The 55,105-nt window shown below is 37.6% G+C and overlaps 1 protein-coding gene across 1 annotated transcript; it reads left to right on the forward strand.

The window, feature by feature from the left end:
* The first annotated feature begins 469 nt into the window (after window positions 1-469).
* On the forward strand, window positions 470-52,179 carry Pip4p2 (phosphatidylinositol-4,5-bisphosphate 4-phosphatase 2). The gene is made up of 7 exons (XM_042673068.1): window positions 470-658; window positions 23,681-23,829; window positions 29,772-29,878; window positions 33,809-33,932; window positions 39,085-39,137; window positions 49,184-49,274; window positions 50,649-52,179. Exons 1-7 carry the CDS (start codon window positions 553-555, stop codon window positions 50,790-50,792), a joined length of 774 nt encoding a protein of 257 aa, XP_042529002.1. The 5' UTR covers window positions 470-552; the 3' UTR covers window positions 50,793-52,179.
* The last annotated feature ends 2,926 nt before the right edge of the window (window positions 52,180-55,105 follow it).

Below are 55,105 nucleotides of genomic sequence, written 5' to 3' on the forward strand. Positions count from 1 at the left end.
CCAGAAGGAATTGATGACCCTAGAAATAAGCCTTCTTTGTACAATTGCTACAAAGTTGGACAGCAAAGTCAGTCGCCTTGCCCCCCTGGGGGAGCTAAGCTTGGTTATTGGTGTTTGCTCTAGTTTTCCTGTAATCAAGATCGGCCTTTTCTCCGAATCCCTTTCAAGGCTGCTCTAGTCTCCACCTTTGCCTTGGCGAACAGACACCCCCTCCCCCTCCCGGGACCCCTCCCCGCGCGGCTTGGCCCCTCCCCCTCCCAGATCTCCCCTGCAGCCCTAATTTGTTCTTCTTTTCTCCACTGGCTGGGCTCGGGCTCCTCCACGTCTCCCCCCCCCCACCCCCCCCCCCAGCTCTTTCTTCCTCGCGGCCCTCTCCTCCCCCAGCATGCCTCCCCTCCCCCGCCCCTCGGTCCCGCACCCTCTCCTCCCTCCGCCTCCAGCCTTGTGACACATCCCGGCGGCGGCGGCCGCGGCGGCACTGGCCACCCCCTCCGTCCCAGCCGCAGCCTCCGGCTCAGCCCCCCGCCGGCCCCGCCGCTGCTGCAGTCAGCCATGGCTGCGGATGGGGTGGACGAACGCTCGCCTCTGCTGTCAGCATCCCATTCGGGAAATGTCACTCCCACCGCCCCGCCGTACTTGCAAGAAAGCAGCCCCCGAGGTAAGGCCGGCGGAGAGACCGAGGGCGAGCCCCGGCGCGGAGCGAGCCCCGGCGCGGAGGCGGAGGCCGGCTTCGCACTTGGGCTGGGGAAGGATGCTGACCGGGGCTTCCCCGGCCGCTTCCCCGCAGGGCTCTGCTGCTGCTGCTGCTGCTGCTGTGTGTGTGTGTGTGGTGTGTGTGGTGTGTGTATGTGTGTGTGTGTGTGTGTGTGTGTGTGTATGTGTACACGTACGTCTTATCTAGGGGATACCGAATGTGCTAGGCATTTCCCAAGCCTCGCCTTGCTGTTTTCAAGGCAGCGCCTGCGTCTAGCTGGGAGGTGGTGCAGACCTTTCACAGTCATTCACAAATCCTTCTGGGTTGCCCGGGGACCAGGAGAAGTGCTCACCTTGCATCTGCCCTTGACAAGACTTCAGCTTGAAAAATAGATAGCTCAGACGTTAACCACCAACACTGTTCAACCAGGGAACTGCCTTGACAAAAGGAATATAGCTCATATTTCTAATAGGTCTGAAATTCCTGTCCCTCGGTATTACTCCTACTTCAAGAGTGAGTGTTGGCCTTAGTTGCAAACGAGGAGGAAGAACCTTAGTTCTGACAGGAGGGAGGATGGGATACATACATTCATGATACACATACATGTATATGTGTGTGTATATCTGGGTGAGATTGAAATTAACTGCCCAAAGTAATCCAAATTAATACTGAATATGTTTCGATTTATTTTTTCTTCATTGTATAAAATACTAAAAGATTTGATTGATTGGGGTCTAGAGAAAGAACTATGCAAAGATCTGTCTTTGTTCTAAGCCTTCTGGATGGTTGCTGTAGTACACATAGGTGGAGTCAAGAGTTAGAAAGATTGGAAATCAAGGCTTGAAAAATCACTTTGCAAATCGTGCTTAAGTGCCTCTCTCTCTCTCTCTCTCTCACCACTGAATGTGAGTGAACTTAAAAGAGAACCAAACAACTCCAAAAGGCAAAAGTTAGTGCTGTTGATAAATGCAAGCCAGTTGTGTGTCTTGTAACACAATTTTTTTTTTTTAAAGCTCCAATCTATGAAAATGGAGGCTCTGAAGAGCTGGTAAAACTTGCCTAAGAGTTAAAATTTCCATTGAATACATTATAGTGTAAAAGTCAATAATCTAGATTTTAATCCAACACTTAACAAGAAGTAAGACAAAGGAAAAATGTTTAGCTCTGAATAATTCAGTGTGATCAATGACTTGAGAAGTAAGGTACAAAATCGAAGAGAAACTCACCCACAGAAAACTCACAAGTCATATTTTGTTGATCAGTATTCATTGTACAGGATACCAGGCAAGGAATTTCTTTTACTAGGACTATTTGGTATTAAAATTATTACTCATTAACTCTATAATGAATGTTTCAACTTTATTCAATCTTTTTTTGGGGGGGTGGTGTGGGGCTTGAACTTTGGGCCTGGGAAGTCCCTGAGCTCTTCAGCTCAAGGCGAGCACTCTTACCATTTTAGCCACAGTGCCACTTCCTGTTTTCAGGTGGCTAATTGGAGATAAGAGTCTTACAACTTTCCTGCCTGGACTGACGTTGAACCAAAATCCTCAGATCTTAGCCTCCTGAGTAGCTAGGATTACAGGCGTGAGCCACTGGCTCCCAGAGTATTAATTCAATCTTTTAATATAAAATATTACAATTTATTAAGAGACTGAATTTGGATTCAGGTTAGATTTAGAATCTATCTTTATGTCCTATGAATGGATGCATTAATTTTTAGAGTTTTTGTATATTTACTGAACTGGAGGCTCACTTATTGTCAAAAATGACATTCATACTCATGTACTTGTGTGTAGACTTCTTAATTATTTTCCATAGATTTCTTTGAACTGAGCAGACTCCTCAAACTACATAATATATATGGGTTCCTGATCAGGCACTGAGAAAAAAGTAATTTTATTCTAGAAAACTTATTATCATATTACAAAACAGTTTAAACTTAGAGCCCTCAGCTTTCTTTTTCAAAATTAATTTTTCTTGTTTTTTTGCCTGTGTCAGCCTGGACAGAGAGCTAGGATGACAGGCACACAACCTCACCCAGTTTTTTATTGCTTAAGATGGTATCTCACAAAGTTTTTGCCAGGGATGGCCTTAGGCCACACAATCTCCCTTATTATCCCTCCGAGTAGTGAGGATTGCAGGTGTTAGCCACTGTTACTAGTTTTGAGAAAACATTTAGAAACCCTCCAAAATAGAATGAATAATGTACAAAAAGCTCATAAAGATAAATGAAAAAATAGTAATTTTATTCATGTTGACAATGTATTCTTGATTAAAAATAAGCATATTCATAAATATTAAGACTAGATAGAATTCTTGAAGCCTATCATATTCACTCATCCAGTAATTTATTGGGATCACAATGTAGACCCCAATAAATTACTGGATGAATGAATGTGGAGACTGTCCAAGCTGATGCCTCAGTAGAGGTTAGGTTGTAGTGAGAAGGGATAAGTAAACACATGAAGACTGGAACAGAGTCCCAGAAAATTTCTGTCACTAGACTAGATGTAATTGGTGCAAACAATTCAGGTTCGTAGTTGGAATTCAAATACCAAAAATAGAATGAACTTTTGGATAATGAATCTTATACTATTTATAATTACTCAAACTTTTCTTTAACAAAAATAGAGGAAGAGCCATTTACTAGTGAATGTATCTTCTCCAATGCAATCCTTTTTTTTTTTTTTGCTGGTCCTGGAACTTGAAATTCAGGGCCTGGGCACTGTCCTTGAGCCTCTTTGGGCTCAAGACTAGCGCTCTACCACCTGAGCCACAGTGCTGCTTCCAGCTTTTTCTGAGCAGCTTATTGGAGATAAGAGTCTCGTCTGGCTTTTCTGCCCAGGTTGGCTTCAAACCGCAATTCTTAGATCTCAGCCTCCTGAGTAGCTAGGGATTACAGGTGTGAGCCACTGGCAATGGGCTCAATATAATCTTTTGTTCTTTGTGTTAACCTTCAGGATGATTTTTTCCATTTTGGGATGACAGTTGTGATATGTTGATTTCTAGGCAATGTATTTTAAGGTAGTGGGAGCAGGTAGCATTATGTATGGAGTTTTAGTCAAAGAAGAATTAGGTATGGTCTGTGTAGAAGCATCTAAGTAGATGCTTCTAGTAGTCTCCACTATCAGTAATGGTTTCCTGTGTAATGGAGGAAGTCACTTCTTTCTTGATTCACTCTTCGATTTGGTTCACTTACCACCTTTTCTTTTTCTTTTAGGCATAGAAATTAAAATAAAAGTTAGTTTTAGGCTTATTTGTAAAGTGATTGGAAAAAATACCACAAAACTTCCATAATTGGTATATAGTAATTGTTTTCTTTAGATATCTACTAACGTTGTAGGCAAGATATAGCAAAGGAGTATGGTCTTTACATTTTTTCAAATTGGCTGGATGAAAAATGCTTTATATATGGGGTTGTCTAAATGTCTAGTATACAGTGAACTATATGCTTCACTGTAATTCATAAAGGAGAAGATATTTTGTTATACAGAGATTGATTTTCTTAATTTCTTTCATCTGCAAATATATATTGGATAACCAGAAATCGACAAGGTTCTCCTTTCAGCATGCTGCAGGATCTTGAGATACAAGTTGCATAATCACCCAGAGAAATGAAAAATGCAGTGGGGATGAGGATCTTTTGGAGAACATGTCTAATCCTTGAAGGTTATATATTACATAACTTAACCTGGCAAGGGGAGACAGGGAAGGCTTTCATAAGGCTTGACAGAGAGCTGAAAGTTGAACAGGAGCTAAGGCTACTGTATGACATTCAAAGTAAAGAAAGTGGTGTGAATATGAGCAATCAAGAACAAGTATGGCAAGAACAAGGTTCTGAAGGAAATCTATGGTAGCTAAGAAGGAAGAAGCTGTAGGGGATGTGATATACAAAGGGATTGAAGAGATAGGTATGGTTGATACTCCCCACTACACACTCTCTTTTTCCAATGAACTGTTTTCAGACATTCAAGCTGCTTTAGAGTTTCTTCCTTTGAATCTGGACTAAACTTGTCACTTGATTTTTAACATCTAGATCAAGTTAGGTGATATACTGAATAACTTTTGAGGCAAAATCAGAAGTTTTATAGTTTTTTTGGGGGGGTTTCTTGTAAAGTACACTCTGAAAAAAGTAACTTGTTGTAAGAAGTGGAGTATCTTAAGCCCGCCATACTTGGAATAACTAGACATTAGCTGTGAAAAAGAATACATGAAGAGAAAGGTATACCACCTATCCTCATATATGTGAATGAAGATGCCATATTGGATATCCAGCTTGACTGAGCCTGCAGATGATCTCAGTTTTAGCCAAATTATTACTGCAACTATGTGAGAGACTGGGTGACAGCTTGTCAGCTGAGGCTGAACAACTCATAGAATCCTCAGTACTAATATTACACTGTTATTTTTAAGCCATTAATATTTTAGGTGATTTGTTCTGCTGCAACAAATGAACCCACCAAAAAATATGAATTCATTGATCCAGGGCATTGTGGGTAATGTTAAGGAATTTTGCTTTAAACAGAGTTGATAACTGGATTAAATTTTTATTGTTAGATCAGTCTAAAGAGTAGGGAATGAGTTAAAAGATAGGCTAGAGTCAAGGAGGATAAATGACTTCGTGGGTGTTGTAATGATTCTGGCTTTGGTGAAATATGATGGTAACATGGTCTCAGGTGATAGTAGAGATGGAATGCTGAGGGATGTTGTGGAGGAGGTAGATTGAACCGTTTGTTGAGGGTGGATGGTATGTAGAAGTGAGAGGCAAGTAACAAGGATATCTTCCAGAATTCTGCTCTTACAACACTTATGATGTGGTTACACATCAGGAGGTGAGTGCATTTCAGCGAATACAGATCATAAACTTAGTTTTAGATGTGAGATATTTCATGTATTTTCAAGTATCCAAAAAAAGTGACCATTTGATCTACAGTGTTAAACTATGAAGTGAAGCCTGATGCATTATTTGCATATTAGTAATAGCGCAATACATAGATGTTGAGGCCCTGCCAGTGTGCTGCAGGATATGTAGAAATGGAACATGTGTGCTAAGATAGTGATTTAAGTCTTCAGGCTGGTAGCTTCCAGATCTGAGAGGCGTTAAACTATTGTCATTTTCTTTGTGTATCACAGAGGGATAAAGCTTGGAATGTTCTATATATGAGATCACATGGGAAAAATAGTAATTAGACAGCCTAGATAAATCTTTGAAAAACTCATGGATAATGACTAGAGAAGATGCGTTCTGCCTGTCAGCATGGTAGGATCATAATCAAGAAACAGGGCTGTCATCAAAGAGAAGAAAATTCTTCAGTAAAGCTTAACATGTAGCCAGGTGCTGGTGGCTCATACTTGTAACCCTAGCTACTCAGGAGGCTGAGATTGGAGGATTGGGAACAAAGCCAGCCCCAGCAGAAAAGTCTGTGAGATTAATATCTCTAACAAGCTACTCAGAAAAAGCCATAAGTGGCACTGTGGCTCAAGTGGTAGAGTGCTAGCCTTGAGTACAAAAAGGCTCTAAGTAGTGCGGAGCCCTGAGCTTGAGCCCCAAGACTGACCCAAACAAACAACAAAAAACATGACAAAAACGTGTCAAACATACCTAAGGCTGCAAGGAAGAACAAAAAAATAATCACCACAAAAAAAAAGGCTTTGGAACATTAGTGTTCTTGGTAGTAATTGTTTATATTTGTGTATATTTATTGAAGAATTACTCATTTTCATCTAATATATCTATTATAATCATAAAATTATTTTGAAGCTTTTTAGCATCAGTAAAAAATGACTATTTTGAAACACACTTTTTATTTCTCTGAAGCATAAAAATGTGTTTTAGGAGCACTGTCATTATCTTTTCCTGATTGATAGATAGATCAATCTAAAATTATTTTAGGAATGGTTTTACATGACTAAAAAACAAAATGGACTCAATTGGAGACATAAGCTATTTAATATATATGCTTGAGTTTTCTTATAAATGCTACTTCACATAGAGGTATGTTCTTGGTCTTATTTCTTTTTCTGTCTTTCTTTCTTTTTTCTTTTTTTGTAGTGGCCATATTTGAGCTTGCACTCAGGGTCTTGCACTCTTGCTTGGCTTTTGCACTCCAGGCTAACGCTATACCACTTGAACCATGCCTGTAGTCCAACTTTTTTGCTAGCTGATTGGAGATAGAAGCTCGTAGATTTGTCTCCTTGGGCTGGTTGTGCTCCTCAAATCTTGGTAGCTAGAGATTTGAGGCTGGACCCATTGGCACTCAGCTTTTAGTGACCCTCTTAATGTCTTCATAATTGAGATTCTGCCTCAGTTTAAAGTAGAAGTGAACTCTTAGTTGTCTTATGATATTCTTTTATAATAGATATTAAAATTTCAATCCTCAATATGTTTTTGCAGTCTTACGTTTCTGAATCTCCTTGCATTCTTGAAGAATTTAATATTGGCTCTGGATTAGTTAGGAATGATGCAGACATAGGGACCCATACCAACACATATGCAATCCACAGTGGGGATTTGGGAAGGAAATATTTCCATATGTTTATATATATATATATATATATATATATATATATATGTCATTTATAGATCATACAGGCAGATGGCCACAAGCTGCCTAGGAGAAGGACATATCTATTTCATTATGTACCAAAGATTTTCCAGGTCTTTTACCGCACATGGCTGGACATTCCTCATCCCTAGAATTCTTACTTTATTTGCCAAAGATTCAGAGACAATTAGAAGCCAAGTTCCTTCATTGAGAAAGAAAGAACATATTTGAGAGCAGTTTCCTAAAGTTCCTTCAAGGCTCCAGTAAGGCACATCTGCTGTGGTTCTGACCAAGCAGTCTTGCTGAATATAAGAAGCTTGGTTTTGTGTTAACCTAATGCTATTGCTCCATTTAAGGTTTTTTTTTCCAAACTTTTTCTTAAATCAAAAGTTGTTTCATTGAGGCTTGATCCTCATGAAGAATAAAGACCAAGCATTGCTGAAGTTTATCTACATCCAACTTTCCAGTATGACGACAAGCTCATTTCCAGTTAGAATTCTTTCCCATTGTTCTATAGGCATCAGGTTCCAGTATTCCTTTATTCTGTTTGATAGCATTCACATTTCCTTCTGGCTCTATCTAGCATCTTTAAAACATTAATGAAATTAAGAACTGTTTCATTCATTTCAACTACATGAGTACCTATTATACTATGCCAGATATTAGGGTGCTTACCATCCAGTGAGACTTACTATAGTAAGCCTTGTGATTTCTTTTTTTTCTTTTTTTTTCTTTTTTTTTCTTTTTTTTCCAGTCATGGGGCCTGAACTCAGGGCCTGGGCGCTGTCCCTCAGCTCTTCAGCTCAAGGCTAGCGCTCTACCACTGAAGCCATGGCGCCACTTCCGGCTTTTTCTGCTTATGTGGTGCTGAGGAATCAAACCCAGGGCCTCATGCATGCAAGGCAAGCACTGTACCACTGAGCCACCTTCCCAGCCCCAAGCCTTGTGATTTCTGAGTGAGGAAAATATAGCGGGCTCTAAGGACATACAGAACTGTCCAGATAGGGAGTGTTTCAGATAGAGTATTCTGGAAAGAAATTTCAAAGATAGTAATTAATGAGAAACCTGAAAAATGAGTCAGAATCAACTGTTCAAAGATCTAGGGAAAGTAAGAGTGTCCTAGAAAATGGGAACCGCAAGTCAAACACTTGATGTTTTCAAAGCAGTGGGTCAGTGGTCAGGTTAGGGAATGGGTATTAGAAGAAACGTGGTAGAAGAAATGAGAGATGTAGAGTAGGAAGCTTGTTAGGCCATTATCAGGAGATGGGATTTTGAACATAATAAGGAGCATTGGGGGATTCTGAGTAAAGGAGAGACCTGAAATGCTTTACTCTTTAAGAACATATTTGTGGCCAAGCACCAGTAGCCCATGCCTACAATTCTAGCTGAGGATTGTGGTTCAAAGTCAGCAGGAAAGTCTGTCAGGTGCTTATCTCCAATTAACTACCAAAAAGCCAGAAGTGGAGCTGTGCTGACAGCATTGCACAAAAATGCTTAGGGACATCACCCAGGCCTTGAGTTCAGGCCTCAGGATTGGCGCATGTGCGTGTACAGAGAGAGAGAGAGAGAGACAGACAGACAGACAGACAGACAGACAGAGACAGAGAGATGGAGACAGAGACAGAGAGAGAAAAGCTCACCTTTGTGATTAGTATATGGAGAATAGATAGTAGTGGGGAGGCAGGGAAACAAGAAAGGACTGATAAGATATGACACCAATCAGGAAGCTATTGAGGATGGAATAGACAAAATATGTGTCTGAATAAAGTAGAGATGTATTTTAAACATAAAGCATTATGTTGATGGCTTGAGTAAGTAGAAAGGAAGAAAGCATAAATTTCCCAACATGGGTTTTTCTTTTTTTTTATATATGAGATAGACAAAGAGGAAGACTAGTTGACCTGTGAGTAGGAAGCACAGGGCAGTGGAAATCAGTGCTCTGTTTTAGGCTTGTTGAGTCTGGCAAACTTTTAGGCATTGTTCAAATGGAGTTATCAATAAGCAGTTGGGTATACAGATTGGTAGCCTGGAAATAGAGAATCAATATCTCACAACTAAATATCTCACAATTAAATACGTGGTAACATTTCCCTGTGGTTCTCTACTTCTCATTTAATTCCTAGGACCATGAGACTCTTTTCAGCCATGTCAAACTTTTAGGATAGGACATTCTGTTAAAAGAAAATTTACCATAAGAGTACAGATGTTAGCCAGATGGGCACAGATGTTGGAGAGGAGAGTGAGCAACATGAGTGTTCATAAGTATCTTGGAGGCAATAAGCAACTGTTTGGGAAGTGATCCAAATGGGAACCCTAATCCTTCTATTTTGGGGGAAAACAGAGAATTCTGGATAGGCCTTCAGCTCAGCTGTTTTATATTTCAGTTTTAGAACGATAAACCAAGAATGGCATCCTCTTAATAGCCCCTAAAAGAGGATACAGTCTTCCTAGTTTTCTGTTCCTTGGAGAGGCCTTCTGTGCTTTTTTGGTGGGGGAGGAGTGCTAGAGAGTTTGATGTGGCTTTACTTCTTTCTTAGATTTTTTTCTTCCTTTTAGTTGCTGTTGTAAATGGAGATGTTTTGTTTTGATTTGCTTTTGTTTTATTTTCTTGAGAAAACATGAAAAAGAGGTGAAATTTATGGCTCCTGGATTTCAGGCAATATTTTTAAGCATTGTGTAACTAAATTTATGTTTTTGAGCACTATTATGGCATTCAAAATTTTTGGGTTCTTAAAATCATTAAGAAATTTGAGCATACCTTTTTTTAACCTTACGTGGAATGTTGAGCCATGTTCTTGTATTACTAATAAAAAGTCAATATAGCCACCTTATGCTATTGATCCTTATACAGTTTATCTTTAATGCCATAAATAGGAGTATGTCAAAAATGCCCATTTTATACCATTTTCTTCACATTTTTGTCCAGGTCTTTGGAGTTGTACCTATTTATTACATTTTGTTATGTTTGATTTGGTCTGTTCCTCCAGTCTGCCGAGATCTTAATAGGCAGATTGATATTTCCATTTAAAAACAAATATTTTACCAACCATATACTTATTGCATATTAGTATCATTTACTAGCCATTTCTATTATTTCAAGATTGAGATTAACTTTTTATTTCCTCAAGACTATTCTTGGATTTTTAAATTCTAGGCTAATTTTTTTTTGCCATAGAAGCAATAATTTTTCTACAGTAAAAGTGAACATCACTCGGGTGGTACTAGTGGCTCACATCTATAATCTCAGCAACTTGGGACGCTGAGAACTGGAGGCCTGTAGTTCAAAGATAATGTGAGCAGAAAATTAGAGACTGCTTCTCAGCTCATAGTGGGGTACACTGGTGTACATCTGTCATCCTAAAATACATGAGGAGTTGAGATTGGGAGGATAATAATACCAAGTCATCCTGAGCAGAAAAGTTTGCAAGACTCCATCTCTATAGAATGAAGCTGGATATGATGGTACAAGCTAGTGATTTAAGGAACATCTAGAACTAAAAGTATAGGCTGATGGCAATCCAGGCACACTTCTAGGTTAGACTAAGACTCTATCCTAAAATCTAAAAGAGTAATTGAGATGTGGCTCTGCAGTATAATTGTAAGAGGCCCCGGATTCCAACTTTAGTGCTGCCAGAATAGAAAAAATGATCATCTCTGCATTATCTTGAAACACGTGCTTTGGGTTTACTTATTTTTTTTTTAAATAAGGATCTTACTATATAGCCTGGGCTTACGTTGAATTTACCCATCTGTAGCACAGGCTGACCTTAAACCCATGATTCTCTTACCTACCTCCCAAGTGCTGACATTACAGTGTATGCTACAACTCATACTTGAAACACTTTCATTCGTTATAGTAGTAGTACTGAAAGCTAAGAATAGATACTGTAAAGTAAAAACACACAAACTAAGAATAGAGTTATGTAAATAAGTAGTGTGATTTCATGTGTCAATGGCCAGAAGAATTTTCTGGCATTTTCCTGAAAATGAAACAAAACACAAAATATATGGTAAAATATATAATTTACAAACCATAAATACTTGCAAGTACTGTACCAATACGCTACATCTCCAGCCCTTTTCAATTTTTTCACACTGGCACTAATGTTTGCCATTTCACAAGGGATATTGTATTGTTTTTAGTATAAGTTCCACTTGGTCCTTCCTCTTAGGCCAAAGAACAAAGTTTGAAGTCTCACTGGCAATTATTTGCCAGAACTCTATCTGCAAGACCTGGGGATCCATAGATCGCTTGGAACCACAATGAATAGATACAATCTAAGACTTCCCATCTATCACCTGACAGCCATTTTGAGTCCATTTGAAATTAGTACTATTAAATATCCAAGTACTTTCTTTTCCCCAGTCTACTTCATAGTTTCAGAACTTGCAGAGGATCTGAGTAAGACAGACATGGTAAGACAATATTGCTGAATCCTTCAAGGGTTCTGGTCACTTGTTCAAAAAAGAGGCTCTCATTCTATGGATCTGCTTTCATTGAGAACTTGTCAAAAGACTGTGACTCTATTGTGGTTACACTCAAGTGAGGGTTTTGGTTATAATACCTAGAGGTTTTCTGCCATCTCTACCAAATAAGGTTTTTGCAGATTACCCCCATTCCTTGGAATCCTAGATTAATTTCAATTAGCCACTAAAAAAAAGGTTTTCCAAGGTAAAAATATTTGAATCCACTACTTCCCCAAATAATAAATACACCCACTTTGTGTTTGGTGCCTGAATGCTTACTAGAGTTACTACAGAATGTAAAATTCCCCATTGAAATCAGGCACAACATCTTAGGGAGTCTCAAGCCACCACAGTAGCATGCTTATGTTCTTCTAACTTAGGTGTTCATGAATGCCTTAGAGAAGGGAGGATACACTCAGGGCCTTCTAAGGGGATATAGTGAGGAAAGGGGGGGGGTGGAGGCTTTCTATGATAAATCCACTTCAACCCCTTATTGCTGCTTCAGAATCATGCTAGGGACATTTCAATAAATGCTAAGACCAAAGTTTATTGATTGAAAAGTCAACTTGTTAGAGCCCTTTCTAGCTTTAACACAAGCAATGAATCCATAAAATGATACTCCATTCATCACTATCTTCTTTGGTTTATCAGCCTTAGACCTACTTACACATATTACTAAGTTTCTCAAAATCTTGCAAGTCTCTTTATGTGTGAACTGGTTCTTTGTCAGTTAGATTTCATACTTACTCTTCTGGAACATGTTGGAACTGGGTCAGCAAGAAGGTTTGGTAGTGGATCTCAAGGAAAACTGCCACTTACTTATAGTGCAACGGTCTCAGGTGGAGGCAGAGTTTTCCAGCAAGAGAAGGCAGGCCCCTGCCGAGGGAAAACTCATTTCTACCTGGAAAAGTCTCTCAGAGTGGCTCCAGAATCTCACCTCTGTGAGTACAACTAGTTGGTTCATTACAGGTTCTCTGCAATCCATGTCCTGATTTTTCAGGGAGTTATATCATAATTTTACAATCTACACAATTAAATTTTGTTTGATTTGTTGCAGTATCATCCCTTTATTTTTCCCTCAAGGCTAGCTAGCACTCTACCATCATCCCTTTGTTAATTATAAATTCATGGTAATATCACGCTATGATAGTTCTCTGGCTTTGTATGACTTGAGCTGAGAAATGGGAGACCCGAGCCTCATATTCTCTTTAAGGGTCCAGTGCATTCATAGGAATCTATCACTCATGGTCCATGAAGTGATTATTACTGCCATGATGAGCAAGCGAGACACTACAAACATCATACTTAAGTACAAAGAATAATCTGATTCATCAGATGGTACCATATGCATTGATTCTTACCATCTTATTGCCCTCCAGTGAGGAGCTCAACATGTGAGTTCCTCCATTCCATCCTTTTATTTGCTTTGATCATTCTTATGAGTTTCTGTATCAGGCAGAACCTGGGCAGAACAACACATACCACACACACACACACACACACACACACACACACACACCAAAAAACCCCACAGTAGAACTTAATATAAAGAATTGTTAACTAAGTTAGCATATCAAGTTATCTAGGCAACCAATATGACTAACATATTCAAGATGTAGCAGAAAGCAGCTACTACTGCTAGGCTGAAGAATAAAGGGAAAATATTTGAGTCATTAAAACTTGGCCATGCAGAGAGAGGGTCCTGCAGTGATGAAACACAACCTTGGAGAGGGTTAATATCTCTGAACTCTAGAGGAAGATCTTGTACACTTGAGGAAGGAGCACTAGGCTAGCTGGCACTGGGCTTTCTCTTAGTGTGGCATACAGTGAAATTGGTTCTGACAAATGAAAACTGCTAACTGGATCTGGTGTTGCTATGGAAAAGAAATGCTACTGCCAGCATGAAGTAGTAGTATTCCTGGAGTGATGTTCAGAGAATCAGCAAATAGATTGGAAGCTCATAAGAAGCAAGTAGAAGAAGCAAGTGCATTTTAACTTCTCCAGCCTTGCAGGCTTCCTCTATCACCTTTGTCTTAATAGAGAACTCATGGCTAGCTGGCAAGGCTAAAGTAAGGTTTGCAGTGTTCCAGCTCCAACATCACATGTTGGATAGAGCAGGGGGATTAGGAAGTGTGGGTCAGCACCTAAACTCGCTAGCACATTTATATTCTAGTCTGACTTTTGGCCAGATAGAACCCGCTGAGTGTCTTGGTTCTGGGAGAACCTGAGTTGAAGTAGCATTTCTTTGCTTTTAGAGAAGGAATTTGAAAGTTGAAAATGGCCTTTCTTTTCTCTGCCTTGAGCTAGGCTGGGGAGGTTTGGCATTAGAAGCAACCCACCCATGGTAGCCAAGCTTGCTTTGTGCTTAGCCTACATTCTTTCAAAGATGCTAAAGCAAAGTGAATCCCTGCAATAGAAATCAGAGGAGAAAGAAGCCAGGCTTTCCTCCTCCTATAATAGAATCCTAAAATATCTTTCAATTTAATCTGATACAATTTTTCAGTTCTGACAAAGGCTTTTGGGGCTGTGTCAGGGCCTGTAGGATTGAATATAAAGAGTGTGCAAGTGAAGTAATTGAATTAAACTGGCAATTATTGCCATTGGAGAGACATAAACGAGTAACAGATGATTAGGGCCAGAGCAACCCAGGAAGACTGATTTCAGTCTTTACAATCTGGAGGATGTATCTGGGAAGAAGTGAAGTATGGATTAATATACCAGGATGAATTAGCAAGACACAGGGGCTATCTGACAGATAAATTACTGTTGAGGTTTTGTGATGGGAAAATGCAAACTAATTTTGTGGATTTACAGAGTAATAATGGCTTCTTCTAAGTGGTGCAAAACACCATTGTTTGCCTTTTGATCCATTTGCTTTCATTCTGTCTCTTATGTATCTCAAGATTTTTTATGAAGTTTCTATTACCATGAAATGATTTTTTTTGTACTTTGTTCAGTTATTTTCTATGACACTTGTGTCTTCTCAATCCTCTTTAGTCCAGATTTAATTTTGTAGAACTATTTTTGGGGCCTTGAGCTCTTTCTTGGTTTTCTTGCTCAAGACTGGCACTCTATCTCTTGAGCCACACCTCTATCCAGGACTTCTCAAGGTCAGATTTTTGGCTGTTTCTACAGAATCACTTCATTTGTTTTTGGATTGAACCTATTGCCCTATACTTGCTAGACAAGCATTCTACCACTTAATCCACACCCTCATGTGTGTTTTTTGGAGGGAGGGATTTTTTGCTTTTGATTTTTTTTTTTTGTGTTTTGAGATATGGTCTTACTGACTTTACCCAGACTGACCTCAAGCTCATTTCTTTTCACCTCTGCCTCTGTAGTAGCTAGGGTTCTAAGTGAATTTACCACTCCAGAGAATTTATTAGTCTTTATATCTTTCTCCAATACTAACTCATTACTTATTGAGAGTTCTGTTATTTTGCAAAGGCAGAGTTTGGCCCTGTTGAGTTTGGTTATACTGAGTTTCTATATAAGCCTTCAAAAGTTAGAACTTCTAGGTGCTAGCTTTCTTTTCTAAAAAGTAAAGAAATTAGACTATAAGATATCTATAAGATGCTTTGATATCTAATGTGCAATTTTGGAGAGTTAACGTGGGTTTTGTAGAGTTAAATACTACTAGCCTAGCAAATGTTACCCACATTGAGGAAAAAGTTTTCCTGAATTCCATACAAAAAATGGCTATTTTTTTTTGGGGGGGGGAGGTCCAGTCGTGGGGCCTGAACTCTGGGCCTGGGTGCTGTTCCTCAGCTCTTCAGCTCAAGGCTAGCGCTCTACCCCTGAGCTACAGGGCCTCTTCTGGTTTTCTGGTGGTTTATTGGAAGTAGGAGTCTCACGGACTTTTCCTGCCTGGGCTGGCTTTGAACTGCAATCCTCAGATCTCAGCCTCCTGAGTAGATAGGATTACAGGCGTGAGCCACCGCCCGGCTGTTGAATATTTTTTGTTTTTGTTTTTGTTGGTTGTGGTCCTCGAACTCTGGGCTTGGGCGCTGTCCCTGCACTTTTCAGCTCAAGGTGAGTGCTCTACTGCTTGAGCCACAGGGCCATTTCCAGTTTAGTGGTTTATTAGAGATTAGAGACTCACAGACTTTCCTGCACGGGTTGGCTTTGAACCATGATCCTCAGATCTCAGCCGCCTGAGTAGATAAGGATTACAAGCGTGAGCCACTGGTGCCTGGCTATTGAATGTTTTAATTTTAAATTATTGTTGGTTTACTGACTGGAACAAATCTCTAAAATTTTAAAGTTCCTTACATATAATCTGAGCTATAGGTAAAGATTTGTTTGGGGTAAATCTGAGAGACAGGGAACAGAAGTACAAGAAACATGTCTAAATTATCTTAGGTCTGGACTAATGTGAAATGAAGGGCCTAGAAGCATTGTTTGGTGGAGCAATTAGGCTACAGCATCTGTCATTCTATTGATCTCTGGGATTGATTCAGACCTTGGATTGATCGCAGAGGTTACTGCCCTTGGACTACCTCATCTCTCTTAGTGCAAGATTGGGAGAGAGTATTCTTCTAGTGGAGAAATCATTTTTCTAGGTAGGTTCACTCTTCACCCCATCACCCCCCTCCTCTAAAAGAAGATTGACAGTTATGTGCTTACTGTTTTTGTTCTTTCAGGTACTTCTGTATCTGATACATTTCAATGATTCACTAATTCAGCCATTCAATAAGTATTCAGTAATCACCTGTCAGAGATCAGGCATAAGTACCAGTGAATGCTTTAAGACCAAGCTAGATAGGCTATTAGCCTCTTGGAGCTCATAATCCCTACTAATCCCTACTAGTCTGCCCCCTTCCATTCCAGAACTCTAGTAAGAGTAGATTTGAACACGTTTCTATCATTGGAAGCTTTTCTTGTTCCACAATTGATAACTGTGTATTGCAACTCTTAGAGGAAAAATTCATGGAGTTTATAGGCTTCTGTGGCACTTCAACTGATTCTTTTTTTTTTTTTTTTGTAAAGGTGATGTACAGAGGGGTCACGGATACATAAGTAAGGAAATGAATAGAATCCTTGTCAAACCCTTCCTCTCTCTGGTTTTCTCCTGCTTCCCATCCCCTTTTTGTCTCACCATTTCTATGATTCATCTTCCCATCCCCAAACTAACTAAACTTAATCTATAAGACAAAGAGTGCTGACATAACAAAGTGACAATGGTGTAAACCAAAGGAAAAATATGAAAAAAGAAATAACTGCAAACAGTACACTAAAAAATCTTTTTGTTTCCATATCTTGGAGTTCATCTAGATTAGCATCATTTTATATGGTCATATATGTATAGCTATTAAGCTATTGTGGTCCTCTGATAGAACTATTTTAGACATATACTAATTATTACAAATGAGGGGAACCATGGAGCCTATGTTTCTTTGGGTCTGGCTTAGTATGATTTTTTTCCAAGTCTTTCCATTTCCTTATGAATGGGACACATAGAATTCCATTGTGCATTTTCTTGATCCATTCATCTAGTGATGGGTTGGTTCCATATCTTAGCTATGGTAAATAGTTCTGCAATGAACATCATTGTGCTGGTAGCCTTAGTATGGCCTTGTTTGTAGTCATTTGGGTAAATGCCCAGGAGTGGGATTGCTGGGTTATAGGGGAGCTCTATGTTTAGCCCTTAGAAGAACCTCCATACTGTTCAACCACTCCAGAGTGGTTGAACCACAGTTTACATTTCCATCAACGGTGTAATAGCATTCTCTTTTGGCCACTTCCCCGCCAGCCAGTTTTCTTGATAATGGCCATCCTTAGGTGAGGTGGAATCTTAATGTAGTTTTGATTTACATTTCTTTTATGGTCAGGGATGTTGAAAATTTCTTCATATGTCTATTAGTCATTATTTCCTCTTCAGAGAAGTCTCTCTTTAAGTCTCTAGCCCACTTATTAATGGGGTGGTTGTTTCTTTGAGGATTTGTTTTTGGGGGGTTTGATTGTATGTTTTAGGTATGAGGCCGTTGTCTATTGTATAGCTAGTGAAGATCTACTCCCAATCTGTGGGATTTTTATTAATCTTGCTATGTCCTTTGCCATGCAGAAGCTCTGCAGTTTCATGTAATCCCATAAGCTCACCTATTGATGGTTATTAGGTCTTTTAAAGAAAACTTTTGTTCATTAGATGATTCAGAGTTCTTCATATAGTTGAATGATGTGACCACCACACTCCTTACCTTCTGCATTTTTTAAATTTTTTTTTTTGCCAGTCTTGGAGCTTGAACTCTGGGGCTGGGCACTGTCTCTGAAATTCCTTTTGCTCAAGACTAGCACTCTACCACTTGAGCCACAGCGCTACTTCTGGCCTTTTCTGGTTATGTGGTGCTGAGGAATCAAACTGAGGGCTTCATGCATGCTAGGCAAGCACACTGCCACTAAACCACATTCTTAGCCCATCCTCTGCATTTTTTAAATGAAATTTTCTTTCTCTTTTTTTTTCTTTTTGTTGGGTGTGAGGTTTGAACTCAGGACCTGGGCACTGTCCCTGAGCTCTTTTAGCTCAAGGCGAGCATTTTACCACTTTGAGCCACAAATCCACTCCAGTTTTCTAGTGGTTAATCAGAAATAAGACTTTCATAGATTTACCTGCCCAAGCTGGCTTTGAACCGTGATCCTCAGAGCCTCGGATTTCCTGACAGCTAGGGTTACAAGCATGAGCCACCAGCACCTGGCCTTTAAGTTTCTTTTCTATCATTGTGTTTAAATCAAAGATCTTGGATTAGGGGATAACTGTTTCATGTTACTCTATAATTCAAAGGAAAGGCAAGAGAGGGAATCAACTTTTATTAATAATTCTTCACTGGCAGTTATTACAAAAATAAGGCAAGCATTCTTGAATTTCTAGATAATATTCCCCGAGAATATTCTCTTTGTTTTGCTTTAATTTTTTTATTGTGAAAATACTGTACAGAGGGGTTACAATTACATGGGCAAGATAATGAGTACATTTCTTATCAAGCATTGTAGCCTCCTCCTTTGTTTCCCCTTCCCTTCCCCCTACCCCCCCACTCAATCCTCCCCGCTCCCCCCCCCTCCACCAAAGTTGTAAAGTTCGTTTTCGACATAATGACTTGTGCATCTCATTGTTGAAATGGGTCCACCTGTATCCCTATTTAAATGATTTGTTTTTCCCCTTCCCCTCCACAAATTATACCGACATCAAATACAGTGAAAGCAGGGGTTATACTGTGGGGGAGGGACATACAAAGCAACAAAGAAATAATCTTATAAATGTGTTAGAAACAATTGCATGAAAGAAAAAAAACATTTGAATACATATCTTAGGGTTCATTTCCCTAACATCAACTTATCTGACCTTTTCTGCTTGACTCAGACATATACTAGATATTGCAAATAAGGGAAACCATGGGACCTATGTTTCTTTGGGCCTGGCTTACTTCACTTAATATAATTTTTTCCAAGTCTTTCCATTTCCAAACAAATGGGGCAATGTCATTCTTTCTGATGGAAGCATAGCATTCCATTGTATATATACACCACATTTTCTTGATCCCCCAGAATATTATCTTTATTAAGCTTTAATAAGGCAATCTGAAGATTACAAGGATTTAAGTGTATTCTTGATTCATTGTTCTTTAACCTGCTTTGTCCTCTTGATTAATATATTCCAGGTCATTGTAGATGAACCTTATATTCTTTCCAAGAGTTAAAGCTATTTTTATCACTTAAGACATTCAGTGTTTGTAAGTGCTCTGGAATAAGAGTTCCAGAAATGTAAGCATATTGTCATTTCAAAAGGGTCTCTTTCAGAGCCCTGGCTGAAGCAGAAATTTGGCTTATGAATCATTTGATTTGTTCGGTTTTGGTTTTTGCCAGTCCTGGGGCTTGAACTCAGGGTCTAGGCACTGTCCCTGAGCTTTCTTTTGCTCAAGGCTAGCACTCTACCACTTGAGCAACAGTTTCTTCTGTTTACGTGGTACTGAGGAATCAAACCCAGGGCTTCATGCATGCTAGCCAAGCACTCTACCACTAAGCCATATTCCCAGCCCTGAATCATTTGAGTAACTAACATTTGTTGCTAATCCTTCACAGTCTGAAAAATAACCCATGTGATATTTCCCAAGGATTCTACTTGGAAACTTGTGGATTTTAATTTTTCCATATCTGTCATTTTTTGGTCCAGTTGGTGTATTCTGTCTTCTGTATCTGACACTCTACATTCCATTTCGTTCACTCTGTTAACTGTGGCTTCCATTGTGGTTTGCATGGAGGAAATGGACTCCGTTATGGATTTGACATTGGTTCTCAAAGTACTGATCTCACTTCTTAATGAGGTATGTACTGCTTCTATTTTGGCATTTATCTCACTTCTTACTGAGGTGTGTGCTGCCTCTATTTTTGCATGCATCTCCTGTTTGATATCCTGTATCTCTTTTGATATTCATCCTTGTGCTCTTTCAATTTCTGGTCTATTTCTCGCTTTATTTCTTGAGTCATTGCTTCCAGCATCCCTTTGATGCAACTTTTGTCTTCCATTCCTGCTTTGCTCCCACTGGAGCTCTCCCCTGTGTGGCTGCTAGCTATTGGGGATAGCTTGCTATCCTGGGTGTTGATAAACCTTGTAATTTTTCTCTGTGATTTTCGCATGGGGGTTCAGGATTATGGGAGACTAATCTGAATTTTGTTTTGGTGTGTCTGTCTTTGCTTGGTTGCTGTTTCTGTATTGGTAGAGAGAGTCTGTGCCTGATCTGGGTTCTGTTTGGGGCCTACCTCCAGCGGCTGGTCTCACCTACATAAGATTCTCGGCTCTCTGCTGTAGATCACTGGCAATTCCCGCCTTTGGAAGGGTTGCGCAGCCTAGACTGCTCTTGTTTGCTCCCATGGGTGTTCTTGGCAAGATCCCATGTTCTGGACGCACTCTCCCAGATGCTGGAGTCTGCTATGGACTCCTGATGGTTTTTTTTTTTGTTTTTTGTTTTGGCTGGTTGTGGGCTTGAACTCTGGGTTTGGGTGCTGTCCCTCAGCTCTTCAGCTCAAGGCTGGCACCCTACCATTTGAGCCACAGCACCACTTCTGGCCCTTTCTGCTTATGTGGTGCTGAGGAATCAGATCCAGGGCCTCATGCACCCAAGACTAGCACTCTTTTGCTGAGCCACCTTACCAGCCTGAGCTCCTGCCTACTATCAGGTGCTGGCGGCCTGTGTTGTCCAATTCCCAGCCTACAGTATATGGGTAGGGTTTTGGTGGGATTTGGACTTCTCTTGTCCTGAGCCCCCAGGTCTTTTGTTGTCACTGGCGTGCTTCCCAGGGGGTGCAGTTCCCTGTTTTTCTCCCCTCTGCTGAGGCTCAGCTTTTGACTTCAGTTGGGAGGAGTTGGTTGTGTTGTTCAGGCGCTGGATCCCCAGGCCTGGTCCTGGCCCCCTGCCTGGGGCACGCCGGTAGGGCCTGTGCTGCTGTGTATACCACCTAGGTTATGTAGCCTGGGGTACACAATTCAAATTTCTTCTACTGTTGGTTGTCTTGACCCAGGGGCGCTGTTCCTGGCTTGGGCCTTTAAGCTCCCTTCCAGGGGAGCTGTAGCCTGGCCAGCGACCTGTGCTCCACGGGCTGGTGGAGCTCTCGAACAGTTCCCAGTTTTAGTGGGTCCTGTGGTCCGGGTGTTGGGGTAGGGAGTCTGGGTCAGGGTCTGGGGATTCCCTCCAGCTCTGGTCTCCCTTGAGGGATACACTGTCCCCTGTGGGGTACTCACCCTGGAGCTAGTTGTTTCTGTGTGATATAGGTCATCAGTTGCTGTTGCAATCCGAGTTCAGTTGGGGTGGTTGTGGGCTGGGCTGGGCGGTGGTGGCTCTGTGTGATTCTCTTGTCTCTGCCTCTGTCCACGCTGTTGGGTCCACAGCATTCACGCTGCGGGCGAGGGGTGGGGGCTGGGCCTCTGTACAGGTTCAGAGCGCTGGGGTTTGTCTCTGCGCTCTCCGGATCAGCACTAGTTCCTTGCAGGTCTTACGCTCTAGTGTTCTGTGGGCGTCCCATGTAGCTCTGGGGCTCCCATCGTGGGTCCGAGTTCTGGGCTTGGGGGTTTCTCTGTTTATCGCAGTCGGTGGGTCTGACACTGGTACCTCAGGTGGTTTCTGCCAGGTTATCTCCAGATAGCCCCCTTTGTCTCTGGGACCCTTCGGGCCGGCTGGTGGCGGCTTGGCGCGCTGCCGGTGCTGGGCAGCTTTGGCGGGATGGAGCCTCTCTGCTCGGATGGAGAGTGAGGGGTGGGAGTGGGATCTTTGTGGGATCTCCCAGCTGGTAGGTTTCTCTGTTTGCGGCGGTCAGCCAGTCTGCAAACCTGTACCTCAGGCGGCTTCTGCGCAGGTGATCTGCAGGCAGCCCCCTGTCTCTCTGGGGCTCCGGCAGCCCCCGCCGGCAGCTCCCCGTGTCTCTGGGGCTCCTGCAGCCCCCGCCGGGCTGGCTGGCCGCCGCTTGGCGCGCTGCCGCGTGGCCAGTAAAGGTTGGGGGAGGAGTCTTCGCTCTTCTCTGTTCTGAAATTCTTCTTTTTCTTTCTTTTTTGTTATTTTCCACCTTCTGTTTTTCTCTGGGTGTTCGTCTTTTTTTTGTTGTCAGTCTCTTGGGGGAGATTAAGCGTTGGAACTTGAACTCTCTTTTTGGTTGGGGAGAGCTGTGGCGTTTCCCTACTGCCCCGTCGCCATCTTGGTCCCCCCTTCAACTTGTGGATTTTAAATATGCTGTGGTCTGACACTAGAAAACTATCACAGAATTCAGAATTGGACATAATGGATAGAAAACTTCTTTCTAAACTAGCTCTCTGCATGATTAGTTGTTGTGACTGTTTCGCAGTGCTACAGAAAGAAGCTCCTTTGAGATACTTGTGCTCTTTACTTGTGCTTCAATGCTGAGTAGGGTGTGGCTTTCTAAAGATCCTAGCATATTACCTCTCATCAGGGGGCTTTCTGTGCCTATCATTGAGAAAGCTGTGGGAAAGGACCGGGCAGTCCCCTTCAGAAGTCCCATTCTAGAGGAGTAGTAGTGTCACAGGATTCTTATTCTCTGATTTCTTTAATAGACATATTTCTCTTAATAGATCAAATTTGATTTGTAGGCCTTGACTTTTGTCCACTCAGTCAAAATTAGACCTTTCAAAAAAAAAAAAGGAAAAATTCCCACAAAATGTGTATGTACGTCTTTGAGGTATGGGAATTTTCAGATATTTATGAGAGAAGGGTGAACAATATGGCCACTCTTGTCATTATATCCATCAATTACCAGCATTTGCTACTCTCCTTTTTACTTTTTTTTTTTTTATGGTGATGGTTGTGGTGATTCCTGCAGAATGTAAAGCCAAACATCACAAATTTCAGCCATAAATATTTGACAAGTCACTAAGTAGATTTTTAATGGCTTGTGGATATTTGAAAATAAAATTAAATTTATTTTTGTGTTGATATTAACATGGTTTCTGTCTTTGTTCCTCTCTAATAATAGGCCAAGTTTTCCTATGCTCATTTCATCTTTCCTTGACTATGTCCAAAACTTTATTTTATTCTTGTCTTAGCTAGAGTGATTTTACTAGACCACTGTTGAGAGAAAGCATGAAACTACCCAATTTATGCATATATGTAATTTAAAAACTTCACTTTGTGGACCATTTCCATTTCTGACTAAAGATTGTCAAATTACCAGCAAGAGATTTTTAGTTTGTGCCTGAGCCACCACTCTCATAACAGGTCAGATGGATTGATACAAGTGGATAGTTTCACAATAGATTAGCAAAAGGAAACTGTGTCATTGAAGACCTAAACCAACATGATTTGTATCTCATCAGAGTTAAGGACTATTTTGCTTAGCAGCATGTTCCATGTGTGTATAGGCTCAGAAACTAGAGTAAGTTGGGTAGCTCTAAACAATAAATATGGTAGTAATTTTCCATAGATTCTACTTTCTTCTAATACTTTCAAGCTCAGGGACTATGATGGGTTGTATCTTTCAGCGGAACTCCCACCTCCATATACAGCCATCGCCAGTCCGGATGCCAGTGGTATTCCAGTAATCAACTGCCGTGTGTGCCAATCACTAATCAATTTGGACGGCAAGCTGCACCAGCATGTGGTTAAGTGCACGGTTTGCAATGAAGCTACGGTAAGTGGAGATTTCCACTAACAAAATAATAAATTATTATCTGACCTTATTCCTAAAGGAAGTTCTTCACTGGTGTTACTGAAGAGTAGATATGGGCTGTCCACAACTATGATGGGTTTTTTTGGGCCTATTTTTTTGCTTCTGCTTTTCTTTCATCATACAAAGATGCTCCATAATTTTAAACAAATCTCCTTAATTGTTTTCATGGTCAGTTTAAATGTAATGCACTTCAGCTGTTTTAAAAATTGTACAAAATAACAGGCTTCATTATGGTATTTTCATATGTGCATACTTCTGTACTTCTGTACATATTTACATCACTGCCTCTTATTCCCCTCTCTCATCTTGTACCTCTCTCCTGTATATGAGAAAACCTTCAGTATTTGTCTTTCTAAGTCTGTCTCATTTCATTTAAAGTGATGATCTGAAGTTCTTTCTATACATTTTCCTGCATGTAACATGAAAATACTCTACTGCATATGTACTGCACATTTTCTTTAACTTTTCACTCTAAAATTTCTTTTATTAGCATTATACAGGGATGTATTATACATTTCTGTTTACAAATATATTCCAATCAATCTCATTTGCTCTATCACTCTCTCTCCCCTTTCTTTCTTCCCAAAACAATTTCAACAGATTTCATAGTTCTACTTTCATAGTGGCAACCAATCTCTCTTGACCATATAAATCCTTTTCCTACATACTACATTTCCTTTATCTATTCATTTGTTGATGGGCACCAAGGCTGAATCTATAACTTTGCTATTGTGAATAGTGTAGCAATAAAAACTGGTGTACAGGTACTACTTTGATTACTTCAGATATGTACCCCAAAGAGAGGTGTAGCTATATCATATGGTAGCATTAGTTTTAGTTTTTGATAAATTTCCATATTGAGTTCCATAATGGCTGTGTTTATTTTCATTCTCATGAGCAGTGTAGAAGGGTCTCCTTTTCCTCCCAATCTTTCCAGCCTTTGCTGATATTTTCTTGATGATTGTCATTCTGACTAAGGTGAAATGAATATCAACATCATTTTCATTTCCTTTATGGCTAAGGATGTTGAACATTTTTAATGTTTTTATTTGGTATTTGTATTTCTATTGAGAACTATCTTTTCAACTAATTTACCAGTTTATGGTTTGGACTTTAGGATATATATATATATATATATACATACATACATATACATCTATGTATATGTATACACACACACACACATATATGTGTGTGTACCTAAGGGTCTTATAGAAATCTTTAGGGTTTTTAGACTGTAAAATCACACTGTGAACAAATAGGGAGTTTTTCTAAAATGAGATTGGCAGTAGCAGCTATTTATACTTGTTGTCAGTTGTTAAGTTGTTGTCACAACTTAATCCGCTCTGATTTTTACTAAAATAGAAATATACTAGGTTTTAGTACAAATGTGGACTCTATCCTTATGTAGAAAAATATTTACATTAATTTTATATCTGTGGAGTATCAAAACCATTTTCACATAATCTCAGAAGTCCCCCTACCAAATGGTTCTGACACCTACAGTTATCACTATGTTAAAGTGAAACCTTACAAATAGCTTGGCATTTTATTCCATTTATTAAGAATTAATTCAGTGAAATGTTAAAAAATAACAAAACTATAGAGAATAGTCTTAAAAATAAACTCCAAGACAACAAACTAAATTTTAAGCAAAACTTTTAGAGTTTCACATAATAAAAATTGGTAATTTTTTTACTGGCTTAGATATGTTCCTTTCATAGTAAAGATTTATTTTTTATAATTTCAATCTGATAAACTGCAATTAATTATTAATTTTTGGCGTTTGCATTTTTTCTTCAGAAGTGTATAAAACATCTAGTAATTGTGTATCTGAGAACCACAAATTATGGATACTAGGCTTCACAGGTTTTATAAAACAATCATAAAATAAAGACTTAAGTTATAAAACAATATATTTTATTGTAAATAGGGGGGGTTCTTAAATGTAGAGCATTCCCTAGAAAAGAAATTTATCATGTGAATCAATGATACTTACCAGTTGATTTCTTTATAAATTGATCACTGACTAGTGTATTTAGTAGTAGTCTTGGCAGCATTTGTAAGCTAATAGTGTCTAGTCTTGAGCAGCAATTAGAAAACATAGGGCCTCAAAAATTTCCTTCAACTCAACAATAATGTTAATATCTTTTAATAATCATATAATTTATTTTTTTTACCTTTTAAACATTTTAACTAGCTTTTTGCTCCCTACCCAGGCTGGCCTCAAATTCATGATTTTACTTCCAACCTAGTCCCTACTGGGATTGACAGGCATATAGCACTAAGCTTGTGTCTTGTTCTTTAATGAATGGGGGTGGGGGGAAGAATTACAAACTTTTATGTTGTAAACAGAGCAAACTATGACATTTGTATAAGAACCTCAAAGTTACTATAGATTTAGGAGTCAATCTTTCCACTTAGAAGTGATAAATTAGTGCAGGAATCAGTGGGGCTTGCTAGACAAAAACTACTTCTCAGTGTCAGGGGAGTTTTGTTGAATTTTTGCCCAGTTAACTGCCTAGGTGGTATGTGAATAATATGCAAATAATTGTGAAGACTCCATCCAGAAAAAGTGAAGGGCATCTAATCAGATAGCCTTCTTTGGGATCAGTAACATTAAAAGAGAGGAAAGAAGGGAAAACAGAGTGAGAAGTTTCTTAACATGTAACTGACTGATGTCTAAAATGTAATTTGATCTTCAATTTGTAAGTGAGAAAATGTTAGATAACTAGATGCTTCTTTGAGGGAAAAATCTAGGTTGAAAATAACAAACATACTGGACCCCAGAGCACACAATTCCGTCTTCTGTAGACTTTTACTGAATTTTACTGTCAGTCATGTCACCTAAAACAAGCTGTCAGTGTTTCTGTAGGCGCTCTGATAGGAACCTGATACACCTGTGTAGATTAATACAAAACAAAGCAACCAAGGTTAGTTCTTCTATTTTAGTAGGTTGAATTGGGAAATAAACGTCTGTGCGTGTACATACACACACATGAGAGAGAGAGAGAGAGAGAGAGAGAGAGAGAAGAACATTTTAGGACTTGGAAATACAGAAAGTAATACTTAAAGATTAAAAGAGAAATATTTTCTAGGGCAATGTCTTAACTGATTAGAAGCCTGAGATCAGAGTAGGCAGGCAGATTCCTCATTTACTAGCTGTGTATCTATCTGTGGGGACTTCACTTTTTAAAACTGTAATTTCCTCCTCTAAAGGACTGCCATATTAGGAATCCTATAGTATTACTGTTGAGATACAGGAGTAAAATGTTCTTTTTGTTTTTTTTCCTCTCTTAAAATACATTTATAAAATGAGGGTATTTCTATACATGTACACAGTATACTTTGGAAAAAAAGTGCTTTTTTCTCAAATTCTATTTTTCTTGGTACTTTACATAGGTATACCTTTTGGATGCTTGTGAAATGTAGATATTGAGATTTAGTTATATAATTTAGTTATATGTTTGAGTTATATATTTTATTTACTATCATTTACTAAATTATAGGTGGCTTGTTGATAATTTTTAGTTATTTCACTTATTTGCTTAGCATTTAAATTTTTTAAGAGTATTACACATACAATAAGAGTCACAAAAATGTTATGTATAGATACCCCTCAGGTTTCACTGGAGTTGTATATTAGTAACCACATAAATAGAAACTACTGCAAGTTGAAAAGTACTTAATATATGTAACCTACTATAGGTGAGCAACGTAGCACATAGCACACCTGAAGTTTACCCCTTGAGAACAGGTGAATTGAGTAGCTTCTAGAGTTTTGAACTGTATATTAGTAGCCTTGAAAAAAGATCAGTGTTCATTAGAATGTATATCACTTTCTTCATACTTTCATTAAAAAAAAAACCCAAAAGATTTCAAGTTGAGCTACTGCAAACTTAAGGACTGTCAAAGGCTAGGATGAAGAATGAATCTATGCCCATGATTCTTCTGAAGACTCTCAAGTGTTAGCATTTCACCATGGGCCTTTTCTCTCTAAGTAATAATCCCTTTAGTGCAAGCTTCCTAAAAACAGGAACGTTCACTTACATATCACAGTGTAATTATTGTGTTTAGGAAATTAGCATTACTACTGTGTCACTATCTGATCTTTTGACCTAATTTCAGATTTCCCTAGTTGTTCAATGAGTGTCCTTTATAACAAAAGAAACTGTACTGGAAGCGAGTCAAATCAGCCTTATGGGCTACCTTTGATTGTCTTGTTTTTTTTTAATGTTCTTCTTGATGTGAAACTTGCTCTTCATTTTGTATTCCCTTTTTTTTGTGAAGAGAGCTAGCAAGATACTGTCTTTGTTGTCCTCTTTACATATATATATATAAATATGTTATATACTTTTTATTGCAAAGGCGCTGTACAGAGCGGTTGTTATAGTTACATGAGTAAGGTAATAAGTACATTTCCTATTGAGCATTCTTACCTCCTCCTTTGTTTTTTCCCTTCCCTCCCCATCTCCCCAAGTCCTCCCCCCCTCCCCAAAGTTGTAAAGTTCGTTTTCAACATAGTGTCTTGTACATCTCATTGTTAGAATGGGTCAACCTGTATGCTTATTTCAGCAGTTTGTTATTTCCCTTCCCCTACCCAAATTAGAAAAATGTATATACACGATGCAGGACACTCGAATCAAATACAGTGAAAACAGGGGTTATACCATGGGGAAAGAACATACAAAAGAAAAAAAATTACATAGTACATTATAAATACATTAAAAACAATAGCAAGAAAGATAAAACCACTTGTGTCCTTATCTTGGGGTTCATCAGAAGACTCCACATAGAGCTCCCCTATGACCCAGCAATCCACTTTTGGGCATTTACCCAAATGATCACAAACAAGAATATACTAAAGCTACCAGCACAACTATGTTTATCGCAGCATTATTTACATAGCTAAGATATGGAACCAACCCAGATGCCCCTCAGTAGATGAATGGATCAAGAAAATGTTGTGTGTGTGTGTGTGTGTATATACATATATGCACACATATATGTATATATGTGTATATATATATATATATACACATATATATGTATTGAATTCTATGCCTCCATCAGAAAGAATGGCACTGTCCCATTTGTTAGGAAATGGAAAGACTTGGAAAAAATTATATTAAGTGAAGTAAGCCAGGCCCAAATAAACATAGGTCCCATGGTTTCCCTTATTTGCAATAACTAGTATATGTCTAGGACAAGCAGAAAAGGTCAAAAGCTATGTACATCTGTTTTCCTCTTGTTTAGCTTCCAGTCATATATTTTGCTGGGAATCTCACAGAAGTGAGGCTCTGTTCTTATTAGTGTGATTATTTAATTTAATAAACTTAAGCCTAGAGTTACAAAGAGTATTATCTCTGAGCTTTATTCTCAGGTTAAAAGTATACTATAAAGTTGTCTTATAAAGAAATGCTAGTGCAATTACAAATTTGTAAATTCAAGTATATCATAACTAGTTGCTTATATTCTATTCAGTAACGGTTTTTTTTTTCTCCACTGTGTTTATCAAGTTTGCTCTTCCTGGATAGGTATAAGAATCCTTTGTGAATGTTTGCATCTGACTAGAAAGATAGTTGATCACCTTGTCTTATAAACTTTAAAAAGACAAAAAAAACCTCACCACTTAGTGTGCACTAAATATTCTTTCCATATCAAAAAGGCCAGTACAAACTAAATTTGAAATACACCTTTCATAATTAAATCTCTGTAGCTGCCCCCCCCCCCCCCCATTACAAAGTGCTTGTGAACAATTGCAGTACTTGGAACCACTTGCAATGCACTGTTTCTCATATTATACTTTGATAGTCCAAAGAAGTTCTTTCCTTCTTAAACACAAACTGTGACAATATAGCTTTGATTAATTTGCTGTCTTTGCATTTTCTTCCCTTATCTAGCCAATCAAAAATCCCCCAACAGGGAAGAAATATGTTAGATGCCCTTGTAATTGTCTCCTCATTTGTAAGGACACATCGCGGCGAATAGGATGTCCAAGACCTAACTGGTAAGAGATAAAGATTCATTCATCCATTCATTCCTCTATTCAAAAAGTGTCATTATGTTCCAGGCTTAGTTTTACTCAAACTTTGTTCTCAAAATTGATTATAGCACCTAGATTGTGATTGTTGTTACTAAAGCAATGACATGCTTAGATATTTGTGGTCATTTGTAGGATATAATATTTTCAAATGAGCAATGGATGCTTTATCTTTGAAAGTATTTAATGAATGATGGTAAACTAGTGACTCATTGAACCTATTTTAAAATCACAAGTTATTTTACCTTTCAAATCTTGATTTTAATCCAGAAATGTTTTAGTTCTCATTATATATCTCCTTGTATTCTACAGTAGTCTCTGCTGAATGTAATGTATGTAATAATTGTTTGCTATTATGGAAAATACCATTATGGATGTACTTAGATATAAGTAAAAGCCCTTAATTGTGGTTTTTGTTACCTTTTATCTGGCCTTTTGACCGGTACATGAACCATTCAAGACATATTGGTGATAGACTTAAAAATAAAAAGGCAAACTGGCTCCCATTTTTTCTATATTTCCATTTTTTTAAAGAAGCATTAAAAAATTCTGGACTTCTCAGAGAAATTTGTTTTCACCATTTTGGTACCTTTGGGACACATACTTTTATTAATGTAGAATTTTTTTTGCTTATTCAGTCTTCTAAACTTAAGTTGTCTTTTTAGAGAAAAAAATGAATGAAAATTGTTTGATTTGAACTTGTAAAAACATGCATACGGCAGATAAGTGTTTCCCAATGTCATTGATTAGGACCCATTCCATATTATCATGTTTAACTCTATCCCAAGTGTATAAAGACTATTTTTTGCTTTTTATTATTAAATTTTTTATTGTAAAAATCTTGTACAGAAAGCTACAATTACATGAGTAATGAGTACATTTCATAGTGAGCGCTGTTACCTCCTTCTTTATTTTCCCCCTGCCATCACTTCCCTCCCCACCTCCCCAACTCCTCTCGCCCCTCCCACCCCAACATTGTAAGGTTTGTTTTCAATATAGTGTCCTGTACATCTTGTCGTCACAATGGGTCAGCCTGCATCCTCATTTAAGCGTTCTGCAATTCCCTTCCCCTCCGCAAATTACAAAAATATATATACAAGGTGCAGAGCACCAGCATCAATCCAGTGAAAACAGGGGTTATACCATGGGGGAAGAACATACAATAGAAACAAAAGAATCACACTAGCAAGAAAGGGAAAAAGAAAAAAAAAAACAACAAAAAACCTCTTATGTCCCTGTCTTGGGGTACATTTTGCTTATAACATTATCTCATTTGGTTGTATGTACATAGCCTTTGATCTACTCTGCTTTTCCTAGACATGTACGAGTCACTGCAAACAAGGGAAACCATGGGACCTATGTTTCTTTGGGCCTAGCTTACTTCACTTAATATGATTTTTTCCAAGTCTTTACATTTCCTAACAAAAGAGGCAATGTCATTTTTTCTGACGGAGGCATAGAATTCCATTGTATATATGTACCACATTTTCTTGATCCATTCATCTACTGAGGGGCGTCTGGGTTGGTTCCATATCTTAGCTATGGTAAATAATGCTGCAATAAACATAGTTGGGCTGGTAGCTTTAGTGTGGTCTTGTTTGTGATCATTTGGGTAAATGCCCAAAAGTGGGATTGTTGGGTCATAAGGGAGCTCTATGTGAGTCTTTTGAGGAACCTCCATACTGTTTTCCAGAGTGGTTGAACAAGTTTACACTCCCACGAACAATGCAGTAGGGTTCCTTTCTGGCCACATCCCCTCCAGCATCTGTTACTAGATTTCTTGATTATAGCCGTTCTAGCTGGGGTGAGGTGGAATCTCAATGTTGTTTTGATTTGCATTTCTTTTATGGCTAGAGAGGTTGAGCATTTCTTTATGTGTCTTTAGCCCATTTGTTAATCGGGCAGTTGTTTCTTTGAGGACTTTTTGCTGGGAGATTCAGTTTTTTGAGTTCTAAGTATATTTTAGATACGAGACCATTGTCCATTGTATGGCTAGTGAAGATCTTCTCCCATTCCATGGGCTTTCTGTTGATCTTGCTAGCTATGTCCTTTGCATTGCAGAAGCTCTGCAGTTTCATGCAATCCCACTTGTCCAACTTTTCTTTGATTTGTTGTGCTTCTGGGTCTCTATTAAGAAAATTTCGACCTGTGCCAAGAAGCCCTAGAGTTTCTCCTATTCCTTTCTGTAATGTTTTCATGCAGTCTGCTTTTATTTCGAGGTCTTTGATTCATTTGGAGTTGATTATGGTGCAGGGTGATATATATGGATCTAGCTTTAGTTTTCTACAAGTGTTTAACCAATTTTGCCAGCACCATTCTATTTCTTTAGCTCCCTTATCAAAGATTAGGTGGCTATAGGTCTGTGGGTTAATTTCTTGGTCTTCAGTCTATTCCATTGGTCCTCAGGTCATTTCTTGTGCCAGTATCAAGCCATTTTGTTTACTATGGTTTGTAGTAGAGTTTGAAGTTTGGAATCGATATTCCTCCAGTGCTGTTCTACTAAGGATTATTTTTGTCATTCAGGGTCCTTTATTGTTCAATATGCATTTTTGGATTGCTTCTTCTATTTCATTGAAGAATGAGGTTAGAATGTTGATAGGTATCACATTGTATTTGTAGATAGCCTTTGGCATTATTGCCATTTTCATGGTTAATCCTCCCAATCCAGGAGCATGGGAAGTTTTCCCACTTGCTTAGTTCTCCTTTAATTTCCTTTTTCAGGTTTTTAAAGTTTTTGTCATACAGGTCCTTCACCTATTTTGTTAACTCCTAAGTATTTTATTTTTTCTGGGGCTATTACAAAAGGGGTTGCTTTCCTAATTTCAGCCGCGCTCATCTCATTATTGGCATATAGGAAAGCCATTGATTTCTGAGGGTTAATTTTGTACCTTGCTACTTTGCCAAAATTTCTTATCAGCTCAAGTATCTTGGGAGTGGAGTCCATGGGGTTCTTTAAATACAAGATTATGTCATCTGCAAAGAGGGAGAGTTTTACTTCATCCTTCCCTATTTGGATCCCCTTTATGTCTGCATCTTGTCTTATTGCTGTAGCGAGGCATTCTAATACCAGGTTGAAGAAGAGTGGGGAGGGTGGACATACTTGTCTTGTTCCTGAATTTAGAGGAAATGGCTTTAACTTTTTTTTTGGGGGGGGTCCAGTTGTGGGGCCTGAACTCTGGGCCAGGGCGCTGTCCCTCAGCTCTTCAGCTCAAGGCTAGCGCTCTACCACTTGAGCCACAGCGCCACTTCCTGCTTTTTTCTTTTTGCTTCTGTGGTGCTGAGGAATCAAACCCAGGGCCTCGAGCATGCAAGGCAAGTGCTCTACCACTGAGCCACCTTCCCAGCCCGGCTTTAACTTTTTGCCATTAAGTATAATGCTGGCTGTAGGTTTGTCATATTTAGCCTTTATTATATTGAGGAATGTTTCATGGATTCCTAGTTTTTCCAGAAACTTCATCATAAAGGGGTGTTAGATCTTGTCAAATGCTTTTTCTGCATCTATGTAGTTCTTATCCTTGTTCTTGTTGATGTGGTGAAATATATTGTTTTGCATATATTGAACCAGCTTTGCATCCCTGAAATGAATCCTGTTTGATCGTGATGTATGATTCTTTTGATGGGTTCTTGAAGTCGACTGGCTAAGATTTTGTTGAGAAGTTTTGCGTTGATATTCATCAAAGAAATGGGTCTATAGTTCTCTCTCTTTGATGAGTCCCTGCCTGGTTTATTTTTCGCTTTTGAGAGTCAGACTATTGATATTTTCTGTGATTTGGGATCCAAGGCTTGAGAATAATTTAATTTAAAAATCAAGCGTTAATAGTTTCATAGACACACTCCATGTTTTTGGCCATGTATTGCAGGTTTTGCCCTCAGTCCATTTTCTTTTTCTTTTCACAGTAGACGCATAATTAACCTTGGCCCAGTAATGCTTATTTCTGAAGAACAACCAGCTCAACCTGCATTGCCAATCCAACCGGAAGGTACAAGAGTTGTATGTGGGCATTGTGGAAACACGTTCCTGGTAAGTAACTGGATATTTGTCATAGAACAACTCATAACTATCTAGTAGATTTGATAGTTGCTAACTGTCTTAATATTTTGTCAAATGTACATCAAATCACAAGTTAAAATACATCCTTGTCTACTTAGGAAGGCAATTAACCAAAGATACAGTTATGACCTAAAGCTAGGGCATACAGTATCTTCTGTGAATTTGACAAGTCATAAAGCCTCTAATTGGTCCAATTGAGAAAAGGAGCCACCTAGGTATGATAAGAGTTTAGCTATGATATCTTGACTTGGTGACTAAATAAATCTTTTTTGTTTTGATCTGGTTGTGGGGCCTGAACTCTGGGCCTGGGCGCTGTCCTTCAGCTCTTCAACTCAAGGCTAGCATACTACCACTTGAGCCACAGTGCCACTTCTGTTTTTTTTTCTGCTTATGTGGTGCCGAGGAATTGAACTCAGGGCCTCATGCATGCTAGGTAAGCGCTCTACCACTGAGCCACCTTCCCAGCCCCTAAATAAATGTTACTCTTCTCACCTTCTTAGTAACAAAATACACATGCTAAGGCCTGTTTCATGGTTTTGGAATTCCAGAACATTTCTTACTATTAATTTATCAAAAATTTTCTGCTTTATACTTAGAGAAATGGAAATTAACTCTTTCACATGATATACAAACCATCAAGTAATGAGAAAGTCTAAGGGATTTGTTATGAGTAAAAGCAATTTGATGTGATTGCTGTCATGAAGGACTGAATGAGCTTAAGAAAGTATGTGGGATTTGCTTCTTGTCCATCTCTTTTTTCTTTTTTGCCAGTCCTGGGTTTTGAACTCAGGGCCCGAGCACTGTCCCTGAGCTTCTTTTGCTCTAGGTTAGCACTCTACCACTTGAGAAACAGCGGTACTTCTGGCTTTTTCTATTGATGTGGTACTGAAGAATTGAACCCAGGGCTTCATGCATGGAAGGCAAGAACTCTATCACTAAGTCACATTCCCAGCCTTTTTGTTTTACTTTTATTAAAGTAATTTATATGGACAATTGTCAATGTCAAATAAAACTACAGTATCCTCATCTATCTGACCCCCAAATATCATCCCCCAAATACTCTGAATTCTTCTAGGTGCTCTCCTTACTTACAAGTTCACTTACAAGTGCAAGTTCACTTACCTCACTTCTTTTTGATGAAGTAGTTTTGAACATTACTAAATTATGTTACAAGCTGAGGATTTATCATTCAAATGAACAACCCACTTATATTCCTTTTCCTAATCCTGATTCCATATTCTCAGTAGGGTTATAATATTAGTGTTTACATGTTTTTGTTTTCCTTCTTTAATGATGAGGTGAATTACATTCACAACTGAGCCAATAGATGTACTACATTTCTGTATGGCTTTTGACATTTTCTTGGATTTAAAAATATAGGTCATCAGTTCTTCCCATACTCTTTTATAGAACTGTCAAGTTTCTGACAGTGTATTTGTATACATGAGAACTAAATATAGTATCCTCTAATAAAATATATTGATCTAAGATAAATATATATTAAAGAATTTTTAAACAAATTGTATTTAGAAAGAGATGCCATTGAAAAATCTTCAAAATAGGGTTTTTTTCCTCTCCTTACTCAGATCTCCTTCCACAATGACTTTGCATTCTGGCTTATTACAGTTGTATAACAAATCTTCACCATGGATTATCTTTGTAGCCACACTATGTGGGCTGATTTGTTTCACAAGATACATTGAATTTGTACCAGGTACTGGGCTATTCCTAGGTGCCAAGGAATCTGTGGTAAACAAGAAGCAGAGTCTCTATTTTTATAGAGTTTTCTAATCTAATAGTAGGGAAAGACAAAATAGAAATTATGTTATGTTTTTCACATAGACAGGGATGAGTAAATTTTCATTGTGTATATATATCACATTTTCCTGATTCACTCATCCATTGAGTGGCATCGGGCCAGTTACTATTGGCTATGGTGAATAGTGCTGTAATAAACATGGTTGTGGTTTTTAGAGGATTTAATTTTTTAAGTTCTCTCTATATTCTGGATACTTATCCATTAGAAAGGATGATATTGTACCATTTGTAATGAAATGGAAAGAAAGACTTGGAAAACATTAAATTAAGTGAAGTAAGCCAAGCCCACAATGACAAAGGATCCATTTTATGTATATATATAAAATCTAGCTAGATATAGGTTACAAACTCATAAATATATTAGGCAGTATGCAAGTGTATACAAATGTATTAACCAAAATATGGTAGATTCAAGGGAGATCTCAAATAGTGTAATTCCTTGGAAAGCCCCAAAATCAAAGTTCAGCAAAATGAAATACCAGGAAGCAGGTAATTGGAAGGAGTAGGGCATGGTAGATAATGAAGAGAAGACAAAGGGGAAATTACAAACAAGAATCCAATGTGTAGCCTACAAAATTAAGAGGAGAGGGAAGGACTAGATAAGGGAGAATGTGATGATCAAAATATGTAAGAATGTGATGATCAAGATATATCATATGCCTTGTTAAATGGTAACTCCTTTGTACAACGACTTCAATATAAAAATAGATAAAACTATAGATGCATGCACATGCGTGTGTGCGCAGGCGAGCGCACACACACACACACACACACACACACAAATACCTATATAAAGGAAGTGTTGTTCTCTTAGGAGTAAAGAAAGCTGTAGGAGAGCTTATTCGTAGTTGAATATAAACTAAAGTCATATGTATAGAATGGACTGCTTAGGGGCAAAACTCAAGAGGCACAAGCCCAGATGTTTAGTATAAAGAACTTGAGAGACAGAAAACTGAGTGTACTGTGAATTCATAGAAAAGAGAGAAGTAAAGGAAAATCAAAGACAACTGTTACAGAGATTTATATTTAAGTTTTTAAATGATCTGGCAGTGAATTCAAGAGACTAATTGAAAGAGAGTTCAAATGTGTGGTTGTGGGGGGAGGGACATGGTGTTTGTAATTAAAAATATATAATTCATGTATTTAGAAAATCCCTCTCCATGCCCCTGCACTGAAGAAAATTGCAAATCTGAACACTAGAGACTTAACTTTTGAAACTAGATCTTACTTAATATGCAGGGCAAAAATGGACTGATATTACCATCTCTGTATTCTGTTGACAGTAATTATGGTTCAAAACTTTAATTCTTTAGCCAGAAAGAGTATTTTCAAGTATAGAATTCAAAGGTGATATAAAAGTTTCTGAAAAGCACTTTTTGTTGATTCAGAGAACATAGTAAATACCTGGTGGGAATTGTTGTTGAGAATTTCAGATTAATGAGAGAAGCTCAGTGGGATGTGAGCTCAGTAATGACTTTTTTCTGTTACCTTCTACTTCTGGGAGCTAAAGGCAGAACACTTGGCCTAGCATGCACAAAGTACAATGGAGATTGAACCTAGTGTGTGGAATACGTTAATTAGGTGCCACAGCTCTAACTTATAAACCTATTTTTTAAATAAGTTTTTTTTATTGTGAAAATACTGTACAGAGGGGTTACTGTTACATGAGCAAGATAATGAGTACATTTCTTATCAAGCATTGTTGCCTCTTCCTTTGTTTTTCCCCTACCATCCCTTCCCCACCCCCACGCCTAAATTGTAAAGTTCCTTTTCCAATATAGTGTCTTGTACCTCTCTTTGTTACAGTGGGTCAACCTGTATCTCTATTTAAACATTTTGATTTTTTCCCTTCTCCTCCCCAAATTATACCAACATTAAATACAGTGAAAAAAGGGGTTATACTGTGGGGGGAGGAACATACAAAGCAACAAAAAAATCACATGGTACCTTATAAATATGTTAGAAACAAGAGCAAGAAAGAAAAAAAACCACTTGTGTCCTTATCTTGGGGTTCATTTCACTTATCATCTTATCTGACCTTTTCTGCTTGTCTCAGACATATACTAGTTATTGCAAATAAGGGAAACCACGGGACCTATCTTTCTTTGGGCCTGGCTTACTTCACTTAATATAATTTTTTCTCAAGTCTTTCCATTTCCTAACAATTGTGGTGATGTCATTCTTTCTGATGGAGACGTAGAATTCCATTGTGTATATATATATATACACACACATATATACACATGTGTATGTGTATATATGTGTGTATATATATATACATATATATGTGTATATATGTATATATATATAGATATATATACACTACACCCCCAAATAAACAAACTCAGAGATGAGAATGGAAACATCACTACAGAAACAATCAAGATTCAGAACATTACAAGGGAATACTTCACAAATCTTTATGCTAATAAGTTTGAGAATCTGGAAGAAATGGACAATTTCCTAGCAAATATCGACATGCCAAAACTAAACCAAGATGAGTTTAACCAACTTAACAGACCCATATCAAGCATTGAAATAGAAACAGCAATATATTTTTAAACAGCAATATGTTTTTAAAATATATTTTATGGAGATTTAATTTAAATGTATAAGAATCGTCCACTTCAAGAACTTTAGTCTACTATCTGTAAGCCATGTCAAGTATTTTAATAACATTCCTGTGAGGAAAGCAGAACATTGTATTTGTCTACATTTACATGGAAGAAACCTTTAAAAAGAACATTGTCCCATAAGTGTCATCTGTTTTGGTAAGATCCTGTAAGCATGTTCATACAAGAAGTGGTTTCTTGATTTTAGTTCTGCCTCTATCTCATTTGTTTAGTTTATGTACTTTGTGGCTCCTGGCTCCTCACACAAGTAGAATAGGACAATAGCTTTATGGTAGGTAAATCAGAATATTCAAGTATTCAAAAGACTGGTCCTCATTTCAAGGGAAGACAACTTTGAAGGGAAATGAAATATCCTAGATGTGAACTAAAACGTGCAGAGGAAAAAGAGGAACGTAAATATTACGATATTGCATTCCATTTTTGTGGCAAAGCAAATCTAGATTGCATCAGAGCCTTGGAAAAGTCGTGGGAACTATTTCAGAGGGAGATCCCAAACTGTATTTCAAGGGAAGGTGAGAAAGGTGGAGCAAAAAACTCCTACAATCCTGAGGAAGCAATTGCTTCTACTGTCAACTCCCATGTCATTTAAACTAAAGAAATATTTTTATCAGATTGGAGAGTTTTGTTTTTTTTTTTTTAGTTTTCAATCCCTCTCTTCATTTATTTTTCAGTGGATGGAACTGAGGTTCAACACTCTGGCAAAATGCCCACACTGCAAAAAAATGTAAGTTGACAATATGATTGAGAAGTTCTTCAGAATTCCTACTTAAGTAGATTTTCACTTTAAGAAAAGTTGTGAAATGAATGAACCATTTGTATGTTTATTTGAGGTTAAAATATAATTGAACTAACTAGTATATTTCATTTTGAAAGTAAAATATTTAGGCTTGATTTCATCATTCTCAAAAGGAAAGTGAATTTTATTTTATTTTGAACCAGTATTAGGACTTTAACTCAGGGCCTTCACCTCTCAATTTTTTTCACTTATGGCTGGTACTCAACCACTTAAGTCACATCTTCAGTTCAACTTTTTTTGTGTGGATAATTGGAGATAAGAGTCTTGCATATTTTTTGTATCTAGGCTGAGTTTGAGCTCAATCTTCAGATCTCAGCTTCCTGAGTAGCTAGTATTACAATTATTTTGAAGCTAGCCCAGGCAAGCAAAGCTGTAAGACTCTTATCGTCAATTAATCAGTGAAAAACTATGAGTGGAGATGAGGTTCAAGTGGTAGAGTGCCAGTAGTGAGTAAAAGCCTAAGACCCAGAGTTTAAGCCCAAGTACTGGCACTAAAAAAATAAACAGCAATTACTTGTTGAGGATTTTTAAATGTCTTGAGGGGTCTGATCTTTTTCAAATAGTCAAAACTTGGTATTTGTAAAATGGGTTGCAATCCAGGAGAAAACTTAAAATTTCTTAGCATCCACAGTTATTATTAGTTTTTTTCATCTGTGTGATTATTACCATGGGAGTTTATATAATTATTTGTCTTATCTTAACTATACAAGATGATTTGGTAAGGTAAGTCATCTTATATCTATGAGTCAACTGATCTCTATTTCTATTTATCTCCATTTTTTGTCTAAGAAAAATAACAGCTATATGAAAATGGGAAATAACATTTTTTTATTGAGTCTGTACTGGATTTTCTCAAGATCAGCCAAGATTCCTTTTCTAGGAGGCATACTGTAATCCCTATATTGTGGTACCCAGAGACAGGATTTTTTTTTTAAATTTTAAGACAGAGTACAAAGCAAAATCAGAAGAGAGAAAAAGCAAATGATCAAAAACTGGTGGAGACCACATAGATATAAGCTGCCAAAAGGTCCTTTCCCACTGGACTCCTTCAGCGATGAACTGTTATCTTATTATGCAATATCTTGTCTACAAGGGAATCTCTTGTTAGGCATTTGATGCCCAAAGCTCTCACTGGGGCTGTTTGTGCCTCGCACAACCCAAAGTTTGAATATTCAGAGGGAATGAATGTGCAAGCCATATTGTTTATTGTGTAGAACACATTTGAAAATACAGTAGGTTTTTAAAACCTCACTGTATGAGATTGTAAATTTTCTGAAAAGAGTGTAAATCTTCTAAGAAAAAAAAATGGTTACCTAGATAATTTTGATATAAATTGTTTGGATAAAACTACCAAAATACTTACAGATATTCCTCTAAAATTGTAAAAGAAATATACCCTCTGTGTCTTTTCTAGAAAGGTAAAAAAGAAGACCAAGATTGAAGATTAGTAAGTCAGGTTTCTTTTTGGAGAGTGCTGGGGTTGAATCCAGGGCCTTCTGGATGTTAACCTTACTTATACAGAGTAATCCATGCTTTGTCCATTAGGGAATGAGTGTGCTAAGTCTCTTAAAATCTAAGTTTCTTATATATAAGACAAAGGGTACAGAAATCAAAAGCAGCAGAATTAACCAAAGGAAAAAGGAAAGAAGAAAAAAATAAAAAGAACTAAGGACAGTATAATTAGAAAAAATACACTTACTTCCATTTCTTGGAGTTCATTTTGATAGGCATCATTTTATTTCATTTTATGCATATAGCTATTGAGCCCTTGCAATCCTCTCCTAAGAATATCCTCCTTTTTTCTTACTGCATGAATGTTTAGATTGTGATTTAATCAGGTCCAGGTGGTTAATTGCATATAAGTTTATCTGATTTGGGGAGGGGAAGGGAAAGCACAGAAACGGTGGAACAAAGGGTGAACCCTTAAGCAGTGATACCCATTAGACACTATGTTGGAAATGAACTATACAACATTGAAGTGAGGGAAATCAGGAAGAAAAAAACTGGGAGAGAATGAGGGAGAGGATGACACTGTTCAAAAGGAAATGTACATATTACCTCAGTCATGCAACTCTAACCCCTGTGTATAACACTTTTACAATAAAATTAAATTCCAACTTTGGGACAGCTTCTCAACCTGGCTTTCTAAAAATGGCACACTCAAGCCTGTGAAGATTGCTTCTTCCCATAGCATCTATTTTCATAACGAACTTTAATTAAAAATTATTCTCCACCAACATGTGTGAATTACAGTATCAGCAAAGGCAACTCAACTGGAATATTTTGACAGTTTTTTTAGAATTGAAAATATAGGATCATATTTTAGTTTGTGTAACCTTTAGTATGAAATAATTATTTTTTACCTATTTTGAAAAATCCCAAAGCAGAAAAATCCCAAAAATGATTTCTAGAAGAAATTAAAGTGTCTAAAAAGTGAGAATGTGTTGTGTGCATATCTCCACTTATCTCTGCTAAACCAGAGTCTCACTAAATATAGTCCAGTTAGAGTAACTTTTTTAAAGCATATTTTAGCTTTAAAAAAGGTTTTTTAAATTTGTGAAATCAATCTTCCAAGTTCTTTACTGAATCCAGTAGATATTTGCATATGGAAAAGCAAAGTGGATGATCCCAAATAAGTACACAGAAAAATATGCGTTTGAAGAATGCATATGTAAATGACATGTATTTCTGTATATTATTTTTAGAAAAAGAGTAGCTTCACTAAAGGCATCAACTTGGATAAATATTATAGCAAACAAAAAAGAGAGACTTGTGATTAGCAGATAGGATGCCAGGCATAGCTCCTTTATACACACGTATACACTACAGACAAACTTCGTAGGAATCTTGCAATGCAGGGATTATTATCCTCATTTTACAGATGGGGAACTGTTCAGCGGTTAAGAATTTTGCTCAAGAAACTTCTAGTTATTTTAGAACAATGACAATATTTTTGGCCAGAATAAAGAAGTATTGAATGTCTAGACATTCTCTGATCACAAGACAGTGTATTAATATAGAGGAGAATTTGTAGTGATAACTTAGGGGATTTACATAGAAATTCACATGAACTAGATATTATTGTAACCATCATTCTAAGAGGAAGGTTTGTAGATTGGAGTCACATGCTAACCATGGGAGGACCGAGAATCACTAGTCTGAGGGCTGAAACTGTTATCACATGAAACCTGTAGCGGACATCCAGATTTCTTTCCTTTTTGATTGCTTTTCAAGTAAGATCTCATATGATCTGTTAGAGTCACAGTCCAAGACAGAATTTTCTTTCTTTAAACCATAAGAATCCTAGAATTCCTTTTGAGTTTAGGTGTTACTAAGTCATTGTTAGGAAGCTACTGTGTTATATATTGATCTCACAAATGTGTCAGGAAAGCTTTCCTTAGACTGGCAGAAGCAAAGAATCATTTTTTCAGCCGGGCGCTGGTGGCTCACGCCTGTAATCCTAGCTACTCAGGAGGCTAAGATCTGAGGATCACGGTTCAAAGCCAGCCTGGGCAGGAGAGACCGTGAGACTCCTATCTCCAATAAACCACCAGAAAACCGGAAGTGGCGCTGTAGCTCAAGTGGTAGAGCGCTCACCTTGAGCTGAAGAGCTGAGGGACAGCGCCCAGGCCCAGAGTTCAAGCCCCACGACCGACCAAAAAAAAAAAAAAAAAGAATCATTTTCTCCCAATGTCTTTTCTCTACTTAGAAGGTGGTATTTTTTTAAAAATTTTATTTTATTTGAGAACATACTGTACAGAGGGGTTACAATTACATGGGCAGGATAATGCATACATTTCTTACCAAGCATTGCAGCCTCCTCCTTTGTTTACCCTTCGTGGTATTTTTTTTTAAACTGGGCAACTTCTGATCACTGTCCTACTTTTAAATAGAGCTGGAATTGTATTTCTATGCAAATACTATAATGGAGCTAAGACTAATAGATTTTATCCAAAGTAATTGTCATCAGATACAACTTCTTCACTACTGATATGTCCCCTTATGAATCATCTCCTACCATTTTAAACAATGGCAGATTTCTTCTGTCAGACATTATCCTATTATCTTGCCACTTGGTGCTCTAATTATTTAGTAAACTGGTGTTTGAAATAAAGGCAAAATCTTGCCACTTTTGTAAATGACAGACAATAGACTATCACAAAATTTTGAATGCCTTCAAGGAGATATATGTAGCATGCTGTGCTGTGAGCAGCATGAGAAAAGCTTTAAGGAGAGTGATATTGAACTAACTTATGAAAGATGAGGAGGAATTAGGTTCACTGCAAAAGGAGTTACCTATGCCTCGGTAGACAACTTGGGGTACAGATGTGTATAGACATTGTAAAATAAATTGCATTGAAGGGAGAGGGTCAGTGATTGGGCAGGGGCGGGGGAGGGGTATCTTTGATTACCTTATTTCCAAGAGTCTGTGGAAGATCTAGAAGAAATGTATCTGGTGCCTCATGCCTATAATCCTAGGTACTCAGGAGGCAGAGATCTGAGGATCAGAGTTTGAAGCCAGCTTGGGCAGAAAAATTCCTGTAAGACTTTCATCTGGAAAAAAAAGCTGGAAGTGGTGCTGTGGCTCAAGTGGTAGAGCACTAGCCTTGGGCACAAGAGGTTCTAGGTTAGTGCCCAGGTCTAGCAAAAAAGAAAGAACGAAAGAATGAGAGAAAGAGAAAGAAAGAAGGAAGAGAGAGAGAAATCGAGAGAGAGAAAGAGAAAGAACAAAAGAAAGAAGTATCTGGCAGAGGATAATATTCATTTTGCACATGGTTGAGATAAAGAGAACTGTAGGTTTGTTAGATTAATTGAGTCTTCATCTTATCAGTCTGCTTTTCAAATAACCAATCTTGGATCAATGTAGGCATGGTCTTCTCTTTTCCTTTACCAGAATAATCAAAACCTGAAAATTTTGGTATCGTTTAGGTATTTAAAAAGGTACACCTTTACACTTTTGCTACAGCTTTGCTCTAAACACCTTCTAAAACTGCTCACTTAACTCCTTTTATCACTCTCCAAAACAACAATCTCTAGATACTTATTTCTGTTAAAACACCTGCCTCCCAAATCCCCTAACTCTCCCAGGCTCTGTGAGAGTTTATTCCCAATCCCCTAACGATGATTGGGCTATGAATTCCTGTAGGTTCACACTTCCTGTCTCTGTGCCTACTTCCCTTTTGCTTCTCATAAGTAAGCAGATGTCTTCAAGTTGTATGCCTTCATTTGATCATGATTCTGTACTCTCTCTGGAACAAAGCACAATTAACTATCAATCCCCACTATGTCACTGAATTTGCTCTGAAGAAGTTTATATCCCAATTGCAAATTCAAATAGATTAGTCTTTATCCTGCTTTTTTTCCCTCTAAGCAATTGGTTATGTTGATCATCCTGATTGTTTTTTTCCTTAAAATTTGTTTTTTCCTTGCTTTTTAGGTACTGCTTTCTCCTGAGCTTTTCCCATATCTCAGAACAATCCTCTGTGTTATTGCCTTTGTTGGTCTCATTTCCTTTACTGTCCATAGTTTGAGAGTTAACTACCTAATGTCTGAATTTCTCATATGCCACTATCATCTATTTATCAAAACCACCTCCAATCTCTCTTTGGAACTTAAAATATCGATATACAGTCTCTGTTGGTTACCTCACACATCACCATTTTAACCTAGCATCTCATTGGCATCTCAAACACACCATGAATAATTTCCTACCCTATTCTGCAAACTAAGTTTCCTATGTGTTAGTGAATATACCAGCCAAAGTTATCTGTTTACTCAGGTGATAACAGAAATCATTTCTTTCTTCCCCATATCTAGATGCTAATATCTTATCAGTTCAGCTTCTCCTTTATTTGTTGGTATATTGTTTTGAGGAAAAAACTTCTTTTTCCCTTTGGGCAGTAATGTACTGTGTGTTCTACTATACACCCAATGCCTAAAGTCCGGAATTAAACTTCAAACTTCTTAGCAATGTAGATAAAATCTGCCAGGCTTATGTCTTTACTGGGCTTTTCTAGAGATGTTTTTCTTCCATATTTACACAACATAACCTCCTGTGTCCCAGACTCAACAGTCTTCTACCTCCATTGAGTATTATATGGTATCTTGTTTCTGTCACTCAGTTTTTTTTTTGCCTTCAGAGATCTCTTTATTAGGAGAGTAGTATTATCCTGCAAGACCTGCAGTTCCTGGTTAGTCTCTTCCTATTCTTGCCTAAGTGTAAAACATTATTTAACTTCACCATTTAGCTGAAATATCTCTTGCTTTTACTGTTCATCTGAAGAAACCTTTCCTGACAGGATTGCTTCTTGAATAAAATTCTTTTCATATCTCAACAATATGACTATTATCAGCTAAGATTATTCACTCCTCCTCCTATTCACGTCTTAACCTTGCCCTAAAATCCCACTGTATTCATCCATTTGCTTTTAATGTAGTCAAATATTGTGTGCTTGCAGTTTGCAGGAGTAGGATGCCTATGCAGGAGGTGGAGGCAGAATGGCAAGTAGAAAGGGCAAAAGTACAAAGACTGTAGGGCATATCAAGCAAGTAGCTCTGGGTTCAATCTACAGTATTGATGGGAGAGAGGAATCTAAGATCAGGAATCGAAAATCATTTCTAGTGATAGCTCAAGTGGTAGGGCACTTGTCTATCAAACAAGGAGGTGTGTCTTCCATCTCCAGTATTGAAGAGGGAGAAGGACAAAGAGAGGGATGGGGGAGGAAAGGAGCTAAGAATGGAAATCCAAGATCAAGCTGACATCTAGTGATCTTTTGTTTGATTTTTAATTTGGGTCATAGTTGATGCTCTATTACTTGAGCCAAGCCTCCAGTCTGACATTTGGTTGGTTAATAGGAAATGGAGTCTTGAAAACTTTTTTGGCTTTAAACTTGATCCTATGATCTCAGCCTCTGGAGTAGCTAGAATTACAGATGTGAACTACCAGTTCCTGGCTCTGATGATGCTCTTCTTTGTTGCTGTAATAGATTTTGCAGTATATAGCTACCCAGCTAGAGACATTTCCTAGCATTCCTTGCAGGGGGTGTGGCCATGTGTTTAGGTTATAGACAATTGAATGTGAACAAAAAATATTAAGTATAACTTCCTTCCAGTCTCTAATGGAGAATTGCTTGATTTTTTTACTCTTTCCTCTTCTAATTTCCTGGAATAGGCAAGTATGGCAGAACCTTGTTTCTGTGTTGAGTCAGACAATGCTGGTATATCACAGAACTGAGATGTTTATCAACTCTAGGCTGCAAAATTTATGTTTGTATTTTATATGCTAGGGAAACAAATTATAGTTCAGACTTCTCTATTGTAGCAAGCACTCTACTTTTCCCTCTGCATAAAAGGAACTATTACTGTTATCACTTCATCAGAAACATAAATTCTGTGCTTTTGTGCACCAAACATAAAATAAGAATGATAATTATAAGGTCGATGTTCTTATGGAGCAAGACATAAATATAAAAGACAAATGTTGATACTTTTAAAATATATTTTTATAACAGAGCTAGGAATGAATTTTCCATATAAGGTCAAAATTGAAAATCCTAAGGGAAGCAATAGGTAATTATGTCTAGATTAGAATTTCCTTTCTCTATGGTGATTTTGTTAATAAAAACTCTTCACCAAAAGATATTAAAATTATTTTTAAACCACAGACTCTAATAAGATATATGCAGAGTGCAGAGCTGTGAGGAATAGTATCTAGATTATATAAATATCACCACTTGATTATTCTATCACTTGAGCCATGTCTCCAGCCCTAATATTGCTGATTATATTGGAGATGACTTTTCTGTCTGGGTTTGCCTTGAACTTCCATCTTCTGCATCTCAGCCTTCTAAGTAGGTGGGATTATAGGAATGAGTCAACAGTACTCAGCCACATTAATTAAGTATATGATTAAACAAAAGATAGCCTAAGGCAGGGACAATAGATGTAAATGAGCATTTGATAGAAAAAGAAAAAATAGCTAGCTAGCATTTAAAAAGATGTATGTTCACCCTTGCTAGAAACCATGGCTGCACATTAAAACTTATGAAATACTATTCTCATCCATAAAATAGTTAAAAATGAGAAAGGAAGTGTCAAAATTGAGAATGTATGTGTACATATGCATAAATGGATGTGGTCTTTATTAAAATATACATATATATGGATATATACATATATGTACAACCCAGCAATTCTATTCCTAAATGTATGTTTGATAAATTCTTTCATATATTAGCAAGTGTTATTAAAAGCAACACTGTTACAATAAAATATTAAGAAAAATCTGAAGGTTTATTAACAGATAAGTAAACAATTATACTCATAAATGAAATGCAATTATGAAAATGGATAGCTAGATCTTCACATACTAATATGTACATTCTCATCTAGGGTATTGAAAAAAAGGAACAAGCCATGGCAACATACAGTCCAAACCACATCTATTAATCATTTCTTACTTTCTTTTTTCTTATGGTACTGGGATTTAAACTCACGATCTCATGCTTGCTTAATTTGCTTGCTTGATTGGGATTCTTAACATTTGAGCCATGTGTCCAGCCCTGATATTGCTGATTATATTGGAGATGGACTTTTCTGCCTGGATTTGCCTTGACCTGTCATCTTCTGGATCTCAACCTTCTGAGTGCAGGAATGAGCCACCGGTCACATTAAGTTTTACCATAGGCAAAATAATCCTGTATCTTGCTTATAGAATCATATGTAAGTTAAATATGAGAGTTTGGTATCTGTGCAATAAGACATTTGTAGGTTGTTGCTTTACCCTTTTGTTGGGATGGCACTTGGGTCATGGAGTAACAGTACTTCCTTTTTTCCTCTTGAGAGATTTCTCAGAAGTAGTAATTAAGTGTAAAAAAGGACATGCATTTGCTAAGCAAAATTCACATACTGAGATTAATGCACTCAAATTATTCTCTTGGCTCACAGAAAAGGTACTCTAATGTTCACATAGAACCTGAGACTTCTTCAATATGTGGTTCTAAAAAACTTGGTTGGTTTAGGATATAGTAGGCTACGAGAGACAGATATCTAGATAGTAATGAAAAACAATTAGCCATGAGTCAAGAATGAAACCACTAACTGGATGTATAGGGATTCAATTTAAAAGTAGTCTAGGGACACAAGAGATTTTATCTTTCTTGCTGTTCTTGTTAATGAACTTATAATGTACTATGTGATTTTTTTTGTTTCTTTGTATGTTCTTCCCTCATGGTATAACCCCTGTTGTCACTGTATTTGATTCTGGTGTCCTACATCTTGTATATACATTTTTCTAATTTGGGGAGGGGAAGGGAAATAGCAAAATGCTGAAATAAGGATACAGGATGACCCACTGTAACAACAAGATGTACAAGACACTATGTTGAAAACGAACTTTAAATTTTGCAGGGGGGAAAGAGGGAGGAGTGGGAAGGGGAAGGAGGTATTGGGGAGCAAAGGGATGGTAGGGGAAAAACAAAGGAGGGGGTAACAATGCTTGATAGGAAATGGACTCATTACCTTACTCATGTAACTATAACCCCTCTGTACAGTATCTTTACAATAAAAAATATATATTGAAAAATTTAAAAAAGTAGTCTAAGCCAAACATGACATAAAGATAATGAATTCTACATGTCCTAACAACTTCAGATAGCAACATGTAAGATGGTGATTAATGGTGGCCTCTGGGTCATCTAGATGTTGACATTGTCGTTCAAGTACTGAGGAAAATTTATGATGTATATTTGCAGTAGATTTAATGATTTAACAAAATTTGAGTGATTAAAACTAGTGCTTATGCAAAATTAGAACATCTCCAAGGAAGCACATTTATCAATTTTTTCTAGTATGTGATCCAGTCTTGTAATTTTTTTTATTTGACAAACGTTCCTTGAGATATTTTACCAAGTTAAGCATGATCTTGACACTGGCCACACGTTCTTAGTGATGTCTTTCTTTTGCATGATTTGCAGCTCTTCTGTAGGTAGTGCACTTCCTCGAAGACGCTGCTGTGCTTATATTACCATCGGAATGATCTGTATTTTCATTGGTGTCGGATTAACTGTGAGTACTACTTTACTATTAGAATTCTTCCCTCTCAACGTTACCTACTGCGGTCAGCCTGGGGACTGAGACAACATATCAGTCATTTCTGAGAAGGTTGCCTTCCTGGCATATGGGGGTCTACCACCTTAAAAACAAACACACAAACAAACAAAAACTACAGGCAGTCAGAAACCTGATTTTTTTTTGTTCATTAATGATTTAAAAATACCTTATTAGACTATTATTAGACAAAATAATGGGCTTTATTGTGTGCTGACCTGTTTTAAATGGAATTTGCCCTCCTAGATAAAAAAGTACTTGGACCTTTGTCAAAGTTATTAAAAACTTGGGAATGTGCCATTCAGTTAACAAAAGCCCATTTGTAGAGCAGAACCAACAAAATGACAAAGTCTGAAAAATCATTTTCTTTATCCACATCCCATATCAAACAGAGAATCATTACCAGTAGGAGGATGGGTTATTTTTAGGGAAGACAGAAGCTAACCACTTGGCATGAGGGTTATGCCAGACAAAGAAGGGACTGACCTTTTTGCTGCCACTTTGCTCTTCTTACTGTGTTCCCCAGTCAGTATATCTGATTCCATATTATTAACAGTGTCTCACTAGGTCACATGATATTGAGTTACATAAATTAAACGCCATTCAAAGGTAACTTATTTTAGATTGTGTGTGTGCGCTCAGCCTTCCTAGTAGTTTTGATTATAGGCATGAGCCATTGGTGCCTGGCTTTCTTAAGAATATTTTAATTTTTTGAGACAAAATTTTGTGTATCCTGCATTGACCTGTAACTCATGTTCCTTCTGCCTCAGATTTCCAAGTTTGGGACTGCAGGAGTACACTATCATGGTTGGCTCTGTGTGTATTTTGTTATATTTATTTCATAAAATTTATATTTAAGTTCAGTCAGGGTAGCTTATGCCTGTAATTCCTGCTACTTGAAGGCAGAAATAGGGAAAATGGTGGTTAGGCAAAAAGTGAACCAGATATCATCTCAACAAAAAGTTGGGTGGTGGTGGTGCCTGATACAAGTGAAGTTTAATTAAGAAAGATACAATTTAGGCCAGCTCAGAACAAAAAACATAATAACTTACCTGGAAAATAACTAAAGCAAAATAAGCTGGAGAGGTTACACCTGACTAGTAAGCTGGAGACCTGAGTTCAAACCCCAGTAGCACAAAAAACAATAGTTAATATAAGTAGTAGTAATGTCTGCAGGCATAAAATCAGGTTATAGGGATGTTGAAAGTTCAGTTTGAGGTTATGCTTCACACAAATCACACACATACAAGCCAACACAAGGTTCTCTAAGCTATATTTTCTTTAAGTTTCTAATCTTATATTTATATATATATTTTGTTGTTGTTGTTTTAGGTTGGCACCCAAGACTTTGCAAGGCGATTCCATGCAACCTATGTTTCTTGGGCAATTGCATATCTCTTAGGTTTGATCTGCCTTATCCGAGCTTGTTACTGGGGAGCCATAAGAGTCAGTTATCCAGAACACAGTTTTGCATAGGCTGGCCTCTGATTCGGTGATGGCAGGTGAGAGTGTCTCACAGTTCTTGATAAGCTACTCTGGACATGTTTAAATCATTTATCCTAATGGATTCCATCCTGGTTTATGTAAACTAGTTTCAAGACTTTGGGAGTCTTTTCTGGACAAATGCTCATTGCACTATGTTATATGCAAATTGTTTTGCTGCTAGGTTTTCAAACTCAGAAAAATAAAGCTGTGTGTTTATGTTATTTTAATCTATTAAAGATACTTTCAGATTTGTCACTAAACACCATATATTACCCCTTTGCTATGGGTCTCAGTCATTATTCCATTACTTGCCAATCTGTGACTATTACCAAGAGGTATTTATAAATGTTTCTACAATAGTTTTGCATTTATACTTATGTTTTAGTTAAGCAGTATTAACATTGCTTGCTTTTAAAACAAAGCAATATGCATTATTTTTGCCTGAACTGCTTACAGCAATTTAAACCTAAGATTATAATGACCTTATTCAGGAAAAAAAAATTGAGTGTACTTTCAAAAACTTGGCATTCTTGTCAGAGAAACATTTCTAGATACTGTATGCTCATTTTGTCTTGTTTGTAGAAAGATAAAATATTTTGGTAGTAATGTAAAATACAAGAATGAAAAATATTTATTTGCCCACAGAGATGTTGGATAAAATTTTTTTTCAAAGCTCACAGGATTTTTTTGCTTTTCATTATTTTTGTCTTTTTATTTACCAGTTAAACATCTGCTCTGGATTTATTGAGTTAATGTTAATAGGTCATATGTATTCCTTTATAGACTGGTGGAAGTATTTCACGTAACATGTTTTATAATACTTAACCACTTAAGTAAGATACATTTACTTTGGGTTTACTCCTTCGTAATTAGAGTATTTTTCTTGTTGGGATAACTGTGCACCACTTAGATGTGATGGGAGCCTAGATATTTTGCACTAGCTAAAATGTTAAAGGTTAGAATTAATCTTAACCATTTTTCTCAAGTATGACTGTTCAGATGATTACTGAATTTAGTCAAGGAAATAGATCAAAGACAAATAGCGGCATAGTTTTCTAAGAATTCTCTAAGATTATGGAATCAGCTCTTGCACTGCCCGTTTTTGCAGTTTTGAAAAAGTTGTTTAAAAAGTAATGCTCTAAAGTCTTTCATATAGAATTAGATCATGCAATGTCTAAGTAAAATAACTGTCGTTTCCAGGGATAAAACTGATATTTAAAATTATTTGTGTTCCTTACTAATATGAAAATGTACTCATCAGAGAGTTTAGAGCAAAATCCATGTAAATGTCACAGACCAAATGGTAAATGTATAAATACAGTAGCTCAGGATTATATGTAATTGGAAAACACACTAATAAAGGTTATTGTCCAAAAGTCACTTTGTCTTAGTCTATTAAAAAGAAACTATCATTTCCAAAATTGTCTTGAGATATTGCTATCATTTTCATGTTTAAAAGAGTACATCATTAGCTCATGCCTGTAATCCTACTACTCAGGAGGCTGAGATCTGAGGATTGTGGTTCAAAGTCATCCCTTGCAGGAAAGTCTGTGAGATTATCTCCAATAAACTACTCAGAAAAAGCTGGAAGTGGTGCTGTGACTCAAGTGGTTGAGCATTAGCTTTGAGCAAAAGAGCTCAGGGACAGAGCCCAGGCCCCGAGTTTAAACTCCACAACTGACATAAAAGAAAAAAAAAAGTACATAATTTTTTTCTATAATATTCATTTGATTTTTCTACTATTTTCATGAATATCTTAAAATTCAGATTACATCCATCTGTAACACATTTAATGTTCAATATAAAATAAGCTAATTTATTTCTTAATGACTTACAACTTTAAAAAATATAATGAATTTATCAATCCATATTTTTCCTTTTTGAATTGAAATTTTACATTGTTATATGCTGTATCATCCTGTTGCTTGGCAGTCCTGTTCAAAGCCAGCCCAATAAGAAAAGTATGTTAGACTTAACAAAAGCCAGAAGTTGTAACTCTAGTTAAAGTGGTAAAGCACTAGTCTTGGAAGGGAAAAGCTAAGGTCCAGAACCCAGACATAATTTCAAGCCCCAGTACTGGAGCAAGTGTGTGTGCGCGCACACACACACACACACACACACACATGCACACAGAGGCATAATCATAATCATCTTCTAGTATATGATCCTTAATTGTAGCAGTTTGTAGTAATTTTTTATTTTTGTGCCCCCTACTGTTCATTGTCTGTAGTTTACCTAATTTTAAAATAACAGAATATTTTAGTTCCAAAATATTTTATGAATTTCATGTTGTATCCAACTGAACTGATTTTTAGAGCATTTAAAATTTTCTCTTTAGGTAACAAAATCTAGGAAGACTGAACAGGAGTATTGTCTGTTAAACATGAGAAAATCAACACACAATGAGCTTTAAATTCAAATTACGGTAAAATAGCACAGAATGCTAATAAAATGATTTGTAAAAGCTTTTAATTTTTAAATTCATTTACAAGATCACTTGCAGTTTAAATAAATATTATATATTCCTTCACATGCATTTTGCTTGAAGGGGAATGCTATGTAAAAGAAGAAAAATAGGCCTGGCACCGGTGGCTCCTATTTATAATCCTACTCAGGAGGCTAAGATCTGAGGATTGTTGTTCAAAGCCAGCCAAGCAGGAAAGTACATGAGACTCTTATCTCCAACTAACCACCAGAAAACCAGAAGTGTAGCTATGGGTCAAGTGGTAGAGTGCTAGCCTTGAGCAAAAAAGCTCAGGGACAGCATCCAGGCCCTGAGTTCAAGCCACATAACTTACAAAAAATGAAAAGGAGCTCATATTGTTTTGGGATTTTGAGTGTATTAGAGATAACTTGAAAAACTTGTCCTCAAGCTGGTGATTCCATGGTCTTTCAGTTTTTTAGCAAAGTCATTTAAGGTAACTTAGTGACCAGAAAAAAATTCACATGCTGTGCTTTGATCAAATTGTAAATATTAAGGGTTGGATGCAGGACTATGAAACATACCTGGTATTACAGTATAATTTCCCAAAAGCCTCACCATGTATGGTATTTTCCACATCAAGAATATCTTTAAGATACTGGATATTTACATTATCTTGGGAGAAATTCATTACTTTTTTTTTTTTTTAGTGATTAGTAAGTCTTTAGGAAAGTTTAGGAGACTTGTGAACAATCCCTTAGCTTACATAATGCTGCTTTTCTTAGTCTCTTCCTTCATACCTGTTGTATTCCTTTCTGATAGTTAACCACTCTATGATCTGCCACTACGTTTCCTTTAACACCCTCATAAATCAACAACCTTCACTATCCTTAACATGTGTCACTGACTTAAATGTCAGTATGAGTGGTCTGTCTAATATTATGGTCTAGACTCACCATTCTTTGCTTCTGTTAAAATTTCAAACTGACTTCTAGAGTTGGGTGTGTAGCTCAAATGGTAGTGGTAGAGTAAGTACCCTGGGTTCATACCAGCTTAACTGCCTTCTCCCCCCACAAACTGCCTTTTAGAGTTGGCCCTTTCCTCCTACACCCTTTCCTTGCTTCATCAGAAAAATCACAGTATCTTTTGATCTCTATATTCATCTGAGTCAGTAACTGGTATTATAATTTTTACTTTCTTATCCTCACAGTCTATATGGACGTTCTTCTTTCTGTATACACACTTCCTTATTTACGACTCTCATACTCATTGCCAAAGCTTTTTAACAATTGTTGTACAATAGCGTCTACTTATTTATGAGTATATGTTTCTGTAAAAACCTCTGCCTTGCTTCATCCCTTGCTTATTTCATATCGCTTCCTAATCTATTTTCCACATATTTATTTCCCAAATGGCCATTTATTATCATACCTAGCCTAAAGTCCTTTCCATATCCTTATGAGATAAAAGATCCTTTATCCTTATTTAGCTTAAAATGAACCCACTATTAATAAAGGTCTTGTATTTTGTGTTCCTCATGATTAAATTATCGGTGCTATTGATATTAACTGTTTTTGTTTGTTTATTTTGTGCCATTCCTGGGGCTTAAATTCAGGGCCTGGGCACTGTCCCCAAGCTTCTTTTCCTCAAGGGTAGCACGTACCATTTGAGCCAAAGCTCTACATCTGGCTCTTTTTTTAGACCTAATTGGAGACAAGAGTCTCACAGACTTTCCTGCCCAGCTTGGCTTCAAACTGTGATTCTTAGATCTCAGCCTCCATAGTAGTTAGGAATGAAGGAGTGAACCACCAGTACCTGCCTTATATTAACTGGTCTATTCATGTCTCTGGCTTTGTCCTTCTATATGCAAAAAATGTTCTTT

The sequence above is a fragment of the Dipodomys spectabilis genome, unplaced genomic scaffold (assembly GCF_019054845.1).
Source record: "Dipodomys spectabilis isolate Male_0828 unplaced genomic scaffold, ASM1905484v1 ptg000783l, whole genome shotgun sequence".
NCBI classification, from domain to species: domain Eukaryota; kingdom Metazoa; phylum Chordata; class Mammalia; order Rodentia; family Heteromyidae; genus Dipodomys; species Dipodomys spectabilis.

Bases quoted from the DNA above. Each gene is read 5' to 3' on its own strand.
- Pip4p2 (XM_042673068.1), top strand. From the start codon at position 553: ATGGCTGCGGATGGGGTGGACGAACGCTCGCCTCTGCTGTCAGCATCC. The intron at 33,933-39,084 runs GTAAGTAACTGG...TTTATTTTTCAG, and splicing joins ATTGTGGAAACACGTTCCTG to TGGATGGAACTGAGGTTCAA. The intron at 49,275-50,648 runs GTGAGTACTACT...TTGTTGTTTTAG, and splicing joins TCATTGGTGTCGGATTAACT to GTTGGCACCCAAGACTTTGC.